Source organism: Dromaius novaehollandiae, chromosome 11 (assembly GCF_036370855.1).
Source record: "Dromaius novaehollandiae isolate bDroNov1 chromosome 11, bDroNov1.hap1, whole genome shotgun sequence".
NCBI classification, from domain to species: domain Eukaryota; kingdom Metazoa; phylum Chordata; class Aves; order Casuariiformes; family Dromaiidae; genus Dromaius; species Dromaius novaehollandiae.
This window is the reverse complement of record NC_088108.1, coordinates 2,954,081-3,023,365: the sequence shown is the minus strand read 5'-3', so window position 1 is coordinate 3,023,365 and position 69,285 is coordinate 2,954,081. Positions and strand designations below refer to the sequence as shown.

Genomic DNA, 69,285 nt, shown 5'->3' with positions numbered 1-69,285 from the left:
AGCACTGGGACACAGCCAGTCCAGCAGGATGGGGGAGAAGTGAATGACCGGAGCCGTCCATGGGCAGAAATGCATGGAAGAGCCGGCGGCAAGCGTAGGTAAGGGCCCAGTGAGCAGGAGCCAGGGGCTGCGGCCAGGACTGGGCTGGCTCTGCCAACGCTCATCGCTGCACCCGTGCCTTCCCCCGGCTCCCTGCCCCCCCAGCACGAGCGAGCCCGGCCCCGGGGCTGCCGCCGGTCCCTTCCCCGGCCGCCCTCCAGCGGTCCATCCATCCGTCCATCCATCCTCAAGACGCGGGTGGCTGCGCCGCCCACGCCGCCCGGCTGCTCCCTCCCCGCCTACCTGGCCGAGACACCGCTGGGACCCTTCCGGGGGGACCGGGCAGTGTGTCCCCAACCTCCTCCTCCTCCTCACACCCTCCCAGCAAGGCAGGCATGCTGGCCCCGGAAACTGGGTGAGCTTTATGGCCACCGGCAGCCTCAAACATATAAAGTTCGTGTGATAATGGGCCAGAGGAGGGATCGTAAAAGCAAATGATTTACAGGCGCGCTCAGTGCTGGAGGCGGCTGCGAGACGGGAGCAGTCTTCAGAGTGCCCAGGTGGGAGAAAAGGGCTTTTCCCATGCGATCCCTTCGGAGAGACCCCCCGCCCTGCCCCGCTCTCCCGGCCGCCGGTGGCCGGAGCAGTCCCAGCCCCTCGCCGGCTGCACCGCCGGTCGCGGAGGACGGGCGTCCCCGGGGTGCGGGCAGGAGGGCACTGCGGGATGGAGCCGCGGGGGGAGCCTGGTCCTCCAGCCTCGCTGTGCATGCAGCCCACGCGCGGTCCTGATCTCCCAGCCATCCGTGCACGCAGCCCACCCATGTCCGGGTCCGGCCTCGGCAGCCCCCAACCCTGCAGTTCACACAACCCAGGATCCTCAGCCCCACTGCGCACACAGCCCTCATATGGCCAGGATTCGGCCCCAAGCCCTGCCGTGCACCCAGCCCGTTCGTGTCCGGGACCCTCCAGCGCCACTGCAAACAGCACACGCGTGTCTCGGATCCGGCCCACAGCCGTGCTGTGCACACAGCCCACGTGGAGCCTGGATCCGGCCCGCAGCCCCCAGCCCCTCCGAGCACACAGCCCACGCGTGTCCGGCACTTCCCAGCCCCTCCGCGTTCACAGTCCAGGCGTGTCCGCCATCCGCCGGTGCTGCAGCGCAGACGGCTCGCACACGTCCAAAAGCCGCCGCTCCGACCACGCACGCAGCCCACGCGTGTGCAGGACGCCCCAGTCCCGCCGCACGCGCAGCCCGGGCACGTCCAGGACCCCCGGCCCCGCGGCGCACACGTCCCACGCGCGTCCAGGTCCCCGGGCGCCGCCGCACGCGCGCGTCCAGCACCACCCGCCCCAGGCGGCCCCCTCCGGCCGCGGCGCCCCGCCGCCTCCCCGGGGTGCCCGCGCTCCCGCCCCGGCCCGCAGCCCCGCCGCGCCGGGCGGACTCACCGCGCCGCCGCCGCCGCCGGTCCATCCGCCCGCGGCCAGCAGGACGCGGCGGGCGCGGGGCGAGCGCCGGGCGCCGGCGCGGCCCCGGGCGGGGGCTGCCTAGGGGCCGGCGGCGGGCATGGGTGCGCGGCGCCGCCCGCCCGCCCTGCCCCTCGGCCGGGCCCGGGGCCCGGGGGCCGCGGCCGCGGCGCGCCGCCCGCGGGGGCAGCGAGCGGGAGCCCGGGAGGGCTGCCCGGCTCCGGTTTGTGAATGCAGGCTCGTCCCCGGCGCTCCTTGTGAATGGGGGCAGCGTGGAGGATGGGAGGGAGGGAGGGATTTATTGCTGCCCGTTAGCATCTCTCTCTCCCTCTCTCTGCCGCTGCCTTCCCGGAGCTGTAGCTCTTAATGCTTACCTAAGTGGCGTCATCCAGCTGAAATTGAATCGGCCCATTAGCAGTCCCCATAGAGCCTGTGCATCCGCTCCCCAGATAATGACTGCAACAGAGCCGAGAGCAGCGCCGAGGCTGCGGGATGCGGGAGGCACTATTTAAACATTTCCGTCTGCCTCGGGCTCTGCTCCCCCCGCACCCACCGTGACAGCCCGCCCTGGGACCCCACCGCCCGCCGTCCCTGGCCCTCGCCCCTGGGGGACATCCGTCGTGCCTGGTCACGCTGCCTGCTGCCAGCCCCAGGTGCGGGGCCTGCGCTGCTTCCACACCGCTGGCCCCACAGGTATAATCTGATCCCATCGGTGCAGATGGGTTCGGTTCAGTCTGTCACCATGTGCAAGCTGTGTCAGAAGAGCATCGGATTTGGCTGCAAAGTCTGGGTCTGGTATCGACTATCAACCTGCTCTGTCACCTTGGGCTAATCAATCTCCCTGCTGTAAAATGGGCATAGTCACCTCCTGCCATCTCACACCTCTGTCCAGCTTGGCTCTTCCTGGGGGATATTAGGAAGTGTTTATGGGAGCCTGGATGTCATCTGCTTTTTATAATACCAAAAAGTCCAAACTAATATCTGAAACGCTGGGGCTCCTATGGCAGATGCTTGGAGCAGAGATGCTGGAAAGGGGCTTGGTTCTTTTCTGTATCGAGGTCGCCAGACCGGCAATACACACACAGAACTAATCCACACACTCCGCATTTCCCCAGAAAACAAGAACTCAGGCTCAAGGCTGGAACAGGACCTAGACCATCCATCCGTAAAACTTCCCATGTCCCGTGCAATGCTGGAACTGCTGTGCGCTCCCTCCTTGTGCTGCTTTCCCTAGGCAGCAACGGATCTGCTTCGGAGCGCTGAGGACCCTTGTGATACCCCCTCAGCTTCATTTTAAATAAAGCGGAACCTGGATTAATAACCCCAAAGACAAAAGACCTCTCTGTACTGACACGGGGTGTGTGCTGTGGACTCTGTGGGAGCTCCCACCCTCACCTCACTCCTCTCAATCCCTCCAGTTAGTCACCCGTTCTTTCCTGTAGCGTTTGCTGGATGAGCAAAGCAACATTCTCAGTTGGGAATGGCAGGGGGAGGTTGAGAACAAGTCTCTGATAAGTTCGACTGAAGCCATCAAGCCCTCAAACATCCCAGCCAAGCAGCTATCCACATGGGAGCAGCTTGCAGCCACTTTCTCCCCAGGCTGGATTTGAAACATGCTACAGAAAAGCTCCACGGAGCCTTGCCAATCTGCTGAGCCGCCCGTTCCCTCTTAAACAGACCCCATTCTGATTTCCCCTTTCTCCAGGCGCTCCCCCGGGGCAGGTTGCTGTCCGATGTCCAGGCTTCGCGTGGGCGTTCGCATTCCTGTCATTCGCTGCCGATGTCGTGAGGACATAACGCGCCAGGGCAGCGTGGAGCATGGGGGTCTGGGTGCGTGAGAGCAGGCGATGGCAGAAAAGAGAATAGAATGAGCCTGGATAAGGGCGATGAAACCAGCTCTCCTGCTTGCCATCCTTGCTGATAGGCATTAACCAGTATGATCCCACTGACCTCAGTGGCTCCCTTCCAGTTCACGCCATCAGCAGATCTGGAGTCCTCTCCAGCAGTGACCAGTGACCCTATTCCCTTCTGGCAGGGTACAGCCAGCTTTGCCCAGCTGAGCCTTTCTAAGCTCATTTTTAGGTATTTCAACATCTTCAAGGGAACCCTCCAGAGACACCCCTCTATGCCACCGCCCAAAAGGGTCTTCTTCCAGAGGAACTAGCTCCTGATAGCATCCCTCAGCTTGGGATACAGCTCAGAGCCATCCAGCCTTAACTCAGCACCTCTCTGTGCTCTGATCAGCCCCTCCTCTTCCCCACCAAAATGCACATCGCTTTGAGCTGGGTTTTTTAAAGGCACAGAAAGGAATTAGTTGCCCAGTTCCTAGCTACTGCCAGCTGGCTGTGAGCACCTGACTCCTGACAGCACATGTGAGTCTTCCCTTTCTCTCAGCCAAAATCTATCACTCCCACCTTGAGGTACCAGTGATTCAGACTTCCCTCCGCTGGTTCACAGCATCCCTGTTGCAGCCTGCTTTGTGCTCAGCTAATGCTGCTTTATTCCTCACGCTCTGATGAGGGAGGGCCAAAAGGCATGAATGCAGAGGTACTGAGACGAGTGGGAGGGTGGGAAGGGAAGGGAGAATAGCAACCTCCTGGTGAGTTATTGACCGCAGCATCTCTGAAGAGGAAGGCTGGGAACCTGAATGAATTTGCAAAGCAGAGAAGTTTAAAGACACTGTCAAAGGAAGGGTCTGGGACAGAGCCTCCAGCAGTTTTTATGACCATTTTTTTGCTACAGGGACATGGATCTGGTCCCCTGACCCTGCACAGACATCAGTGTGAGCCATACCAGAGGATGGTGTGAGATTCCTTTGGATCTAAGATAATCCCTCCCTTCTCTCCCCATATGTGGCTTCTGGCAGAGAGCGGCTGCCCTGGAACATGGGGTTTGACATCCCTCCCGCAGTGCTGTCCTGACAGCTCACGCTGTCCCCACTGTTGCTGCCGTTTCTGTTAGTCCTCAGCTGCTACCTGTGACAACCAGCTCAAGTCTGATCACAGCTCCTGTTAATTGGCGTTTTGGATTGTTTTTACTCCTCCTCTCAGTTTGAATCTGCCACCTTTTAATCCCTGGAACATCCTTAGGGTCCTGTCCTAAGACACGGGAACGGAAGCAGCTCCCACGAGTCCCATTCTCCACTCTGATTTTAGAGGCTTTCAGCACGTCCCCTCCCATGACAGCTGATACCGCCAAGGATCTGGACAACCGGACACATTCCTGTGAGAAGCACTTTTCTGTGTCGCTAACACCAACTGAACATGCTCTGAGAGTCTTAGTCACCTGTTGCAGATATCCACCTTGGGGGAACCCTCATCCCTATTGGTCTCAGCAAATGACTTGTAATTTCTCATTTTTTTCCCTTTCTACTTCTTCTGCAGATCCCCAACATCACAAAAGGGTGGGGAGTTAATTGTCTTCCTTCCCCTCCTCAAAAAAGTGTTTTCATAGATGCATACAAACACACACACAAACGTTAACACAAACGAAATAGCTCTATCTGGAGCCTGAAGTACTTAGTTACAAATTTCCTTTTTAAAATAACAAGGCTAGCCTGGCGCTCTTTTCTAGACATGCTGTCCATCCACCTCCAGGTCTAACCATCTCCGATTCTGCCTTTGCAGACAGTCTAACAATTAACCACTGTGAATCAGTCCGGAAGCAGGCAGTGGAGAGGAGTATATCCCAGAGCAAGGCTGAAGATGTCTGATCTTTTCTGATGCTATTAGCCAAGCTTGAGCACAGGGGGAGGGAAAATTCGTCTTTAGTTAAAGATGATGCAGGAGAAAAAAGGGGGATAAAGAGAACATATGATTCTCCTGATTAAATCAGCCAGAATCAATGAGGTGCTGGTGCCTTCTAATTTTTAGATTCACAGATTTTAGGGCCAGAAGGGACCATGATGTTCATCTAGCCTGACAGTCTGTATTATGTAAAAGCCACTTGAAGCCAGACAGTGCCACTAGCTTTTTAGAAGCAACAGCAAGCGCTGGGGAAGTTATTAAAAGACTGTGATTCTCCTAGGGTGGAAGGGAAGTGTGGCCAGCTCCCACACACACACGCTTTGGTAAAGAGCAGGCCAGGTACATCTACCCCATTGGGCACAAGCTGAACAGACAGCAGCTCTGGGGGAAAAAAAAGACATAATTTCCCATTTATATCATGCAGTTCCTTTGCCTTGCAAACGGGGACAAGCAATCAGAAAAAAAGAAGCCCTTTTTTGTGTGTTTTCCTTTTGAATCTTCCCTAGCATCCCTGGAAAGAGAGCACTGTGCAAGCATTCTGGCCCAAAGACGTCTCTTGGCTGCTTTACTGTAAAACCCCACTCTGCTAACATCGTTTGCATTGATGCAGTTTCATGGCAGTTGGAGCTGAACCTGACTGGCCGTGAGAGCCAGATCCTGAGCTCCTTATTCAGCCTGCAACATGAAGGTGTAGTCATTGACTGCAATGTGAGTTTTTCTCTGAAGATGGAGCCAGGCAGCATAAAACATCAATAAGGAGCTCAGGATGTGTCCCTTTAATGAGCTGAGATTGTAACACACTGATGGAGTTTGCCAGAAGCTGCCCATTCTGTTAGGAGGAGTAGATCCTGCTGGAAAAGTGTTAAGTGGGTCCTGCTGACTCACTGATGCAGATGGCTCCATCCCCACGCGGATGGCGGCGAGGCAGGAGGTGCTGTCTCAGGGGAGAGCAGCTAGCGCAGGGGCTGAGCGAAGCAGACGGAGGAGCCCTGGCAGCACCCGCGCGGGGCTCAGCTGGGTCCCTCTTGCATGTAAACACAGACAGGGGCTGAAGGCAAAAGCAGCTATATTTACCCTGTGCCCAGTTGGGTATATTGAGCACCTGGCCCAAAGCTTTGCCCGAAGCTCAAGGGTGTCCTGGTGCTCTCTTGGTGCTCTCCAGAGTGCAAACATCGACAGGCTCCACATGGTTCTGGGGGGGCTGCTCTTCTACAGAAAATGTGGTTGGTGCTCCAGGGTCCCCTACCTAAATTCACATTGCCCTCCCAGAAGAGAAATCAAGGTGCAGAGCAAAGGCATGACTTGAACAGCAAATGCCGAGCCAAATGTGCAATGCAGAGACCCTCATCCCAGGCACCTCAAACACCTAATCGGCCAGGACTCCAGCTTGCAGGCAAGTACCGTGGGGTTGGGTAAAGCCAGAAGGTGAGATGTTTATATGGCTAGAGATATTGAGAGACCTGTATATACAAGTGTTTCCTGCTCAGAAATTAATTCCATCTTCCAGTTCCCTGGCACCGCAGCCAGGACTGGCATACGCCTGGGCATGCATTCTGCCCAAAGTGCGGCAGCCAGCTCGGGAGCTGAAGTCATCGCACCGTATCAGCTTGCCGGCTATGTGGGGCCCTCCTTTCAGCAGACGAAGAATGCAGAATTGAAGTTAGCCAGCAGCAGGCAGACTCCTCCACCCCGCCATGCCGAGAGGCCTCACGCCTGCTGCAGGGACTCAACTGCTGGCAGTGAGCGAAGAGATTTGCTCATTCCTCCCCAGAGCTTCTGGGCCACCAATCCAGAAGCCTCGTGGACATTAGTCTGCTAGGAAAGATGAGCAGCCACAGCTGTCCTGGATGAGAAAAGCAGGACAGCCAGGATGAGGGACCCAGGACTGTTTCCTACTCTAGAAAGAGGCTCTCCTTGGTGAGCCACGCTCCTCGCATCAAGCTGGCTTGAGGTCTATGTAGAATGCCATAGGTGGGCACCCCTCATGCTGACACCCACCACCCAGCCACTTTACACCACTGTAGCTCGCCAGGACACCCAGTTCCCCAGCGAGGTGACTCCTCTGTGCCAGCCCTGCTGGGCACTCTGCTCCCTGCTAACACCCAACACATCAGCGATGTGTACTTACCCACCCAACACCCATTACCAGACCCACTGCGGAATGAAGTACACAAGGACTTCCCCTCTGATCCATCTCCTCACAGCCTCCACTGATTCCCAGGTCCCTCATGTGTTCTCCTGTCCCTAAACACCTCCTGCAAGCCCAGGCAACTCTGATTCCTCTTGCCAGGCCTGACCTAGCATCCTTAGGACATTTAACCTGTCTCTGTGGGGCATGTTCAAACCCCAGCTCCCTGGGACATGATGCTCCCATGACAGTCTCCTTCCTGTGCCTGCGTGTCTGTGCCCATACTGATAGCTCTTTTCCTGGCTCCTAAGCCCCACACTCCCTGTGATGCCTCTCCACCATCCTGACCTTTTCCAGGAGCAGTCAACACCTGCCATTTGAGGAGTTTTCAGAGAGCCACTGCATGTATCAGGCAACCCTCTTGCAGATGCACAGGCACAGCCAGATGTGCTTGGCTCTCTGCACACATGACATGGAGCTGGTCCATACGCCCATCAGCAGATCTTCCACTTCTTGCTCCTCACCAAGCCCAGAGCAGCACCGAGCTTCCCAGGTACCTGATTGAGCCTCTGCTCCTTGCCTGGTTACTAGGCTTCCCACTCCAAATCAAGCCTTCTCTTGCCCAGTTGAGCAAGATTCATTCCCCAGTTGCAGTGGGGGGGAGGCAGTTTTCCCCAATTTCTTTGCTTTCAGCACTTTGAGTTCCAGTTTCAATGTCACTTTAACTTGAGTGCGTGTGTGTGCAGGGGAGAAAGGCTTGGTATTAAATTGCCAATCTGGTCACATGTTGCCTGAGATTTGGCCGTAGCTAAGCAGCACCGCCCCCGCATTCACTTTTTTGGCTGGTGACTCCTCTGCTCGGCGTAAAGCAGAGCCGGTGAAGAATAGGAGAAACCGGAGGGGAAAAAAAAAAAAAAGGCGAGTCATTGTGAATGTCAGGAGCTCCTCAGCTGCGGGTGTGACAACGATCCTCCCCCTCCAAACTCGCTCCGGGTGAGAGCCAAAGAGAGGATTTCATGAGGATCTGGTAGCAAGCTATTTTCAGAGCTGACATCCTACCCACTGCTAAAAATAGCTGGTCCCCTCCATACAAACCAGGGTTTCTTTTCTGTTAAACTTTAATAAACCTCAGCAATGCTCAGACCTTGCTTTCTCCCCACACTTTGCTCCCTTGCTCACTTCGCTCTTCTTTCATCCATTTCTTTCCCCCTTTGCCATACCTCATTTCCCTCTGCCCAGGTTTTCTCTCCATTTTCCTCCCATCCCTCAGCCCTCTCTCCTGGTCACCTCTGCCAGCTCCCAGGGAACAGAGGGGAGATACCGTGCTGCAGGTCTGGGAGGAGAAGAGGGCTCTGGCAGGGCTGGCAGCAGGGGGACGCCCAGGCTGCGTGCCCTGCACCGCGCTCCTGACAACTGCTCCAAGTGGTGTTGGCCAACAACCTGCCAAGTCCGGGAGAGGGTCCCTGGCCCTCCTGGCCCTGGGACTCAGCACCTTCCAGGGCTGGCAGCCAAGCGAAGCAGCAAAGGCAGCTGCTAGTCTCACATCCTGCTCAAAAGTAATGTCTTATGAGCAGAGAGGGAGAGATGAGGACTTCGGGAGGCACGGTGGACAGCGAGGACTTCAGACCTGGTTTGCGCTGCCTGTGTTATCCCCAGTACAACCTGGGACTACTGTCCCCAACTGATCTGCTCTCAGGCAAAAGCAAGGAGCCTCGAGCCTCCTTCCAGGAACCGGGCAGCCTGGCACTGCTCCCAGAAGTTTGCCCAAGCACCCCGAAAGGAGGCACCAGCTGCAGCTCCACAGGAGGATGCAAGAGCATGGTTGGAGCCCAGGGCAGAGCCAGCCTGGCCCGCTTCCCCACCACGCAGTCCTGCCATGCTGCACCCCGCAGAGCAAGTCTTTGCCACCACATGAGGACAGAAGCTGCAGGCAGGGCCTTTGCTTTGGTCTACGGCGTTTCCAGCTCCAAGTTGGGTGTCCTGATCCGAGATGCAAAGCTGGCTGCACCAAGTGGGATGCACGTGTGTGCCGGGGGCATTGGCAGGGTGCGGGAGGCAGGGGCCCAGGCCCTGCAGCAGGCGTTTGGTGTTGAGAGAACCTGGCCATAGACACTGGGGAGTTGGCGAACGATAGCAAACAGCCCACTGATCCGACCGCAGCCTTATCGGTGCTCAGGGAGCCAAGGGCACCCGGCTGGGCCTGTCTCTGAAGGTTAACAGCAGGAAGTTTGCCCACTCATAGAGACTGGAGGCAGCATTTAGCCGGTCACCTCTAAGAGGACTCCTAAAAACAACACCTAGCCTAAAAAACTCGTCCCTCCCCAAGGCCCTTGAAGTCACTGCTGCTGGCCCTTATCTCTCTGGGAACTGTTCATAATTCCCTACCTTCATTAGTACTGCTACCTTGGAGGTATTTATAGCAAGCAAGCCTATAGCTACCTCCAGTCTTTTTTAAAGACAATACAAATTTAACTCCTTCCAATGTTCTTCCTCATAACTCCAGTCCAGCCCAGCAGTTCAGATCCTTACTGCTGAAGTCCAAGCTGGGGATAACCAAACTGCAGAGCCTTCCCCCATTTGGTGCATATGCCTTCCCTGGCTCGTTCTCAAATCTTCTGCCTCTCTCTGGCCCTCAGCAGAGGATACAGCCAGTCTGGGCTCCATCACTCCTGTGATGCAGCAGCGGGTTAGTTAACAGCTGCCTGTCCCAGCTGAGGAGGACTGGAAGGGCTGGACACTATCACTGCCATGCCGCGGGCATGCTTTGGGCTGCACATGGAACTTGTCAGCAAACACACCAGCAGCAGAAAACCTGGACATGGAAGTACTCAAGGGGGCGGGGGGTGAGATGTTCGTTGGATTTGGATCCCTTTAAAATTGCTGTCATCTGGCATGCAAGTACTGAAATCCCTGTGTGACTGTACTGGAGGACTTCACTGATTTAGTGGGGATTACTGGGTAAACCCATAACCAGCTGAACATAACCAGAGAGCCTGCTGGGCTCTCCCCAACCGCACAGAAGAGCCACCCACCGTGCAAGGAATGGATCCATCCCTGCCAGCCCTGAACATCCCTTGCATTTGGGCACCACATCCCAAGGCAGCCTTGTACCAGTGAAGGCAGGGCTGAGCACTGAGCAGGTCTGGACTGGAGAAGCACTGGCAGAGCCAAGTCAGGGCCTCGCTGGCATGCTGAAGGGAATGACAGGCAGCAGGGCAGGCACATGGGGCTGGCGCTCCTGGTGAGCCCCATGGTGAGTGGGGCAGGCTCTGAGCAGGTGCAAGGCTGAGGGCAGAGGAAGTTCGCAGGCTGCCTCCCCACTTAGGCAGCCCTCAGATCCAGCCGCGGTCATAAATATCAGCTGAATCCCCAAATCTGTTAATGGAGCAACCCAAAGCATCTTCCTCCTACTGCTCAGGGCCTGGCTCTGCCTCGCCTCCCCATGCAGGGCTGCACGGGGCTGCCCTTTGCCCGCACCTCCCGGCTGCTCAGCTCCCCTCCTGGCGCAGGGGCTTTACGGTGGCTCAGCACTGCGCCCATTAGAGGGAACAGCTCGCTGCGCTCACCTTCTCCCTCTGCCTTGTGCTGGGTGTGTGCTGGCCTTTAAGAGGCCCTGGCCGCCTGCCAGACAGCCATTTCCTGGTAATCTAATAGCTGCAGCAGATGAACTGAAAATGCATTTCCTGCCACCGTGCTGTAAAATTTTTATTAATGTAAGGAGAGAATGCATCGCTGGCTTGCGTTGCACGGGGCTGTGCGGGGCTGCCAGGGCGGAGGGGAGGGTGAGTGATGGGGGGGACACAGGGAGCACGGAGCAGCAGCGATGCCCTGGCGGCACAGGAAGGGCTGGCGCAGGTGGAGGTCAGGGCTTCTGCTGGCAGAGCCGCTTTGGCGGAGGCGACAGGGCTGCGTCTCCATCCTGCAGCATCAGGGCCTGTGTGCTAGCAGGAGGCAGAGGGGATGTGTGTGCCTCATGCTAGCAGAGGGGAGCAGGGGGTCCTAGAAGCAGGGTAAGGAAGACCCATAAGAAACCCCAGCCCACTTTTTTCCATGTGTAGCAGCACCTTTAGTGCCAGCAGCGAGGCGAAGCAGTGCACCTCAGGTCTGGATGCTAGGCCCACATCTCTCAGGCCAGAGACCCTCTGGGGGCACGTGCCAGAGGGAAACAGAGGCTGGGCTGGGATTACTCTGAAATTCAGCCTTTGGTCCAGCTCTGGCTTCACAACCTTGCAGGAACATCAGGCCCAGCCTGTCTCAGCAATGCCTTTTTCTGCCACCCACAGCCTCAAGGCAGAGGGAAGCACAGGCAGGGCGCACCAACTGTTGGACCCATGGGTCTCGGGACAGAGATGGCTCTGGGCTGCCCCCTCCCAGCCTCTCCCAGGCAGCTCATCACGCTCCCTCACCGGGCTGCAGGATGTGTCCTGGCTGCTCACCCTTGGGACCCCAGGGATGCTTCCCCAGCAGTGTTTCACTGCTGTCCACAGTCACCTGCCAACTCCCTGCCCATCTCGGCAGCTGGACAGCTGGGTGTCCCCTCTGGCAAGCATGGGATCAAGGGCACTTGTTTTTATACTTTCTCCCCATGGCTTTTGTCCAGTTTTGCTAATCGTGCGCCATCCTATGTGGGGAAGGTGGATAGGGCTTTCAGCATCAATAATTTCTCCCTTGCCTTGCTGCTCAAGCCTGGCTGTGCTTGCCAGGCTGCAGCACACAGGATTCCCCAGCTCCTGTTCAAGTGAAGAAAGAAAATCTTGCAGTTAGAGCTTTGCAGCTACAGGATTTGCAAAGCCAGGCATCACTCATAAGGAAACTGAGGCACAATCAATGGAAGTACCTCCTCTGGAGGTAAAAGTGGGATGTAGTCCCCCGGTGGTCCCCCAAGGCAAAGGACAGCCACAGGTGGATTTTGCTCAGCAGTCCTGACCCCACCTTGATGGCCCTCTCCAGCTGCCAGAGAACTGTGTCCTTGAAAGCCACCTGAGACAAACCCATGTACAGTCACTGCTTGACAGATCGGTCAAGACCGACTCACCAAGCAGGAGACTCTTTTTTGGGGCATCCTCCCTCTCCTGCCCTGCTCTCAGCCCCAGCATCACACTCACATAGCGTGCTCAAAGCAGTGCTCTGCCATGGTTTTCCTCGTGCCTGGCCTCCCCGCACAGTCAGCCCTGGGATCTGCCGTCCACAGCTGTACCTAGCACAGGCCAAGGGCACCCTGAATCTCTGCGAGGGACAGCCGGTGGTGGTGGTCTGACTCCAGCGTGCCCCTTCCCCCAGTGTAGCAGCAAGTTTCATGGTGCGATGAGCTACGTGCCTGGAACGTAGCTCCCCAAGGCATCCGCAGCCACAAGGATCTCAGCCAGCAAACGCAGTGTGCAGGGGACTGAGGCAAGGTGAGACGAGCTGGCGTGCCCTAGCAGATGGACAGATCAGTGGGAGACCTGCCACAGATTCCCTGCTTGCCCTCAATACGGCATTTAATCTACCTCATGCCTCCACTTATGGTCTGGAGTGACTCCTGCCCAGTTGGGGAAGGGTCATCCCAGTAAAAACCCCCATTAACTTTAAGGTGCAATGCTCCCAGGTAAGGAACAGCCTGCACCGAGCACTAAATCCTTTGACATTGCCTAGAGAGCATCCCTAGCATGAGGTTTCCAAGTCGGCCCAGCACCATGTGAGATGGGCCAATAGGTGTTAAACACCAGGATGGACAACCACAGCCCTCCTCTATGATAACAGGAGATACCACAGCACAAGTTCCCTGCTCTAGGGCAGGTTCAGAGTGCAGCTGCTCCACACCTTTGCTGAGACTGCCCAGTGCCATGGAGGATTTTGGACGTCCAGTTCCCTCTGCCATCGACAGATGAAGGTGTGCTGGGAAAGGGCAGAGAGGGCCATGCTGCCATAGGGATGGGAGGCCATGGTCTCTCCGTCCCCGGAAGAGACAGGCGATGAAACCAGCTGGTGAGAAGAGGGCTGTTAAATAGACTCCTAGTTATGGGCATCATTTTATCACTGGAGAAGCTTCTTGATGCCTCTCCTCCTTCTCTCCATTCATGGCCACACAAATGCAGAGTTTGCCAGTCAGCACAGCTGAGGAAGCAGAAATCTGCTAGGGAGGAGGGCAGGAGGAAGGCACAAGAGCTGGGATGTGCATGTCCTCAAGTCTGTATTTTGGCAGCAGTTGGTTTGTTCAAGAACCCAGATGCTCTTTGCTGCCTCCCATAGCAGAGGTCTGTGTCCCAGCTGTGCCAAATGCCCAGGCATGGGTACATGACCACTTGACAAGGGCAGATGGCATCCTCTGGCAGCAGAGGATGGGGGCAATGTCTATCTTCATGACTTTTTATAGATTTTCCCAAATCAATTGAGAGTTGTGCCAACAAGCAGAATCCATAGCCTTCATGGGGCAGGGTTTGGAAAGGATCCACAGGGGCCAGCAGCAGGCTCAGCATCCCTTTCAAGATCCCTCCCGACATTGTCCCCATTCACCTAGGCCCAAACAGATCCAGCCCACCAAAACTTCTGGACCAGCCGTGCATGCTGTCGCCTACCCAGGGCATCCACCTTGCAGCTGGGCTGAGGGCATCTGAGCAGCTTTGCTGCTGGGAAGCATCTGTCCCAGGCAGCCGTGTCCTGCCTCCTCATCCCCAGCCCACGAGCAGCCCCTGTGCCGGAGGGGAGCCTGGAGCCCTGGGGCCAGGGAGCTGAAGACATATGCGCAGCCCTTTTACCACTCGGAGCCTTCTCCCTGCGCAAAGACAGAGCTAAATTGGAAAAACACACACAATGACCTCTTGTGGAATGTAGTATGAATATTTGATAGGTCTAATGTAATCATATCCAATCGATAAAGGCAGGAATATCTCTCCCCCCTCCTGTGCTCTCACTCTGCCCTGTCCCTTCCTCTCTTTTCCTCTCTCTCCCTCACTCTCTCTTTCATTAATGCATTCTCCATTTTACATTATTTATTAACTTCCTTCCTTTTTTTTATTTAGAAAAAATAAATTAAATAACAGTGGTTATCTGGAGGCTTGGACTCTCCTGCCTAAGCGCTTCCGGGCCAGGCAAAAACTTTGCTGACCTTCCCTCACTTTCTTTCCATTCTCTGTTGAAACAGAGAGGCTCTACCCCACGGCCATGCCCCCCTGACACCCCTGTCCTCTGCCTGCTCCCCAACACATTCTGCTTCTTGGTTGTGCCAGGACCTGGACTGTGGGTGACAGGGCTGGAGAGCGCTGGTGACTGTCTGCAGTCCCAGGACAACGCTGGCAGGACTCACCACGACTGGCTCACCCAGTCCATCACTCTGTACCAAAGCGTCTGCATGAGCTCCTCCGGGCAGATGTTTGTTCAATGTGTTCTTAAAACCCTCCAGGTGAGCAGGGCAACTGCGGCACCCCACAGCCTTTGGCATCTGGACGATGCTGGGGGGAGAGGGCACAGACCCTACCCAGAGACATGCCCCAGTTGCCCAGAGCCATTTCACAAGCCAGGCTCCCGGGGCCAAGCGCAGCTCTGCTTGCAGGTGAAAACAGGTTTCTCCCTCCAGCAGGAGGGAAATTCACCCAGTATTGGGCAGGTGGATGCAGCCCATGGAGATGGCCCTTGTCATGCCCTGAGGATGCGAGGTGCTGCCCTGCATGTGGCCATGCACAAAGCAGGAACAAGTCCTTCTCCTGGCCTGGATGAATTTGAAGCTTTTCTTGGGGCAGGGTCTGGTGCCAGGAGGTGGCATTAACTTCTCTCATGCTAGCAAGCAGCAACCCCAGAGCCAAGGGCATCTCTGGACAGTGGAGGATGAGGCAGAGGAGTGAACCCAGGGGCACCCAGAGGGGGACTGAGCAAGGGGGCTAGCAGGCAAACTTTTTGGACTCATATTCCTTTCAGCACAGGCTGAGAAACCCCTGCCTTGGAATAGCACAACCAAGTGCAAGGGAAGATCGGGCTGGGCAGCCTCCCCAGCCTGCCAACACACCGCCCCATTCATCCCTTGCCAGTCCCTGGTGTCAGAGGTGGAGGGCATCAGGATGTCCCACGCTTGGGACAGCAGCAGGAGCTTTTTGCCCTGCAGGGGCAGCCTTCAGCCAGCCCCACTGGGTTGCCCAGAGCAGATCTCCCCAATACCATCTTCTCCTCCACCAGTACCAGACCATCGCAGGACCCAGTGTAGGGACACATCTGGCAGAGCTGGCCACCTTGCAAGGGGAGACCATACCGTTCAGTTGGGTGGTTTTGAGCAGAGGAGCCCCACTACTTGAGTGTGTCCTCTCCCAATGGCTGTGCTGCTCTGGGGTCCCAGTTGAGCTGGAGAGCCCCCAGCACAAGGGACCTGGGCCTGGCTGTTGGTAGTGGGGTGCCGCTGCATCCCGTGCAGGAGCCCTGGGTCATCTACTTTCCACAAGGACATAAGGTACAGGTCCTAAAGGGGATCTGAGCCTCAGCTTGGCCAGCCAGGCGGGAGCAAAGAGCCCAGGACAGATAGAGTCCCTGAGATGCTGGCTATGTGTTCAGCCTCTGCACAGATTCTGCCTGACTCACCCCACCTTCCCTCAGTCGCCCCTGCAGGAGGCTGAGCTGCTAATCTCCCCTTCCCTTGCCCTTCTCCAAATACCTGCTCTGAAAGGGCAGGAGGAGCATCTACCCACAGCACGTGGAGCAGCCAGCTGGGGCTATTTTTGCTTTATAAATGCTCACCTTTTCCCCTATCCTTTCCATGGGGAGAAACAAGAAGCCTCAGATGCTGTCCCATCCCTGCAGCATTGGTATTCCCTCTTGAGAAAGACAGCACCTTTCCCCAGAGGTCCCATGTGAGGCTCAGAGTTTTATTTCAGGGTCTTTACAATCTCCTTCCTATCCATCTTTCCTTAGCAGTCCCAGCTGCTGTGTCTGGCTTAAAACCTTCGGTTTAGGTGGGTCATCAGAGGTAGGTCAGGATGGATTCTCTCCTCTGCACTGATCAGGTTAGTAGGAACTGGTAGAGTATTTCACTGGGCCTCTTCAAATTAAACATCTATTCCATGCTTTGTGATCAAAGCCCTCGGCTCTGCCTGGCCATCTTCATCCCCAGGCCTGGATAGCCTTGCAGCCTTTTCCATGAGAAGAGGCTGTGACAGCAGCCTGGAAAACGATCTGCTGCTTCACAGTTCGGGGTGCTCACATGCCCTGTTGCTGTGCTGGCATCCCATTGCAGCTCAGCTCTCTGTTGCCCAGGCTTCTGGGGACCCCCAAGTACCTTCAAACACAGTGTGCAGCCACACTGCCAGGCTCTGTGGGATCAGGGAGTCCCCAGGCTAGCTGAAATCTGGGGAGATAACAGGAAGTTTCTGCCTTAAATAGTGCACTGTCAGATACACAAGTGATACCGGAACCCATTCTTGCAAGCAGGTGTAAGTTTTACATTCAAGGAAATGATTTGTCTTTGCCTGTGCTAGTCAGGGCCAGCCATTCCTTCCTTTCTGGTGCACAGCACCATGCACATGTTCACAGCACTCAGGAAATTAAGTAGGGTCATGGAAGTCCCAAACAAATTCCCAGCTAGACTGTGTGACCCTGTTTACACCTTCCCATAAGTATGTTGGCTTGCTCTTGGTCTGCAGCAGTTAGGGAAGGATCCTTCCTTCTCTCATGCTGATCAATTTGCTGTGAGATGTGGGAGAACCCCAGGGCATGGGTGCAGGAGGAGACTGGCTGCAGCTCTCTCCTTGTTGGGGATCTCATGTCGGATGTAGCTTCTCCCCCACCCCAAGTCTCCCTGGGCAACTCAGAGAGACATGTGGGATTTCAGCTGGGAAAGGGCTTGAGGAATTTATGGGCTCCCTGGAGAAAGCATTTCTGGATCAATTTGGGTCCATCTGAAGACAGCACAGGACTAGTTTGCCCCTACGCCAGGGAGGGATGCAGGTTTCCTCCTTCTCCTCTGAAGGGTTCCAGAAGTGCCCCATGGAGAGGGTGCATCCACCTGCACTTCCCCTCCACTGTCGCTCATTAACCAGGGGCACTCGGGGCATGGGGAAGGGAGGATTTTCCCAGAACTGCTCAGGTGTCCTGGCAGGCTCAGGAAGCTGGATGCAGCACTGATGGAGACCTCAGGGGCCCCAACAGCTCTCCGCTGCGCAGCTCCCGCATCACCCTCATGCCCAGCTTGTAGCCTGGTAGTACTGCCATTGCATGTGTCCCACTGCCTGGCCCTGTCTCTCACTCTCCTCACAGCCTCACCGCGTGCCTGGGTTTTGCTGAACCAGGAAAATCAATAGTGGCTGTCTGCTGATGGACAGAACATGGGGGATGAGATGGAGGAGGAGCAGGGGCTGAGGCACGGGTGGAAACAGAGGAGCATAGCAGCCCAGGGCAGGGGGACTCACTGGGCTCAGGGAGAGATACAGCAGCAGCCACGTGCCAGGAGAAGACTCGGACAGGGGAGACCTATCGAGATTTTTCTCCCATTCCCAGAGGGTCTGGAGGATTCACCCTCTTGATGCTGCCCCCTCCTCCTCACACTCCCTGGCAGAGATGAGGCTGCCTTAGACACATGGGAACCGACAGACTCTGCTTTAATGCGAATCACTTATTGACCCTGCAGAGCCAAGGGCAGAGGAAGATTGAAAGGAGGAAGTGTAGGGAAAGAGCTCCAATTAGCAGCATCAAAGCTATATATTATCCTCTGGAACGAGTGCCTGGGCCAGCAGGCAGCAAGCCAGCATGGTAGCTGCTGCTCCTCAACCTACCAGGGGTGACCTGGCCTTGCACAGAGCCCAGGGACCCTCAGAGCATCCCCACTCAGTCCCCAGGAAAGACACCCATGCCCACCACCCTTCTGCCTCCTCCTTCACAGCAAGAGGCTGCTGTGGCTCAGGTAGGCCACCTTGCCAAACACACAGGGTCTTGAGGAGGGAGCCAGAGTCGAGGAAACTCCTGCCTCGTGGCTACTGGGATCATGGAAAAGGCAAGTGACTTCATGCTGAAGGACAAGCAGACTGTTCCTGCCTTTTCAGCCCCTCATATTCTCCTTGCTGGACCCAGGTTCTTATGGTGGTGTTCCTGTTTGGGCGATGCCCTCCTGGTTTCCTGGGCACTGAGAGCTCCTATGGTAGAGATAAGGAAAATGAGTGAAATTTGCTGGGAGCCCAGGGAAAATCTCAGTGGCAGAAGAGTAAAAGCCCCAAGAGCGGCCAGGATGTGGGGCCCAGGGGAGTTTTGGGAACTACTTGCTTTGCCTTTGCTGGGAGGGAGAAGTGCAGGCCCCCCTCTCTTCCACAAAGACATCAGCAGGATTGGGGGACAGGGGACACCCACATTTCCTACCACCCTCCCCCAAGGACAGGACACTACAGCACCTGGGAGTCTTCAGGGCCCCTCTACTGCTGCAAAGAAAAGATTCTTGGGAGCAAATTTTGTGTCCCAACTAAAGAAACCTCCAGGTTGCATTCTTGCCCCAGCATTTTCCACCTTGCCTGTCACTCCAGTGACAGGCAGTACCTCCAGTGTTTTCCCTCCAAGGGTCCCAAAGCAGCTTCACAGAGAATTATCTTCCCAGCTCTACCAAATGTGCCTCCCATGCCAGAGAGACTGGGACGAGAGGCAGGGACTCGCCTCCCCCAGAGCCAGCCCAACGTGCCTGGCCAGATGCTTTTCCTAAGGGAGCTTCGGGGCAGGCACTTCATGAGCTGAACGTGCCCGTGTTGCACTTTTCCCTTTTCTTGGAACCAAGTCTCTGCCCTTGACGGGGTGCAGGGAGTGAGGGGAACACAAAGCCAGGCCTTCCAGCTCTGCCAGGCGGGCTATCCCCCTCCCCCCCCCCCCAATCACTCAGCTGTGGCACATATTCAATAGCACATAAATACTGCCTATTATAGGCTGTGTCAAATGGATATTCCAGCTCAGAGGAAAGTGAGACTTCATAACCTAATGGCTTGTATTGAGAGCTGTGGGATGAGTTCCTGACGGATTGCTCAGACCCGTGAACACCCTCTCCTCCTCTGTCTGGGGTTTGTAATGATCCTGGCACGTTTGAATCCAGGACATCACCTGGACACCCGGCTGAGCAACCCCAGCGGGACCTGCTGGCCACGCAGCCTGGACGGAGGCTGAGTCAGACAAAGCGCACCTCCATCCGCTGAGCCGGCACCGCGGGGCCTGCGAGAGCGGCCGGCTGCCAGCGCACACCACGGGCTGCGCTGCTCCGCACTCCCGCTGCCCTCGCTCAGCAGGGCTGAGGAGGAAGAGGAAGAGGAGGAAGGTCTGTTAGAAGGGCACACCTCAAACCCTGTCCACCTCAAAACTTGCATTAATTTGCATCTCTGCTAGGGATTTTCCCCAGAGGGAAATTCTTGCTAGAAAGGGAGTTACAGTCACAGCTGGCTCCTCTACTCCCTTCCAGATAAGATGGGTTCACCAGAAAAATAGATCCCATCTTGCCACATCAGCACTGAGCTGGAAAAGGGTCTCCTTGCCACCACACTGCCGGTGCACAGGGCTCCTGCATACCCCCAGCCGGGATCCTCCATGGGCCCTCCTCCTCCTTGGTCCCACAAGCCAGAGGCAACTTGGCCAGCCTGACCTATGGGTCAGGGACTCTGGCAAAATGGGTCCTGGAAGGGAATACACTGGGAAAGCCTTGTGAGAGAGCCCCACCTTCTCGCTCACCAACTGCTCACAAGGCCAGGTGTGTCCCTGTGCCACGCAGCCAGACACACCAGATACATCCCTGCATGACAGAGCCTGCCACGCCAGATGTGTCCCCGTGTCGCCCAGCCTGCCTCATCAACACATCCTCAGGTCACATGCCCTGACATTGCAAAGCTTCACAGCTTCAAGAAGACACCAGTGAAGGATGGGGGAACTGGGGCTGGGGGGTCTCCCAGATTGCGGGGATATGCTCTCCTTGCAGACATCAGCTCATTTTCCTCTGGGAAAGGCCCACTGACCAGACATAGCTTATAGCTTGGGGGATCCCTGCGCTTTCTGCCTAGTCACCAACCCAGCTCAGGCCCTGGTGACTCCTGCAAGCCAAGAAGAGTCCTGCCGGTGAAGCCCCGCACTAACCGCTGGGCTCCCTAGCCACTGAGAGACGCCTGAGGGCCTCTGCTATAATACCCCTTCTGCCAGAACGACATTTCCACCTCCTTCCTATGCTTCCCATTCACTTCCCAGGAATGGGGGAGGCGCTGGCGACAAACACCCCGGCAGTCAGGTGCTGACTGTCCGAGGGGGGAGCAGAAGAGTGAAGGCAGCTGGCAGCATGCAGCCCCCAGGCCAAGCCTATCACAGAGAAATGGTGACGTAAGGCCAGAGGAAGCAGGGTCCTGGCCTTTCCCAGGCTCTGCCGTGCTCCACGCTCCAGTTCCCTGCCAGTTTATCAGCCACTGGAGTGAGACCAAGGGAACATCAGCCAGGACAGAACAAATAAACATCCGAGTTTGGGCTTCCTTCCTTCCTTCGAATAACCCAAAAAAGGGGGGAGGGGAATTAAATTAAATTTTTTTAAAAAAAGAAACATGAAAAATAAATAAGCATTTGTGTTTCCATGGGGATGCAATGCATTCTTGGGAGTGGGAGTTTGGCCTCGGGGAGAAGTAACTCCAGAGTAGCAAAGCCCCATTCTGGGAGAGAAGCCCTGAGAGCCTGCAGTCAGCGCTGCAGACAGACCACCTCTGAGCCTGGTCCGCAACCCCCCAGAGGGACTGGGTGTCTTTCCCTTGACTTCGATAGCTCTTGGATCAAGTGCTGTGCAAGCAGCTGCACATTGCTTGCAGTCAGGAACACTGCTACATCAGGAATTTTGCTTTGGTTTTTAGGCTGCTTTCTTAACAAGGCTGTGTGCTCTGTGTTTGCTGGTGGGCTCTGCTCCCCCAATCACTTTGAAATCCACTGAATAATATCACTTGCACGAGACAGACATTTAAAGGTGAGTTTAATCCTAATAAGTAGCATGAAAAGAGAGAGTTAGGAAGAGCAAGGGTGGCTCTACACCTTATTAGATACCAGGAAATCCATCTGGTCTCAACTTCCAAACACATAGCCACATTTCACTGGTTCTACTGTTCATAGCCTATTTAGAGGGGAAATCGAAGTGGGTAGAGGTTGTTTTGCTTTTTCAGCTACTTTGTTACAACAGCCTTGCAGCGGGGGTAGGTTAGGGCCAGCCAACAAGATGAGCTCCAGTCCATGGACCCTTCTCTCCTTGACCTTTCTAAAGGGTTTTCTTGATATTCCTCCACTCTTGCTGTGCTGTGTTGTGCCATTCATGATGGGTTGTGTTGAGTCGTGCTAGGTTGCATCATTCAGGTTGGGTTGTGTCATTCATTTTGTGTTGTGTTGGCTTGGGCTGGGTTCCATCGCTCATTCAGGCTGAGTTGTGTCAGGTTGTGTCATTCACATCATGTTGGGTTGAATTGGGCTGGGGTGCAGCAGGCTGAGTTGAGTTGGGCTGGATTGTGACGTTCAGGTTGGCTGGTTGTACACCAAAATAGTTCCTATACCCACGCTGAACTTTTTCAGAATTTTTGTTCTGCAAAACACTTCCAGGAATACTTCCTGTCTGCTTTGCCATGCTTTGTTCTTGCTGCTCTTGTGGAAACTGCGGCATTTCCTGTATACAACAAATTCCCTGTTCCAACCTGCGGAAACATCCCCAAATTTTGCTAGCGCAGAAGCCACATGCCGAGAGAAACCTACTGTTTCCCCAACATCCTTCAGGAAATCTGGGATTCCAGGAATGCCTCAGGCCCCACTGTACCCACTGTACAGCACTTCCAGCCTGCTAGTAGTGTCAGGCTCGGGTGAAGAGCTCCATCACTGCCAAGAAAGCCAGTGCTAAGGATGGAGCAAGGATGCCCCATGCGCTGCACATCACAGTAAGTGCCATGCCATTTGCCATCAGGACTGGCAATGCAACCTCCAAGAAATCCAGTGACCAGAGAAGAAATACTGATTTCTTGCATGCCAAGTTATCAGAATGGGGTTGAGCCAAAATGAGGATACATCTGTAGGATGTGGAGTCATGACGATGTGCTGCTGACCTCAGAAATCAGTTGTGCTGGAGCTGCAGGCAGGGACTGCCGGAGCCTTTCCCAGGCAGAGGGCTAATTCTGTATCCTCGAGGCCGGATGTGGTATCTCCTCACCAGCACCCGGCAGAGAAGGAAAGGGTATTGTGTGGGCTGTTGCTTTTTTTAAAACTGTTTGTGACCCAAGGACCAGAATGTGAATGAAAGCCATTGCTGGAGGAAGGAGGGGAGGAGAGACAGAAAATTCCCAGGTCCCAACTCTCACTGGGAAATCCCCAGAAAGCTCCCAGGCATTTGCTTTCCCAGAACACAAGATCCTACACCCCAGGCCACACAGCAGGTGCATGTCCAGAGCACCAGGCACCCACGGGAGACAGCAGCCAGCCAACATACCTCTGATGGTGGCCAGGACCCCCTTGCAGCTGCAGCACAGCCTGTCCCTGCCCTGCAAGTCTGCACAGTGGACACAAGTGCGGGAGGGGCTGCAGCAGACACATACCAGCTGCCTCCAGTGCACAGACGCACAGCAGGGAAAAGACCACGCACCACGCTGTGGACATGCAACACAGGCTTAGCTCTGCTGGGCACGGCGATACAAGGGGGACAACAACCCCAGAGACCATGCTCCACTCCCTGAGAGGTGGCTGGCCTGAAAAATAATCCTACAAGCCACGTACCGTGAGACATCCTGATGCTGCTGCACTGCCCATCCCAAACGTAGCCAACAAAGACACCGTAAGAGAGGTACCTTCCCTCCCTAGAGCCCCCAGTCTCTCTGAGATACCTGGATGATAACTCTACAGCTCATTTATTATTTACTTGTATTTCCTTGCATCCATCGTTCATGTCGGGAACATGCCTGGATGCTGCAGACTCCTGGGCAAGTCCCTGTTCAGCTCAGCGGCTGCCTCAGAGCTGCCAAGCGCCAAGGCAGGGTGGGAGAGAGGCCGGGGCTTCCTGCCAGGACCATGGTGCGTAGAAGGAGCAGGTGTTTGGGACAGATGACGGGCAGTGCCCAGGCGCGAGGAACACAGAGCTGGTCATCGTCCGCAGACAGTGCAGTCACTGCCTCCTCCAGGGAATCAGCATCCGAACACACACGTGCTCCGGCATCCCAGGAAAGGCCTGCAACAAATTCTCATGAAGGATGAGATGCCTCTGCCATGAGCTCACTGAGTGACTAACTTGTTTATCTCCTCTGGGAGCTGCACCAAGTTTTTGGGAAGCAACAGATCTCTGTCAGCTCCTCTGCTGGTTCCAGGCACCTCCCCCCACCCCCTTCCTGAAAAACACTCTTGAAAAACAGAAAGCTAAAATGACACACCACTGTATCCCCTCTGCAAAGCCAATCATGGCAAACTGCTGCCTCTCTTTCCTGCATCCTGTCAGATTAGCATTCCAGATAGTTCGACTGCTCCGTAATGGCAGGAAAGCAGGAAGGACTCAAAGGCCTGAATTTTGGAAAATCATGCATGGGAATTACAGCACATACATGCACAATGCACGTACTGTGCTGGGAAAACGGGGCAAGTGTAAACAAGTGTTTACACATGGCTGGGAAAACTAGCAAACACCTGGTTTGTCTACACAGGCAATACAGGCAGGTAGGAGAGAGGCACAGCTGAGATGTCATCACATTTCATCTCCAGCATGAGACAGGGCTGCTGTTTTCCGCTGTCCAGGAATATGGCTAACATCCTAGAATGACCCTGTGAGCAGACATGGAGCACTTCCGAGGTCACGGTGCTCAGCACTGCCGTGGACATGGCACATTTCTGCTTCTGAGCAATCCGATGTCAGAGACGGCCAGGTGATTGCAGGGCCATCAATCAGTCCGCTTTGGGGAGGTTCTGCTGTCCCCACTGGATGTTAGTGTTAGTCCCAAGCTGACGGAGTGACTGTTCCTCACGTGTTTGGGAAGAACCTGAGACCACCAGCAGAGCAGAAAGGGTGGGTTTCTGCTCAGCGCCACTCACCCACTACCGGACCACGCCGGAGACATGCACAGCTCCTGACTGGAAGGCGGTGGGGAGGTACAGGGGGAGGGCTACCGGCCACCTTACAGCATCCCGCTACAGCACGTCACTGATGGGTTACAGCCGTTCCGATGGGAAACGACACCTCCTAGAGCCCCCGTGCCACCATCCAGCCTTCACCTGCCGCAGGGGGAGACGCGCAGGGCCCCACCTCCCGCACCCCTGAGCCATCAGCGCTGCCACGCGCTCCAGCTGCCAGGTCCTGCGCACCAGAGCCACCGACAGACCCAAAGGCAAGCGGGTGCCACCATGCTGCCCTCCGCTGCAGATGCTTCGGGCCGGAAAAACACGAAGCACCGGGGACCGGAGCTGCGGCCCGCCGGGAGCCCCCAGCGCCCCACGGCAGCCGCCACCGCTCGTCACGACAAGCCCTAACAGACGGTGCGCGGGGCCGCCCCCGCCGCAGGGACCGGCGGCACCCGCAGGCCAGGCCCGGCCGCCGGCCCCGCTCAGGGCGCAGCCCGGCCCGGCCCGGCCCGGCCCCGCTCGGCTCGGCTCTGCCCTGCCGGGGCCGCGCGAGTCACGGCGCCCCCCGCCGCTGTGACACAGGGCCGCAGTGCGCAGCCGTCACCCCCCGAGACCCTCTGTGCTACAGCGCTGCTCTCTATGGTTAGGAGGCCGGCCTTTCCCCCCACGAGCCCGCTCCGTGCGGCCTCTCTATGGTAAAAACGAAAGAGCCTCCTTCCGCTCCCACCCGCGGCACTCTTTGCAAGTTCCGTCTACTCTATGGTAGGAGCCGCTCTCTATAGAGCGTTTCCTCCTCTCTATGGACTTTTCTTTTGGCCGCTCTATGCTTTCAGGCGCCCTGCCTGGCTAAGCCCCAGCTCTATGGTGTGCGGCGCTCTGCCCGCCGCCATCATCCCTCTATGATGCGCGGCGCTCTGTACGACAGCCTCCCAGTTCTTTATGGCGGCCTGGGTTGGGCAGCGCACTCTTCAGCCGCCTACGGTGGGGAGCGCGCTGCCCCTCCGCACGCTCCCGCTGCGCGGCGCCCCGCCCACGGCCCCGGCACAATAGACGAGAGCCTCACGCAGGGAGCGCTCTATGGCGGCGGGCAGAGTGCCGCCCTCTCTCTATGGTCCGGCCCCGCCTCGGGGCGGGCCGCCGCGCCGTCGGGGCGCGGAGCCGCTCGCCGCGGTGTCCCGGCGCCGGCGGCTGCCAGGTGGGTCCCTCCCTCCCCTCCCTCGGTGCCGGCCCGCCGCAGCGCCCCGCGGAGCCCTCTCTCGGCGCGGCATGAGGGCCCGGGCCCGCGGCGGGAGCCCGCCTCGGCCCTGGGCCCGGCCGGGCCTTCGGGGCGGTGGCGGGGCCGCGGCGGGAGCCGGCCCGCAGCGGCTGCCGGGGACCCCGGGGCCGCGCTGGAGCCGCTCCGGGGCTGGGGCCCGGCCGGGCGGGTGCAGGAGGGGCCCGGGGAGCCCCTGGAGCGCCCGGGAGGCGGCCCGGCCCCGGGACGGGCGCGACGCGGCTCTTCGCGTTTGGCGTTTGCTGCTCTGTCCCGCACGGCTGCTGCAGCCACTTGCCCGGCGCTCTGCTCCGCTCCGCTGTCGGTGCGGGCCTGCACGCAGCGTGCAGCCTTCCCCTAGCCCCAAAACGATGGTCCCTAAAGCCCCTTGCAAAGCCTCTTCCGAGAAAATGGCAGCCCCGGTCTCCTGGGTTTGGAGCACGGAAAAGCTGCTCGTGCAGAAGCTGTGAGTGTGGGTGGTGTCTCGGCTGCTCTGCTGGTCTCCTGGAGTTGGAGCTGGAGGAGCGCTGCTTGGTGGGGAGACGCGCGGGAGCTGCTGGAGTTCTTGTCCGGGTTGTTCTGCATGTTAGCAGAAGGACTGGAGGAACGGGAGAGGTCGCTCCTTATCTCCCTCAGCTCTGTGGGGTGGTTTTAACACAGTATTGCCGTCAAACTAGGTATGGCCATGCTTGCCTGTTGCTCTGGACCTTATTTGCCAGCCTGGGTTTTGGGGGTGAGCTTTGGACTTGGAGCTTTCCGAAGAGTTGGGTGAATGCAGGCAAGGCCACTTTCTGAGCTAATAGATAACAGCTGGTATGTAAAATGGCTTGGCTGGACAAGCAGTTGTTGCTGCGTATCTGCCTTATATGGCTTTTAATTAACTGGGCAGTTTTCTCCGGATAATTCCAGCCAAGCGATTGCTGTGGAGATGTAGTGAAGATCTAACACAGCTTCTCTAGTCTGATCCCACACTGGTTAAATCAGAAATAAAGTTATTTTTCAAACGTGGAGAACACCATTCCTGCAGATGTGATCAGGACTTGTGGACAGTTCTCTGTGTAGGACAAGTGTGGTGGAGAGAGACATGGGAAGTGGACAACTTAACTGTTTCCTCCTCCCCTCTCTGGAGCAAGTTGTACCATTGCCAAGGAGGGATGCTGGGGTGGGTGCGCAGTGACTGCTGTGGGTGAAGGTGAAGAGCTGGGAGCTGCCAGCACCTCAGGGGACTGAGCTGGTGAGAGACAAATGCTCTCTTATGGTGTCCTTCTCGGTGTGACTGACTCCAGTGGCTGCACTTCTTGTTACAAAGCTGCAGTGGAAGTAGTCTCTGTTGGCACAGTGGGAAAAGAGCTGTTCCTCCCTGCTTGTGCCGTCTTTCACCTGTGCAGGGCAGCGTTAAGTAATGCTGAGCACACCCTGAGATTGAACGTGGCAGCATCTGAGAAGAGCAACCTTGTCTAGGAAAAGGGAGCTTGTAATCCTGAACAAGCCATGTTTCAGCATGCATGCCCTTCCTGGAGCCAGCCAGGGCTGCTGGCATGCGGTACCTCGATTGAACATCTCTTGGGTCCTTTCTGATAAGGGAACTGTACCAGAAACTAAGAACAGAGTATGAGATAAAAAATGTTTCTTTGTATTTAAAAGATGCGCAAGACCCTTAATAAAAGCCTTCAATTCCTTAGGTAGCATCAACTTCCTGAAGTATGTGCAGCAGTTTCAAGCAGTGTTTTTGGTCTTGTAGATGCAGGTGATAGGAAGATGAACCAGGCAAGAACTATGAACTCATGAAGCCACGATGGTTTGTAATTTTGGAGTGCCCTGGAACTGTTTGAAGTTTAGCTCTGTCTTTCCCTCACCTTAGACCTACGCTAGCACATTCTCGGGCAATGTTAGTTGACCCAGAGTTCAGAGAGGGATGAAGATGTCAGATGCCTTTAACCTGTGGATCAAGGTTTGCAGCAATTTGTGTCTCAAGGGTAGTTCATGGGCAGAGTTGTTCTCTCTCCCTCCCTGGTAGACAGCCATCCCTCCCTTCCCTGGAGAGCCAGCTGGCCCCGCTCAGCCTGGGCAGGACTGAGAGCAAGGCGAATGAAGTGAAAGGAGGCTGATATAGTAAGAGGAGCTTACCGCAGTGAGTATCCATGCAGCGGTCATACCAAGGGGGTTGGCTTTTTTGCTGGAACAAGGAATTAGAAGATGGACTGTGCCTAATTCTAAACAGCTGTGCAGCCTGTAAAGAGGAGGCTGGAGGAAAATGAGGAAGATGTGAGTAAGGTTATGGGAAGGGGGGTCTGGAGTCAGGTGGTTCATGTTAAACATTGGGTGAGCAGATAATTACCTTCACTTCTAGGAAAATGGAATAGCTGTGAAGCTGGCAGTGTCTGCAATGTCTTTATTAGCTACTTAATTTAACTGAAACCTCTGTTGCTGGGAAGGGCTGGAAGGGATATCTGATGGGTGAGATCTAACATAATTGTCTGCTGTAGCAGTGCAGTCTGGTGGAGGCTGGAACCTCTCAGCAGGGGACAGCCAATCTGCCACTCGTTTCTTTTGCAATTAATAGGTAAGTCATGTGAACTTGGGCCTTTAAACCCTAAGCTCCACTGAAAAACAAGCATTCATGTATTTGAGATGCCTGTCATCCCAGAGGACTGAGGGGCTCTTGGCCTGCCACTGGGGTTTTGTCATCTGGGTTACTTTAGTTCTCTCATCTAATACCGGTGCAGCCCTCTCAAGGCAGCAGCTCCTTCTCAGCCTTTGCAGCAATCCTCTTTTTATCAGTGTTCCCTTCATAAAGGTTATCTTCCCTCAAACAGTGGCACTGCTTGATATTCAGGTATGTTTTCTAAAGCTGATACCAGTGTCAGATTAACAATAAGCTGTAGTCAGAAGACAGCATGAAGTGTGTCCCTATCTGAGATATGCAGACAGGGTACTTCTGAAGCTGCCTTGAAGAACAGTTTCTCTTTTTCTCTCTCTCCCTCTCCCTTTCATTCTTTTTTTTCCCTTTTTTTTTTTTTTTGGGTGGAGGAGTAGCTCATGTTTAAGGCTTGCTGCGCTACTGAAATCTTTGTTTCTTATCTTTGTAGGTCATGGATTGGAAACTTTTGTTTTAGCTGGATGCTTATAGCAAAGAAAAAGGATGAATGAGCGTAAGCCAGCTGATGCTTTGAAATGCTTAATGAAAAATACTTGTATTTTTCAATGGGCAAATAATAAAAAAGCCTGAAAAACAGGCTGGATGTGCTCTCTGAGTGGCGAGACATGTCCACAGCATTAACAGTTACAGCCTCAGAGCAGCTTTCCTAATACTGGCAGACCAGTATTTGCATGTTCTTGGAAGGTCTTGCTTGGAGATGGATTAAAGACCACAGATTTTTGTAGTTTTTCTTTCTGTATATACTTTTACTGATTAAAATGTGTGGATACTAGTTTTTTCAGCTCAGGGTTTTTTTGGCTCAAAGTGGGAATTGTGGCTATTTATCATAAAGAGCTTAAATAGTGTTGTTTACTGCAAATGCATCTTGTATCATCAGTGAGACAAGCTGCTGAAGGGTGAGGGGGAAGTCCTCTGGACAGACAAGCCCTTCATGAGGCCCACTCTTCCTTCCTCTTCCTTTCACAGCACATTGCTTTTCTTTATTCTCTCTTATGGTATTCTTAAAATCACAGTATATTTGAATTTTCTCCATTTCCCACCTGCTGCTGTGTTTCTCCTGTTCACCCTGTCACCTCTGTCATGGGTTCTGTAGGTGCTCCTGTTTTTCACTCGCCATATTGTGGACGACTGGGTGAGATGAGCCACGTGTAAGATATGTTCTTGTATTATATCTGCATGAGATTTAGTCTTGCCTCAACAGAGGGGCAAGATTGATGATTGAAGCTCTCTCCTATGCAAGTCCACTTGAGTTTACCTGAAGGGTGGTTTAGTGTCATCATCTTCTCGCCTTCTCCTCTTCAATTTCAAGGGAGATTTTTGTCTTGGAACCTCGCAGCTGCTGCATTTCATTGCCACCTAGGTAAGCTGTGTCAGAGTGTAAAGTTGAGGTAGATATGAGGAGTGGGAGGAAGAGGTAACTTCAAATAACTAATTCTAGCCAGGAGAGAGCAGTTAGCCTAGGTTATTCAAGAACAAGGGCGAAGTGTAAATCCGCCCTAAGTATATAGATTTTTGTTTTCAGCTCCTTTTAGTTTTAGTATCTCTTGGAAAGATGTAGTTTAAGGGTTCACTGTGAACTGTTTATTGTGATGCCTGTCTCCAGGAAGAACAGCAGAAAAGCAAGAGTTCTCCCTGATTAGATTAAATGTCCAGGTCACTTACATTACCTGCGTTTATTCTCTGGCAAATTTTGACATTGGAAGAGGAGAGAGATAAAAGGAACATGTGCAGAAAGAGATAACTACTGCTAGAGCTGCCCAAGGCAGTGGCCACTCTCTAAATGGGTTTGTAGATGAGCTTTTCCTATCAGTTTTGTGTCATGTACGGTCGTGTGTGTGTAGATATCAGACATGTACGCAAACAAGCTTGCTTCACACTCTCTCTCTCTTTCCCCCGCGCCCCAATCTCTTTCTGATGAGTTTATGGTATCCTTAAGAGATCCAAAAGCCAAAATGGACTGATTCTTCATTCATCTCTATTTTGCAAATCAAGTGTTTTTATGAACAAAGGGGTTAGCATGAATATGCAAAAGGCCTAGTGATAGACCAGAACCCATATGTGGGCTTTTCTGACCATCTGTGGCTTGACTTCAGGAAAGACGTTAACCAGAGCCCAGCTTTTTGTCAGGCCACATGTATTTAACAGCAAAATAAAATGAAGCTATGTTTCTTCTCTAAAAAAGCATGTCAAGCAGAGCAGGGATATGCATATATATGTGTGTATATATGTAGACATACATATCTATATATTTACTTAGCAAATCTGTAGGTGTTTTAGCTCTCTTAGAGTGATGGTTTTACTCTTGTGTAACACATAAGAACTGATATTTATTATGGAAGTACATCTTGTTGACAGAATCATCTTATCCAAAACGAGTGAATTCTGCATCTGTCTGGTAATCCAGTCTTGTATAAAAACAAGGCTAAGGAGCAGTATTTCTAAATGGTTCTAGATAGTCTTAAGCTTTGTGAGTGATAACACTCATTCAGTGACTTAAATCATTCATATATATCTGGTTGCTAAAAATGCTATATATGAATGATTTAACTATATTACTAATATAACTATATAACTAATAGTTACTAATATAACCATATTCCACAGGCTGGCTTTGTAAACCCGTAATAGTCAGCTCATGGTTTTCTGCAGGTGTTCTTGCAGACTTGCTTCACAGTTTTTATTCAGCTTCCATATCAAATTTGGCTAATTCTTTTTTCCTGTACTATACCTGTAAGTTTTCAGTGCTCTGGGAGTTTTGGAAGCATTCTCCCAGAGCTTAGCATTGGCACAACTAAATCCTAAATTATTTCTGCAAAAACTGATGTTCCTGCTGGCTGGAGACCACCAAAGAGAAAAGTGGATTTTTCTATCTGTCTTCAGATTCACTGTAATTTTGGCTAAGGCTACGTAAGTTCTTCAGTGACCCAGTTTCTCTGCCTGTAGTGAGAATGCTGTAGTCTTTCAGGATGTCAGCAGCTCAGTCAGCATCTATAAAGATTTTTACAGGCTTCATTGCAGTATTTGAAGTGTGAAGTCAGTCGTGTCAGTAGAGATCTCGGTTACTGCAGGTGCTAGGCAGTGAGCAAGGAGCTCCCAGTGCCCCCATTCCTGGTATGAGGAGTTAAACATCAGCTTCTGATCTGAACCAGCAGATTTGCAGAACAGCCTGATCCTCCAGCCTGCTGCGGAGAAATTACTGCGTTTTTAGCAACCACAGAAACTGGAGCCTTCTGACTTGAAATTCTTCTGTGGCCCTAAAACTATAAAGGACTCGTACATGGTGTGTGGCTTAGCACCTTGCAGAACTATACTGCTGATGTACCTGCATCTTAATCTAGAACCACATTCTCTTTATAAAAGTTTTTCCATTTTTTTTTTTTCTTAGGGCTAGCAGCTGTCAGTCTGTATTTTTCTTTCCACTTAGCAGACTGCCATCTCTGTGCTGACTTTATTATTCTTACCAGCATTTGGGATCTCTGCACTAAGTAGACTATGAAGTAGAGAGGCAGGTGGGACAGACAAGATGCTAGTGTCCATAACCTTCAGATAAAAAATGAAGTTCACAGAACTAGAATAAGAAATTCTTTGTTTGCCTGCATCTCATTCAGTGATACTGGTTTTCTGTGTATGTCGGAACAAAGTACGGTTAAAATCCTGCTGGGTTTAGACCTGACCTTCAGAACTTAATAAACATATGACAGGGCATTTAAAGTGTGGCTTCATATCTTAAAACTTGTAGGGGTTTTGCCCTTCCTCTTTGTACTGAGGAATCGTTACAAATCTCACTCTGAGAAATTGCCTTCTAATGTCTAATTAAAGATTAACCATGGCTAATTTCTCTTCCATGCCTTCATGCCCTTCATGCATAAGAAGAGATCTTCCTCCCTCTCACTGTTTTGCATCCTTTTCCTAGACTTGACCTAATTACTGGATTCCTCGAGTTTTTATTTCTCTAACCAAGGTCACTGTTCTCTACTTTCTCTGATCACTTTAGCACTGTCCAGGAATGGTGAATTCAGATTGGGATGGGCAGAGAGGGGACAAGACTTGCAGCCAGATAAGGTCTTGTCAGCATTTTGCACAATAACACTGAATACACAGTTGTCTGTTCTGGAAATGCTTTGCCTGATAAATCCTCGGATCTCATTTTTTTTCTACTCAGGACCATTTTCTGACTGTGGTTTGTCAGTCACAAATGAGCAACACACCCTTGTCTCTCTTCTCCTCCTTTTTCCAGCTAACATGCTTGGATTGGATTAGCTTATTTGTTTTAAAAAACTCTGATGGTTAATTCCCTGCCACTTCCATTACATGCAGTTCTTGAGGGCAGCCAATTTTCGCTTGCCACTTTGTGGTGGTCCTGGTTATTGATGTTGTTTGCAGAAGTGTCTACTGCAGCTGAGCTTAACGAGAGTAAAGCACCCAGTTTTGTGGCTATGGCTGCATAGTCAGCGTGGGTTCCAGGCACAGGAAAAATCTTGGCAACGTGTCTCATTGCATTCGTATTGGGAGGAGGTCAAAGTAGATCTGTTGCTCAGACGTGGCATTAAAGGTGTCTAATATGAGATTCTCCAAAGCTGCATTGCGTTTAATAATTTTCATGCCCAAATGGTGCTTGGGAGATAGGTGACTTGTTACTCTGGCCAGACTGCCTGTCGTCATGCTCATTTCTCTTTTCTCTTCAACGGACTTGTTCTCGCTTGCCTCTTTTGCCAGTAAATTACAAATTGTGCAGGACAATACCAGCTTTCCCATAGGTGTTTTCAGTGTCTCATGTAAGAGAGTGTTGGGATCGAGACCTGGATATGATGCGGTAATACAACTGAGTCACCTTGTTCTTATCCCTGTCTTGGACACCCAGGATGTGGTGCTGGAGGCTGACGAGTCTGTTCAACGTGCCGTGCCGGCTGAGTAGAAGCACTGGCCGTCGCTCAGCATGGCTGCCTGGTTACAGGAAGATCTTTGCTGCTGCTGCAGCTCGCTGGCATCACACAGCCCCAGAGTCTCTGAGTTGTGCCTGGCAGTTACATGGTGATCACTTAGGTAGGTGTGTATGTGTGTGTCTGCTCTAGTCTGGGGAGAGGAGAAAGGGGGGGGGGGGGGTTGTGCACACATACATGGTTTGGGATTTTTTAGGGTTTTTTTTCCTCCCAACCTTTTTTCCCAGTAGTGACTCTCTTGTGAAATGACCTGTGTTTGCCACCAGTGCAAAGGAGGAATGCATGTTAGAGTCTGTGTTTTACACTTGCTTTGTGAATTCCCATAGGCAGGACAGAACAGGTTTGTTCTCCAACAGTAAATGTTTCATGAAAAATGAGGCAATGCTAAACCAGAATCAAACCAAGGGATTCCTGAATTCTAATTGTGTCTGTACCTTGCCCTGTCAGTCAGCAGTTTTCTGTGCAGTGCCTAGGCCATGACTCGTAAGTGGGATGGCTAACCTGATATGTCCCCAGCTCTCTGCCCTGCTCTAGTTGTGAAGTGCCTTCAGAAATACTCAAGTGTCTCAAGCAAACCAAAGCCAGTGCAGGCTTTCCTTAAAACACTGATCTCTGAAATACAGAGCAGGTGTGCAAGCAGCCCACCTGGATGGCATAAGCAGTGGGAGGTAAGAGGGCATAGAAGCCTTTTCAGTGCACATCATACCCCTCTGTGAGATTGCTTAAGGAATAAGCAAGGAGGTTAAGTGTTTGTGTGAAGCAAACCAGCAAGTCAGCTGTAAATGTTGTCTAATGATAACTTCAGTCCTCTCTTTTTTGGAGGAAGGTTAACAACAGAGGCACATGTTTTACCATGGCCTGTTTGGTACCTGCACACATCCAGTATCTGCCTGGGTAATAGCTACTGAGAATACTTAGGAGATATTGGTAGCCTAAGGAAGTCCCTTATAAGCATATATCTGAAGGGAATTGCTCAGTGCTGTATCCAACACAAGGGCCCAACTCTGAGCAGAAGTAGAGCAGGAAGGGCTCTCCTATTGCCTGTGCTGGCTCTGACACACTTCTGAAGGGCTTGGGTTTTCCTGAGTTGTCCCAGGATGGAAGAAAGAGGAGAGACTTTGCTGTAGTAGAGGCCCGGCTAAATGGATATCAGAGCTTGGTGTCAAGGTCTAAATGATGCCTGTAATCATACCAACATCCAAACTATACAGACATTATGTGGTTGATTCTTCCTGTGCTGGGGTGTAAAACTACATGGAGGTGAGGACCTTGTTATGCAGAGCAGTTGCTAGACAGCTCTGAATTTACCACTTAGTGAAGAGAGAAGATAGACATGGGTATGTGACCAGCAGGTTTTTGGCTGCCCTCCTTCCTGTTGCGGGATGAGCTTGCCTGTAAACTTGGTAGCGGGGGAGACCATAGTGAGACCACTGACAGCCAAGCGTTCTACGAAATCCCTCGCACTTCTTCAGATACTTGGCCTGGTCTTCATAACAGGACGAACGAGCTTAATTTGTGCAGAGAGGGGTCTAACAAACTCTGCATCTCTTGTAAGTGGGATTGTAGCTTGTGGGCTCTCGGCTTCAGTTCTTTGCCTTGTTGTTTCTTACTGTTGAGACCAATGAGTCTTTTGAGTCTGTCATTCTTTGCCAGAGCTCAGGTATGCGAACACACTGATGCGCTTTGATTTTGTTTGGCTGCGGGACCACTGCCGTTCAGCTTCCTGCTACAACACCAAAACGAACCAGCGCAGCTTGGATACAGCTAGTGTGGATCTGGGCATCAAACCCAAGGCTGTCCGAGTGGATGAGACCACACTCTTTGTCACGTGTAAGTAGCAAAATGCCTGTGCTCTGGGAGTTTCGTGGAGCACCAGCCCTGGTTGGAGGGAGTCTCGTTAATGGATCCCACCCTTAGGTTTGCTGGGGAGAGCAGCCTTATCTCTAGATCAGTAGCTGTTTGGGGAAGAGACCTAGCTGTAAGCAGATCTTAAACAGCGCTGTTCTGAGCAGTGCTGTTACCGTAAACATGCCTGTCTTATATCTGTCTGTTTTCTTCCCCCTGTGCCCTGTTTTGGGTAGAGAGATGTGTATCTTCAATGTCTGGGTAGTTTATTGGTTTGTTTGAAAACAGCAGCAATGCAGATAGTGAACAGATCAGTCAAGAAATAGTTGGGTCTCTTTTAACCCTGTCCTTCTTGAACTGGTGTCCCTGATCAGAATTCACATCTGTCCTTTCTCCTTTGACAGCTGCTTTCTTCCCTCTGCTGTGAGGAATGAATGTATGCTTCCTCCTTTTGAAGTTCAGTAGTTTATTTATAATTTGCCTTTATTTATGGGCTTGTCTTTGAGTGCTTTACCTCTCCATGGAGTCTTGTCACTAGAAAACAAAACCACTACCACCGAAGCTGAAACACTTAGCTCTGGATTTGGACTTGTAACAATGACAGTATTTTTAGGGCTTGCAGCCTTAACCAGATAAAATCAATATGTTGTGTGGCAAGATGCAAAAAGGTTGTCAGACTTAAAAGGATGAGGATTTTCCTAGACTGATGGTTGCAATGGCCATGATCTCAAGCTGTTCAGTATGACACCAGTGACTGAAACTCTTCTCCCTTTGTCAAAGGGCCAGATGGGCATGTGACACGGTATGGGCTGGAGTGGCTGGTGAAGAACAGCTACGAGGGGCAGAAGCAGCAGGTCATGCACCCACGGATTCTCTGGAATGCAGAAATCTACCGGCAAGCCCAGATCCCATCCGTCGACTGTCGGAGTTTCCTGGAGACAGATGAGGGGCTGAAGGAGTTCCTGCGAAACTTTCTGTTATATGGGATTGCTTTTGTAGAAAACGTCACTCCTACCAAAGAGGACACACAAATCTTAGCAGAGAGGATCAGCTTGATCAGGTAAACAGGGGTGCCCCACAAAGGCCACTGGCAGCTCTCTAGGAGAGCCGTCAAGAGTGGACTTTCGCTCTTGTTTAGAAAGATGCTGTCCTCAGATCCTATACAATATGCAGTGTGGCTTGGTTTGCAGACAGAGGGTCTGGATCTTATACTGTCTCTGGCCAGTCCATTTGAACTGAGATGGAGTATTGCACTGTGGGATCTGACCTCTTAGGAGGAGGACCTCATGGGATGACATTTGTGGGTAAAATGGGACTATGCATAGAAAAGAGTGACTAAAGGAAGTGGCCTGTCTGGGAAGACTTGAGCTTTGCAAGGACAGACATTTCCTGTTATGATTTGAAAGGTTAGGAGGGCAGCCCTGGCCCTGGGAGCCAGGGAGATCAAAAACAATTTGTAGCTCGCACTAAAGAAAAATATTGGTTTCTTCTGTGATTGTTTAAAGCATACCAACAGTGTGGCAGGCCTGGTTTTGAGTTTCATGTTTCCTCCAAGCTACAGAAACAGCTTAACTTGCCTTGGGCCTTTAGAAGAGGAGTGATTTTTATTAATGAATCGCCCCTCCAAATAGAAATAAGAGGCTCCAGGGAGTGTCCAGCCAGCTGTTTTCTCCAGATACTGACCCTTATCCTATAGCCTCCAAGTGCTGCTTATTCCTCACAGTTTCTTGTCTTCCATCTGCTTCCTTTCCTGTACCTTGTAGGAAGACATGAGTGAAAGCTGAGGATCCTAAGAACAAGAATGGTGAATGTTAGGCATCTTAGAGGTGGGCACAAGGAAGGGGAACCTGTACTTGGTAACTCCTAATGTCACTCAGTGGTTTCCTTGATTTGACTGGGCTAATATTCAGTGTGGAAAGATGATCTGTGTCTTCTGAGGAGAATGGAGACTCATTACCGTCAGTCTTAACACGGAGGAAAGAGATGAATTGGATACTAGAGGAGGCATTAGAAGCACCATCTCTTGACATTACAATGTGAATTTTAAGTTGGCGTGCTGTGCTGTTTTAATTTACTCTGTATGTATCCTATATAGGATGGAAGGGAATAACCTCGGATGCAAGAGAGGATCTGTTTTACCACGACAATAATCCCTACAACAACTTGTGATAACTGCCCACCTCTTTTGTAGGGAGACCATTTACGGTAGAATGTGGTACTTTACCTCCGACTTCTCTCGGGGAGACACCGCCTACACCAAGTTGGCTCTGGATCGTCACACTGACACTACCTACTTCCAGGAGCCCTGTGGGTATGTGCTTTTGCTGGTTTGCAAGAGTGATTAACAGTGCTGCAGTTTCTAGCAGCAGTAGCTTAATTGTCTCCAGCATCGCTGATAAGACATACCAGTCACACAGTAATTCTGGATCCTGTTTGATTCCTGTAGAACAGTGTATTCTGTAGATCACTCTTTCCTGTGCTTTTAACTTCTAGTTCTTCCAGAATGCAGGCTAAAAAGGAGTTGGCTGTTAGATAGCTGGCTGCTGCTTTGTACTGCTGCAGTTTAAGTAGCCTTTATAGCCACAGAGAAGGCTCAGCTAGGTAGTCACTTTTATGCTATCCTTTTAAAGTTTATTTGACAGTCTCTTCTGAGATCACCTTCCTCAACCTCATAGGTGACGCACAGCATTGGTCTTCACAGAAATAAGCAGTTGATTTGTTTTTGGGTACAGATGGCAATCACAGCTCTAACACAGCTCTTCCTGCACCAAGTGCCCCTTGCTGGCATTTACGCAAAGTTGCTGCAGAAGTTTGCTTAAACTTAATCCTTCTGACTTGGGGGAAGCCCTCTTCATCTGCTTCAGCACCATCTGTTGAGCAGTTGCCTCCAGGAAAAGAGAGAGAATAGCTCATGTTGGCACAGCCCTGCAGTCACTGTCTTTCTGCCCTCCCAAACCTTATGAATGGTACTGACTTACATGTTATTATCACATATGCTCTGTGCAATCACTCCACTTCAGTCAAACTGATTGGGATTTGCTTTTTGGCAGTGGTGCAGCCCTGTAGCTAGTTAGAAACCAGGCTACTCCAGCCCTTTAAAAATACAGACAAGTGTGGACTTTGAAGGTTGTAGCTATGTCATTGTTTCCCAAATGCTAGTTTGCAAATTGCTTTTCCAGTGTAGTCTCTAGGCTGCAAGTTTTGTGTCTGGTTGGAGGAAGAAAGACAGCAGGCCTGATGGTAGTTCACACTGAAGTGCAGGAGACCCAGGCTTAATTTCTAGCTTAAATATTTTTTTGTCTGCTGTGATCCCAAGAGGAGAGACATCTGGAAATGGCACTGGGGAGGAAATAATGGAAGTACAGTGATTTTTGTATGGAATTAGGGCTGCAAAGGACCAGAGAAGTCATCTAGTTCATGCCTCCTGCCTTAGGGCAAGATAAGGTCTTTCCAAGTGAGGCTGTTAAATTGCTAAAAGCCTTAATGGGAAGGGTCTGTGGTCCAGAACTGTGAAAGCAGAGGAAGGATTAAGGGGGTGAGATCTGTTGGCTGCATGTGGATTTCAGAGCAGCCCTTAGGACCAGGAGAGGTAATGTTATCCAGGTGACACCCTGAACACTGTTGTCCATGCCCAACCTAGCTTGAGACTTTAGCATTTGTTCTGAAGCAGCTAGGTGTCGGGAGCAAGGTATTTTTTAGTGTGCTCTGTGAAGCTAGGAGTATAAGCAGAAAGCATAGATCCTGCCACACACTTCAGATCTAGTTGACTTCCCTGTTGTGAGTGAACTGCTCACTCTTTGTACATTCCATGTGCTTTCATGGCCTGTGCAGTGTTACCTGCTTGGCTGGCTGACTTTAGGAATCTTCTCACAAAATATTCCCCAAACCAAATAATAAAGTCATTGGCAATAAAAGCCCGTTTGAATGTTGAAGTTCTGATTAAACTGCTCAGTACAGGAACTATAGAGCTCATTAGCTATTTTCTAGCTTTGTTTTCCATGTGAAGTTTCCCCTTCTTTCAGATAGGTGTATTCTTGTCTGCAGCTGGCCCAAGTGTATCGAGCAAAGGCAATGCGGACTGAGCTAGCAGGGCTAATTGTTAGTGCTTGCAGTCCTGCAGAACTGTACTTGTGTGGGAAGAACATGAGTTTCTGGTTTTCCTGAGCCCCCATCTCTTCCAGAAAGCTCCTTTTCCCAGACAGCTTCAGAAAACTTGCTTCTGAAATACTTGAAACAGTATTTGACCTGCTTCTAAAGGAAATGAAGTGGCTTTCGAGCAAGATATGTTCATTTGAATGTCTTCTTTCCCCGTCACTTTGGCTGAAATCAGCCAAATCTTCCAAGTCTCAAAGAAACTAAATTACTGCAAAGGGTGGAGGAAAAAACTCCCCTAGAACTGCCCAAGGTATGGGAAAGACTGTAGTGTTACCTTACTTATCAAGCACCAAAGAATCCTCCTTCAGAAGATGCCTTTTCATGGCCCCAAACTGCAGGAAGAGGCTATTATCTTTGAGGCACAGAGCCACAAAGGCTTGGGCATCCTTTGCTCCGACGCTCATGGACTGGCTTGCTAAAGTTGTTCTGAACCTGCTGTGGGTATGAGGGATGGATAAAGCCCAGGTGAGAGTGCAGGCCCAAGCAAGACTGGAGCTGGGAGATCCTGCTGCATCATTTGCTGTGTGACTGGGTTATGAGGCCCTAAAGGAGGTCAGGAGATAAAGGCTGTCCCAGAGCGTAGCATTTGGTTATCTGACGAGTGAAATTGTTACGCTGTGAGAACTGGCAGTAGGTGGCTCAATGCAACTGCTGGGCATTTGTCTCTAATACTATAACATCTTACACACTCGGATGAAGGGAAAGGAGGAGGAGCTTCAGGAACATAACAGAAGGGCACAAGCTGTTTAGCTGTGCTGGACAGCTTCCCACTAAGTATCAAGGGGAGGGATGTCCTTGTATGCTTCTCACCCAGTACTCCTGTTCCAGGCTTGCCAAGGAGACTTTAACATGTACCTCTGAGGAATTCTTCTGACTTCCTGGAGGAGACCATTGTATAGGTGCTTCTACATGACAATTATCCTGGACTCTGCCTGTAGCTGCTGCAGATTTCATTAGTATCAGTATCGCCTGGCTCAAGGGAAGGGCTTTGTGCCTATAATTAGACTTTTAAAATGCAGTGGTGGGAGACTTCAGGGAAAATGCCCCTATTTCTCAAGTGAAACCATAGATTTGCATTCCCTATACTTCCAGAGTTCCTTTAATTGTCCTCTTGTTCTGAGATGTTCTAGGGAGGTTAGTTTTGTGCTTTTGAACCTCTGTGTCCTGCCTAGATGGACTTCTGTGACACAGGCCCAATCCTCCATTATTTGAAGTCTCCAAGACTCATGTCACTTGATTTGGGAGGCAGTAAAATTCAGCTTGCTCTTCTGAAGGCCCTTCTGGAAGACAGCTAGGCTTATCAGGACCTGGGAGAGTATGAACTAGTCCATTTCCAAAAAAAAAAAAAAAAAAGAAAAAGAAAAAAAAAAAAAAACCAACCAGCACAAATTTCTGCAGTAACTCAGTACTGTACCATCTTGATCCTGGTCATAACCCTGGCTGACTGCCCCTCGTTCCTCTTCAAGATTAATTTTACTTGCTCTTAGAGTTACGGAAAGCTATTGTTCTGAAGAAAATTGAGTAGTTTTTCTTGCACTAGGCATTAACTCTAACAGCCACTCGTTATGTAAGCATGTAAAGCAATTTAGCTTGTTCTGTGTCCAGGCCAGCTCTTGGTGAGAGAAGCTGCATACCCCCCAACCCATGAGTTAGCCAGCCCTGCCAAGGGGCAGCGTGTACTAATGCAGTGCTGTACCCAAGCTGATGGTGCTCTCTGGCTTCTAGACCAGCAGGTGGTTCAACTTTGGCCAGGTATTAGGATGTTCTGAGGATTTGGATCTGTATCTGTTTGTGTAGACCTGCCCTATGCAAAATGCCTGTAACTGGGCCTGAAGAAACAGCAGGTACAACCGTTTGCTGCTGGGCTGTCTCTGTTTCCTGGCAGGTCTTGGTGAAATGAAAGGTACTACAAAAGAGAGTCTGTCACCTCTGGCAGAGAGGAGTGAGCCATCCATCTACCTCTGTTATGGCCTGTGGGTACTGCATTCTCTCCATGGGACAGACAGCCAACAGGTTTTCTCTTGTGCTTTCACCCACGCAGCATCCAAGTGTTTCACTGCCTCAAGCATGAAGGGACAGGTGGGCGGACACTGCTGGTGGATGGTTTCTATGCAGCGGAGCAGGTTCTCCAGCAAGCCCCTGATCAATTTGAGCTGCTCAGCAAGGTGCCGTTGAAGCATGAGTACATTGAGAATGTGGGAGGCTGTCACAACCACATGATCGGAGTTGGGCCAGTCCTCAATGTCTATCCCTGGAACAACGAGCTTTATCTGATCAGGTAATGCTGATGTGAGGCCTTTTGCTTATGGGGAAGAGAGGCTTGTGACAGACAGTAGTGGTGTTCCAGAAGATATCTTAAACTAAAAAACAACATACTTCTGAGGGAGGGGGCAGAAACCCCAAAGCATCCTGCAGTTCCTCCTGGGCTGTATGTTACTGATCTTGAGGGAGAGACAGCCACCAACACAAACAGGTGTCACTGCTGAGCTTTGATTTTGCTCCTGTCACCCTCCCTTCTGCTTTCTGCCAAACAGAGGGGCTTAGACTTCTGCCATCTTGCCTCTACTGCAAGCTGTGGCCAAAGTTTCTATCCAAAAAAGTATAGCTGACTAGAAGAAGGTGTGCCGTGTCATGCTGCTGTCCTGTGTGATGGTTTCAGCCACTTCTGCTCCCTTCTGCTGCACACTGTATCTCAGACGCTCTTGTGCACGAGTCCTCTGTGCTGGCAGCTGGGAGGGTCTCCGCTTACGGAGGCAGCTCCAGAGACTCTTAGAGCCTCTCTCTGCTCAGTTGTTCAAAACAGCTTGAATCTGTCCAAGCTAAGAAATTAAAACACAGCATGCATTTCATGCAATAGTGATACCCTTAGATCTGGGTATGAGCAAATGCCTGTCTAGCTGCTGGCCATCTGGGCCTCTTTAGGCAAACACTGTGTGATGTAGGCCTGATCCTGCCCCCATTTGAAGTCTCCAAGGTTCACATCACTTTATTTGACAGGCAGTAGGATTCAGCTGTCTTCTCAAGAAGTCTCTCTGGAAACTAGCCTGGCATACGAGGAACTGGGAGAGTGCAAACTGGTCCCTCTCCAAAGGAAGCTTGGGCTGTTTTCTGAAACTCTGGCTTGGCTTAGAGCAGGAGGCTGTCCAGCACTCTGCTCTTATTCTGAACAGTGGTCAGTCATGTTCATTGCTGCATCTGTACTAATAGCTAGTGTAAGTTGCTGGCACCTTAATGGGTTACTGGTTAACCAGAGTGCAAGCTGCTGGGATTGTGTGGGCTCCATTTCTCTTGAGGGGAGAAGTTTTCAGTACAGCAAGGTAGTGAGGAGACTTAATGGCAGGGGTTTCCCAAACCAAGAATTTATACCTCTTGCCAGCCCACTGACAATACTATGTCCTATGTGTGTGTTTTGCTGCTTCTTTTTCCTCCACCACTGATAAAGACAATGCAAGGCATCCTTCCATAAAAAACAGAATTGTTTTATACTTGACAGTAAACTTCTCCTTGCTCAAACGCTGTGTAATCTCCTTCCAGTCTCGTACTCACAGCAGAACCTCCCTAGTTATCTCTGTAGCCTCCCTTAAATACTGGCTGATGCTACAGGCTCCCAAGGTCTGCTCTAGGAGTATTTGGCTGTGCTGTGCTCGTGGAGCCACGTGGGCAGTCTCTTTTCTCGCCTTTGCTTCTAGATACAATAACTACGACCGTGCAGTCATCAACACAGTGCCTTATGATGTTGTGCATCGCTGGTACACTGCTCATCGCACACTCACTGCCGAACTCAGAAGGCCGGAAAATGAGCTGTGGGTCAAGCTAAAGCCAGGCAAGGTAGGACTTGGGGTTGGGAGGCCTGTGTGTGTTTGGTACGGGGAGGGAGGCAGGGTGCTCCATTGGCTGTGCAGGGCTGTTGCTGCTGGACTGGGGTTGGGCTAAGGCTAATACTTCAGGCAAGTTGCCTGTGCTGTAGTACCCCTTTTTTACAGCTGTTTTAAGGTGCTTCATATTACAGTACTGGCATCTGTTGTGTGTATTCTCACTGCCATGAAAGGAAGTTAGCTTCCAGACAAGGTAGAAATAATTAATTCAAAATCAGTCTCAGAGGAAAGTTAGCCAAGACTGAGAGAGAGAAGGAAGATCTTTCCAGTCAGTGAAATGAAGGCCCTCAGAAGCCAAAAGGCTGGGAGAACTTAAGTTCAGCCTCTGACTTTTTTCAGAAGTAGAAAAGATGTCTTTTCTTTTTTTTGGTAACAGAAACATCTGTGATAAAAGGTGGATTTATTTCTGTTCTGAGGCTGTATTTGAACCCTTACATTGCCAATGAATCACAAGAGACCTAGACACCCTTCACTGTCCCAGAAACGTTACAGGTGCCTTAGCCACATCCTTGTGATTGAAAGGAAAAAAACTCTGCCCTGGATTTGAAAGGCTGGTGCTGGATGCAGGTTTGGAGGAGCTTGAAGAACTAGGGCTGCAGTCATGGCTTCTTCCTTCAGCTGTGCTTGCTTGAAAGGGGTTTTATTCCTATAGGGTCTTGGTTCAGTCTGAACCCAGAGCCCCAAAAATGAAAGCCCAGCAGGGAAGATGATCACATCAAAGAGCCCCTGCAGGCTCCTTGTTCTCAAGAATGCCTGGGGCAGAAACGATGGCACAACTCAAGAAAGGAAACAGTGGCATTTTAAGGCTGATGGTGGGCAGTTTCTGTTGCCGGTGAACTATCACTCAGCATCTCCAGGAGAAAAGCACAGTGCTCTCTGGAAGTGTTGAGGAAGGAGGGCCATGCCCGCAGTGGTGTATCCCCTGGTTGCTCTTTCAGTCTCGGGGGATCTCCAGCTGCAGGACCCGTCTTGTCAGAGGCGGGTATCAGAGTCTGTTTGCTTTCGCCCTCCCCCTCAAACTTGGCAAATCGTTCTGAGTGCAATGGTTGTCCCTGTTTTGACAGCCTTTTCTCTTCCCATGCAGGCTCTGTTCATAGATAACTGGCGCGTCCTGCATGGACGGGAAGCGTTCACAGGATATCGTCAGCTCTGTGGCTGCTACCTGACAAGAGATGATGTGCTGAACACCGCACGCTTACTGGGACTGCAAGCTTAGCCCAAACTACCTGCTGTGGAGAGGCAGTCAGACTTCCAGCACTGCTGTGCTGGTGCATTACCACAACAGAAACGTACATACCTCAAACACCTCCACCCTCTCCAAGCAGTTCTCTGTGCCTAGTCAGGAGAGGGAGCAGGTGGAAGCCAAAGGTTATGGAAAGTTTATGTGACTGTATTCTGCCTTTGACAGAGCATGGACTGCTTTTGTTGTCCATACACCATGCCTGGTCTTTCCACCTGGCCCAGTCTGACTCAGCTTTGCTAAGTCAGAGTTAATCACACTGTGGGGAAGTCTTCTCAGAACCTGCTGATGTGAAGTGCTCCTCTAATCAAGTGCCTTCAGGGTTTGAAATCTTTGGATTTTTTTCCCTGTTGTTCAGTCTTTTTGTCAGCTGGCATTTCCAGGTTGGGCATAGTAAAACAGAACAAATATTTTTGGAGTCTTGCCTTACCCTAGGTTGGACTTTATCCCTTCTAGACAAAATGAGAATCTATTATCCCTATTTGAAAAGATGAAAATGCTACTGTTCTGACTGAGTAGTATTGATGTATTTCAATGATTTCTTTCTTCTTAAACACACTGCATACCCCTGTGACAATCACTGATACAAGCCATGGTACTTGAGGGATGGCCTGGTTAAAGAAGCTGGTATGGTTGGGATGTCTCTGAAGAGGTTCAGACTGGAAGGAAAAGGGGAAGTGGTGAGATCTGAATGGCAGGAAGGAGAGATGGCTGTGTTAAATGAGGACTGTATTTCACAAGTTTTTCTTTGAGTAGTATCATGTTTGTGTCCAATATCCTTCTGCCTGTTGCACCATGCTCACATTAACAGTGAAGGCTCAACTGCTGCAGTGTTTGCTTACAGATTTCCCACCATGCCTCTTCTTTCACCTTTTCTGAAGAAAGATCTTGTTTTAAAGTATGTTTACACTGGCTGCTGGATGAGGTGGATTTTCACCAGATTTGGTTATGCATAGGTAGTGAACACACAGGTGTCTTAGCTCCAGGTAGCAGGAAGGAGGAATTGGAGTGTGTGTCACATCAAAGGGCCACAGCATAAGGAACAAAAGGAAATCCTTTATCCTTGCTAGAAACCTTTGAATTTTAGAACCAAGAGGGGATTTTAGGTCTTGTTTATTTTTTATTCTCCTTTATCTTTGGGGATGTTCACTCTGCTCTGACCGGACCATAAAACTGGGCTTGTCCCTGTCGCTCCTGGCATTTCTGTTCAAGCAAGATGCTGTTGTGTCTAAGGTGCAAGTGCAGTATGGATGCATATGTGCTAACCTTGCTACCTTCATTTAATCTAAATATTGAATGTATAGATCCCACTGGTAATAGACTCTTAAGCTTCTGTTCACGTGGACTAAGCTCCCTGACACTGTCTTCTGCAGCATACCCTGTCTGCAGTGAGACCGCAGCAATCATCTGGAGTTGCAAAGGGTTTCTGAGGCAAGGCTTGGTGTGAAGCTGTCAATCAGTGGCCACGTAAGGAAGTGATACAGTAGCAATGACAGCAGGTAATGCAAGCAGGACAGAGCTGGCTTCTCAGGTATGTTTCCCAAGGCCTGTGAACAAGGAGCAGCTGGAGTATTGGCAGCCTCAGACACAGCAGGAACTTGAGTTTTCCTCTAGGCTGAGCCAATGGATTCCTCAAGCAGTCTGCAGAATATAGTATTTCTGTTATTTTCTTGATCATCTCTTCATATGCCAGTTATGCCAACATAACATGCATGTGAAAAGTTTTATGGATCTTCCTTAATCATGTTAAAGCAGCAAAACTCTGCAGTTACAAATGCAGTTCCTCATGCAGCTCAGCTCAGACGCACTTGAGTTGTTTCACCTTGTGCTTTTTTGCCCCACCGTCCTGAGCTCACAAAATGGCCTCAAGAACAAGGGAGGGGACGGTGACAGAAACCAACTTCTGTGATAATTGACACAGAAGGGGGCAAAGGAGCTTGATCAGTCTCTTAAAAAGCTGGGGAGTAGAGCCCGGAAACTTTTTCCAAAGATTTGAGTGTGTCGAGGGTTCCTGTGTTGTTCTCACCTCCTCATGCCCCCAGGATACTAGGGAATGGGAGAAAGCACTTGATACCCTTAGTCACTGGTACCAGCTTTGCTGCCTTCTGCTCGGGGGATCTTCACTCCTATCAGCCACAAGCCAGAATTCTGCCACTGCTCGGAGATGGAGACTCTGGCTAGCGCAAGGGAGACCTAACCGAAGTGTATCAGCAAGAGATTGAAGTGACGTAGGTGCCTTTCTGACATGCAGCAGGGTTGGTCTAGCCCTATATACCACTGAGCAAAGTGGGCATGCAGCTGCCAAGGGCTGTAGTCTTCAGACCCCCAAATCCTATTCTGAGCCAACTCCAAGCCAATACACTCCTCAAGGTGATTGTGTAGTGTGTTTTGGGGAAGTTCTTCACCATGAATGTATAAGAAGCACATTTCTTCATAGGTGTTACTCAGTTTACTTTAACCACCCCAACAGTAACATGTGGAGTGGAGAAGGCTTTGTTTAAACTTGTGTTCCACCTTTCCCCACTTCTCAGGTGGACTGAATCCTAAGCAGCTTATGAGTGTCAAAAGCTTATTTATAGAAACAAGACTTGTTGGCAGTTACTGTCTGCCTGATATAGGGATCACTGTGCCATATTATGGAGCAGGTTGTTTGCTGCAATGATCTTGGATCCATTTTTGTAATCAAGCTTTGTCAGTTCTTTCAGCCAATAAATGAACTGGTTCCTTCTCCCTCTTTATAGTGTGGGGATCCAGTACATGTTTCCCCCCCGCCCCCCCCCCCCCCCCCGAGACCCTTATTTCCAAAAGTAGGGTAGGAAATCAAGTAGATGGTAATATCTTTCAATAAATAAGCTATAAATTAAAAAATCTAAATGGACAGATTAACAAGGTTTAAAGCCATTGTGAACTTTAAAATAAGTCTGTGTTAATTCATGTCTCCACTGACTTCCTATACCACTAGATTCTGGAAGATTTGTAAAATAGTGCCTTTACATGTTACAAGTCAATTGTTCTAAAGACAAGGTTCTCGTCGTTCATTCTTTCATTGGCCACACGGTGGCAGAAGACGCAAAGAACGACGCAAAGAAGAGGAAAAGGAGATCAGGGATTGCTGTTCAAAAGCACAGTACGTCACTATGAACATTTCTAAAGAGCCATAGGGCATGATATGAATCGTGGAAAAATAGGGAGTAGATATGGGATTGGGATCCTGTGAGGAAACAGAGGGGAGCTGAGGGCGCACAGAGCAGTTGGAGAGCATCTGATGGTGCATGGAGGGGAATGGAGCTGATCTGATGGCATAAGTAGGGCAATGAAGATGGTCTGAGGGTGCACAGAAGAGGATGGAGCTGACCTGAAGGCACATGAGGGGTAAGGAAGCTGATCCGAGTGCTCTTGTAGGGTAACTCGAACGTGTTGCCCTGGACAGCCAGGCCTGGCATGCTGTCACCTGAGGAGGGAGAGAAGCAGAGGGGACCCAGCCCCTGCTCTGTGAGATGCAGCGCAGCTGCTGCATGGGAACCTTCCCTGCCTGTCTGCGAGCGAGTTCACAACCCTGGAGCACTTGGGGCTTTCCCCCACCTCGCTGTGCTCCAGCATCACACCCCATCTGTTGGGCACCTGCTAACCCGGACAAGCAGGGGGGGCGGGGGGACTGTGTATCAGTTGCTCCTTTCATGGCCCTGACCTAGGGCTCTCTGTCCGTGGGAGCAGGCCTGTGGCTGGACAGAGGGCACAGCTCTCTTCAATCATCCCTGCCTCCTGCCAGCAGTCCTTGCTCTCCTTCTTTATCGGCTCAAGGCTCTTCTGCCTCCAGCTGCCTGGAGTTGTGGAGAGAGAGGGAGGAAATGCTGCAGTGCATCCAGACTTCTCCCACAAGCAGAGGAAGGGTAACCAGGGACGTTGCCACTCAGGCTGTGCCTGCGTTGCCTGGCCAGTGTCCTGGGGCCTGCAGCCGGGCTCCTGGAGGGCTGCTGACAGTGCAGAGCTGCTGCCCTCCAGCCATCCCGCACCTCACCGCCTCCCCTCAGTGGCCTGGTCCTGCTGGCCTGTCTCTCACGCTGTCTCTTGCTCTCACAAGTCAGGAAGAAGACCAGAAGCTCACGTTTCTGCACTCCACCTGTACCCTCTGCAGAGCCACCAGCAGCGAGGTTGTGGCACGGCGCCTGGGTGTTTTCCGCAGCAGAGGTGCGCTGGTGGGGAATAGCAAGGCGAGGGGACACCCGGCGGGTGTGACGAAGGTGGAGAGGCCAGCTGGGCACAGGCACGCCAGCCCCCGGCGGGTTGAGGGAGGTGACCCTGCCCCTGTACTCAGCACGGGTGAGACCACACCTGGAGTGCCGTGTCCACTGCAAGAGAGATGTGGACATACGGGAGCAAGTCCAGCGAAGGGCTAATAAGATATTAAAGGGTTGGAGCATCTGTGATACAAGCCGAGGCAAGGTGTTCTTCAGTCTGTGCATCAGTTCGGGGATACACATAGTGTTAAAATATTAATTGCATTCCTCACAAAACTTTCATAAAAAATAAGCTGCCTTCAACCTGTTCAATAATAATCTGGGGAAAAGAGAGGCTATGAAAAAGGGAAAAAAGATATATATAGTTCTCACAACCCTTCAAAAAAATCCTTCCCCTCCTTCCCCCAATTATAACCTAGATAAAGTGTCTAAAACCTTTTATATAAAAAATAAATCTGCATTTGCTATACTGGATTTTTTTTTTTAGCTAAGCTGAAAAACATTTACATTTTTAGCTTTACTCTTCATTTCTTTCATTGTTGGTTACAAGAAAATATAGGAGCCACTTTAATATGTTCCTTGTTTTTGCCTCTCAGGTAAGTAAATTGAAAATTTACTAACTCAAATTTAGTTAAACTAAAACAAAAACTGAAAGGATCAAAAACAGGAATAGAACTGCCAGGGACATGGAGCAATACAAATGTACAGATAAACAAGGCTGAAGCAAGTTAATATTTGGTAAGTGTCACATTTTTCTAAAAAAGAGGAAGCAAGAGAAATTCCTTACTATTGACCTTGGAGCGGAAGAGTGGACTGCTGTTTATAGAATGTGAAATATTAAAACTAACTTGCAGACCACACAGTAAATCTTAGAGTAGCAGCCCGTCTTGGGAAGGAGAAGTCTGGCAAGACGCTATTGATGAAATCAGGAGTTAAAAAAGGAGACCGTTTTGTTAAGAAGGGTATAGAATCCATGCCAAGGGGAATGACTAATTTTGCTACAAAATATTGATTCAGGGTCTTGCCAGTGCAGAAAGCTGCTCAGCTAGCTGTTCTGATGCTTTCTGTCCTTTATTTCTTCTATAAAGTGTTAACTTGATAAAACAAAAGATGCAGATTTAAAGTTACGTTTGGCAACTTACAGAAATGAGAAATCCAAAGACTAAGGTTTTCTTTGGGAAGCAGTTGTCCAGCGTGCTTTAAAAACTTAGAGCTATTTTCATAGTTATTTGCAAAAATATTTGGAAGTGAGAATGCTTCTTTGTGCACTTGAAAAAATATCCTTTATATTTAAAGCTATCCTTTATATATAAAGCATTATATATTGTACCAATTTATCTCAGTTAAACGTTAACTTCACAGCTTTACTGATACTATCGTAGCCAAGTTGACCCTTGTTGAAAGTACACGCAGAAAAAGGCGGTTATTTCAATTATTGCCTGTACGATTTAATAATGCTGTCTTTTCCCAGTGCAACTCGCAATGAGAAACATAATGGCCAAGTCAAAAAAAAAAAAAACTGTTTTTCCCACTACAAAGCAAAAGATAGGCTATAGCAATAGCCTGCCAATACAGATTGGCGGGCAAGAGGAAATGACCTTGAACGCGACTAGTTCCTACCATTAAATTTACTGCTTATTGTTCAGAGCTGCTGCTCTGCAACGTTTCTGGTGACCGTCTAGTCTAGTATTTTGTCTGTGACTGTGCCCAGCACAAACATTTCAGAGAAAGATCCCAATTTACTACTATAGGCAAATTAAGAAAAAGTCAATTAAAACAGGTCTTATTCTGATCTCTAATAGTAATAAACCTTAATCCCCAAACTCTGGTATTCATATAAAGAGTCTGCTCCATTTCTTAGAATTTTCCAAAGCTTTTAACATTGACATCCTGCATCCGAAATGATGGAATATTTTTTTGATATGTTTTATTCCAGGTGAGATCATTTGGACTGATTCATTCATAGTGCTTCCTAAGAGCACTATATTTTCTGGTTTTTACCAATTATGCTACTCACACATCCTTATACCTTCAGATCTACAGAGGCACTGTGAGCAAATTTTTCTTTAATAACCCACAGCAACACAAATATTTGTCTTGTGAGCCAACGGTTAATTTAGATGAGGAACATGCGAGTAATCTCTCTCCCATGGCCCTTTGTATCTGCCAAGTTTTATCAGGCATCTACTTTCTGTTCACCTGGTTCTTTTAGAACTTCAAAGACTTCATTAGTCATTAACCATAAAAATTCCCTGTCACTTAGAAATATTGCTACACTGCTAGTGGAAAATACCCATTTCCAGTTCGTTGTTGTTCATTAACTGTTTTGTAATACTTAGAGCCTCAGGTGTGATACGGGATAAATATATTAGATAAGGGACCCAAGCAAATTATCAGCTTGTTCCCCTCCAACAATTTTAATAGATTTAATAAAAAATGAAAACTTTAATGAACTCACCAGGGTCTTATCCTTGCGGAAGACACCCTGATTATAGAATTCTATCAGAATCTTACAGTTTATTTTTCTGCTGTTATTTCATGCCAACCCATCTACCAGATACATACAGTTGGACTCGCTGGTAATTAATCCCTTGCAGCATCTCTAAAACCTTTGGAAATACACCCTGGCCCTGGGGAGACTGGCCCAGCAAAGCGTTCTCCCCTCTGCACAGCACTTGTAGCCAGCTCCTCCGTGGTCCAGCCCAAGGAGACAAAGGGGTTCTATGTAAAAATAGCCACCAGGATTCACCCTAAAAATGGTTGCCCCCCAATCAGTTTTTGTTCACACAACAGTGAAACCTTAATCCGTCTTGCAGGCATGTAATTCTATCAGTGTACAGAAAATGCTGAAGGCAAAAATAGTTTTGTGGCCAGTGTTTTCGGAGACTCCTGTCTGGAATCCTGCTTTTGTCTCTGCAGTGCTGGGTTATGCAAAGCCTGATATAATTTTGGTTTCGCTGTTTATATTTACCTCCTACAGGATTGATCCCCAGACAAATAGGGGCAGAGAATTCTGATTAAGAAGATTTAGATGAAGAATTTGCAGTTGAAAACACTGGAAAAGAAGAAAGCACAAGCTTTAAGAGGCAGCAAGAAGTGAAAAGCTGCTACTAAGTAGAAGATAAGATATGAAATAAAGAGAAAACTTCCAAAAAATTCAAAGGTACATTGTACCAAAACATTTGCTTTTTCAAGCCCCAATTCAGGACACAATCCCCATCCAGAGTTGGCTAAGGACACGTTCAAATGTGTACACATAAATCACAGTGAAATGTAAGCAAAGCATGTTCAATGTTGACACATCAGTATAAAAAGGGCACAACTGTGAAAGAAACCAAGGGCAAGTAATTAGAACACAGAAGAAGAGAACTAACCCTTTATTCTGCGCCATTCTTTTTTATAAAGAAGTCTAATTCTAAAACTAATGAAAGCCTAGATGTAATAATGCATTTGTAAACATATGGTAGATTCACATGGCACAGCAAGCAGACACATGAGCAAGTTCAGCTTCTTAAGAGCAAAGAAAGACGTGGCTGTGAGACAACCTGATGGAAGCAAAACTGGGTTTTATTTCTGCCATTCTGGCCATCTCAGTTGCTGCTTGTTTACCCAAAGAAGACAGGAAAGAAAGTCCTTTGGATTGCTGAGTTTTTCTCTGGTCTTAATCCCAGCTCAGATCATGAAACGTCACCATACTTCAGCAGACCCAGCAGAACTTGGAAAAATGAGGCTCAGGGACTAGTGATTATTGTAATAATACACCTGCTCAGCAAATTTGCTCTGAAGAGATGAAAATTTATGGGTTCTTTGTTCACAGTGGTTTAATTTCTGTGAAATTCCTCTTTGGAAGAGACCTGCTGCAGCTTTTTTGCCACTTAAGGTCAATCTGATGAGCTGCGTGGTTGTTTCTAGCCATGAACCACATGCAAAAAAGCTGTTTCTCTTTTTTTTTTCTCCTTTTTTACTACACTCTTAAAAAAAGAAAAAAAGAATCCATATCCCCAGACTTGAAAAAAAGAAACCAATAATGTGTCATGATCATTAATTGCTCTTCCTCATCCACAGCAGGTTCATCTGTTGTTTGGACAGCAATGAAATGCAGACATGCCCCAGGTAGCAAGGTTAAAGTGGCATGGCCACAGCAACGCAGGACCCACTGTGTAGCTGCCTGAACAATTTCATTCTGCAATCCATGCTGCTGCACTTACAATTTAATCCTTGAAATCAGCTCAGTTTAGGTGTGCCCAGACAAGCTACAGCCAGACCACTGCGCTGCAGTGTAGACAAGTGAAATTTCTGCTAGAGTTCAGGTTTTATAGTGCTGGAGGAGCTACTCTGTTTCCTTTGCTCTGGCAAAGTGAAGTATTCATAGTGGTTTGGTTGTGCCTAATCCACATCAGTGAAACCAGCGTATTCTGCCCTCCTGGCAACATCTGCTTCGTTACTTTGACTGTAAATACACCCTATGTGCACATGAACTGTGAGCTTCCTCCAACTTTTTAACTTCCGGCAACTTCATCTTCTGTTGTTCTGAAAGGCTTTCACGTCACCTGTGCCCCGGTCAGGTTGCATCCACGGGGCGCTGCAAAAGGATGTGGTTAAAACGCAACAGGATTTTCCACATGAGATTTTCTGTTCAACGCTGCCAGAGTCGATCCTCCCCAAAGAGCCACCGCACCAATGTTAACCTGTAAAACCCCCAGGCCCTTTACAGAGGCCCTGGTAAACTGAGCTGCAGGTCGGCTGTTTCTTTTACTACATGGCAGATGTGTGAGGGGTGGGGAAAGCACCCAGAAATGGCCCCGAGGGGGAAATTGGGATCTTGCCTAACAAACCGAATTTGTCGTGACATGAACGTGGAATTCACCTCCATCAGAAGACATGGAAGGACAGGACATTACTAAACATGCTGAGTCTGGGCACTGCAGAGCAGGAAATTGTGACTTGAAGAAAAGGGGTTTAACCTTTTTTTGAGTATACCTGGAGAAACCGCACCAGATCTAGCTTGTGGCCAGAACTAGCTTTTCTTCCTCGTTTTGAGGTTGCATCATCGAATCTGCTACTTGAAAACAGCTATAATCTGGGAAGAAAGTTGCTTATACAAATGAAAGAAAAGGAACAAAAGGAGAATTTAGTATTTAAAAAAACTGAAAATGACAAGTCTTTATTAATTAGTAATTAAATTACCTGGACTAGTTACAGAAGCTCAAAGGTCCTTGACTTCGCATCTTCTGAGAAAAGTAAGAGCCCAGGAAAAAAATATCTTTCCTTTAAGGAAAACAGCTTAGTATGAGAGTGAGTCTATTGGGGGGGGGGGGGGGGGGGGGCTCTTTCCTTAGCTTGGGAGTTGCATTTAAGCTCAAGCACGTGGGAGCTATGTTGAATGTACGCCTGTATCTGGCCTTGCTGGTCCTGACCTGCCTTGTAACTATGGTCTTGCCTGGCAAACTGGAATTTCAGCAAACCCTGGTGGTTGTCACACCACCTGCTCTGCTTGCCTTGCTTGGGTACTGTGGGCCAGGGTCCTTGGTGGTGAGGGCTGTCCCCTGCCTGCTTTGCTGTCACCCTCAGCTTGCCTTTCTGTATGGAGCAGCCTGCCCTTACACTGGGCAAGGACCTCTTGGAGCAGCACTGGTTTCCATTGCTTGTTGCACTGCAGCAAGAGCTTTGCTAGTTTAACTCAGCTGAAGTCCCCCTTGGCTGCTGAAATGGGAGATCCTATCCTTTCAGCAGCGGATCCCAGACCAAGGAACTAGCATCTGGGTGGCTGAGCAACAAATCAGACTGAAAAACTGATATACCTAAAATATACCCCAGACAAAGGCGTAAGGATGTTTTCATCCAAAGCAGTTCTTTGATGTTCGGGAAAGGTAGCTCACTCTGTCTGCTGTCAGTCTGCCATCAGTAAGGTTCCTTGAAGGAGAAGGGAGGATGGAGGCTGCTTCCCTATCCTAATCACTGCACTTTTAGGCAAACAGACCCCTCAGGATGGGCAGATTGTGACTAACTTGAGAACAATTCAGCAAACTCAGCTGGCAGAGCCTCTTGCAGAGAGAAAGTAGGAGCTTCAAGCAGAGAGCCTGAAGCATGAGCAGCAGAATCAAGGGTCTCAGAAATGGTGGAAAGAGCTGGACTTCACCTAGGATCTCAAGGAGCTCTGTGGAGTTTGCTGAAACCCAGACAGTTAAAGCTGCTAGAGAAAGAGCAGGGCTGGAGGAATGGGCCTGCCATTGCAAGGATGGAGCAGGAAGCAGGGATAATTAACTTTTATGCTGCTTTGCCCAATACATCAGGCTTCAATACCTTCCTTATTCTTGTTTACAGTCAAAAAGACCCTCAGCTGTAAACAGGCTTTGAGCCCTTCCTGAAATGCTTGCTTAAGAACAAGGTACAGACAACAAAGGCTAACCCAAAGTCCTATCAAAACAAACAAAACCAGTTGTACTAAAAAAGCAGCTACGTAAGAAAGACGGAAGGTATACCACTTAAAAAAAACCAAGATGAAATATAGAAAAAAAAAGTATTACTAAAAATCAGTAGGATGCAAGTTATCAAAGTACTTTTGTGATTATATACATATAAATTGGTCCCTTCAAGCCAGAGGACAAAGTGACAGTGGGCAGGCTGGGTGGAGCAGGAGACGTGTGTTCCTGTACCATATCTTGCTCTGGATCTGTCTGGACTCCTCCTTGAGCAGAGCAGATTCGTCTCACTAAACTAACAGAAAACTGAGCCAGCAAAAAAAGAAGCAGCAGTTTTCTCCCGGATTAATGAACTGAGTAAGCTGAGCCTAGAGTGTCGTGAATACCAGAGTCAGTGTGATGGAAGGGGCAGAAGGATGTTACAGGTCAACATTTCTCGCTTCCTCTTAGTGTCTTCATTGCTTCAGTTCAGCATAAGCTGTGCTGAGGAGCTCCTTCTTTCCCACATCGTTCATTCCTGCCTCTTCTTTTGTGTGGGTTGCAGAATTTATACTGATGGCTGATGAACACAAGCATGGAAAGGCTCTACTGTAAGTCACTGATTCTTGGTTGTATTTTTTTTTGGCCAGGATGAGTCTCAGTTGGATCTATTCAGGTCGCTGGTGCATGAATTCTGGTGTTGGTGGCTGCGAGGGGGCAGGAGCCAGTGGCCGCAAGGAGGAATTACCTCTCCTGGAGCTGAGCCAACAGTGGTGAGTGCTAATGATTGCCAACAGCAGGGAGTTAAAAGAGAGAAGGGAGGACCTTAGCTGCAGGCAGCAAAGTGGACAGATGGGAGAGAGTATGACAACTTACGATATTTCTCGTGCAAGCAGGGGCTGTGCGGGCCACGTCTATCAAAACTGTACCTCATGTTCTTCATCTTTGAAATTCTGAATTCAAAAAGGAGAAAACCAGTGAGAGAATGTTTGAAATGTGCCTTGTGAATGAACTGCTACTGCACATCTTTCTGCTCTAAATAACATGCAGGCATTGCAATCATACTGTGGCTTTCCCATAAACATGCAAGTGTGTTAATAAACATATCAGACTCCTACCCCATTCAACTCCTTTCTGCTGCTTGGGGATCACAGCCTAAGGATCTTCCCCATGCAGTGATGGGAGATGGCTCTGAGGTGGGAAGGCTTTTTCTTGTCCTATTTTAATAGCCCAATGTTATACATTTCTTAAAACCAGATACTAGTATACTGTGCTTTCAGAAAACCTCTCTCATACTACTTCAGAGTAACAGAGATAGTTGAATATTCAATATCCTTGTGTTTCTAAAGGAGTTTAGTAAGAGAAGAGACCCTTGTTTGTCCCATTTCTATATAACTCTAAAAAGCCATGCTCCAGAGCTTCAGCTAGTTGTGTTTGGGAACTGGGAAGAGATTCTCGAGTTGGAACCTATTGGTCTGACTCACTGGGCATTTTACTTGTTAGCATTGCCTAGAGCAATTCAGTGAAGGCAGAACATCTGATGGGGTGGCCAGAGATTTGGGGGGCAGAGGGGAGCTTTTCTGAGAAATACAGTTTAAATGCTTGTTTTCCAGTATGTAGAAATACTCTTAAAAATCTCCCAGGTCTTGACCACGTACAGGTTGGGATCAGACTCCTGCTATATTGCACCAATGGTAGTCTTGATAGTATGGCAGCGTCTGTGTGTATGCGTGCATGGATGTTCTTCACATCCTTCTAGACCAGATGTCCACCATATGGACATGCTGATGTCTTCACAGCTTATTACAATTGCTCACACCAGGAGCTGAATCATTCAATTTGATAATTTTCTCCTTTACGGTTTTTAGTTTGTGTAGTGTTTTAGAAGTGGATGTATCTTTCATTTTAATTAAGATTACCTGTTTCTAAAAGAACAATGCTTATCCCTGCAGCCATGCCTTTGAACTCGTTATGGCATGAATTTTTTGTGACTGTCAGAACCAGTGTAGTTGCAAGGTAAAACAAGTCAGTCTTTTTTCAATTATGCAGTTTGATTTTACCTGCTAAATTGTCTGCTGTTGGACTGTGGACTGTTAAGATATCCCCTTCCCAGATCTTACCTATAAATCTGGAAAGCAAAGAGAGACTTTCTGGATGTTTTCAGATTGAAGTTAGCTGAAGATGTATAGTTGTCTTCATGAATGGTGTTCCCAAGTAAACGACTTGGCAGAACCAGACAAAAATCTTGGGCGATAGCCTAGTATGTAGCTTCATAGATAAAATGAGTTTATAAAAGAAATATTTTGCATTCTTTATAATGTGTTTTGAAGTGCTGAAAGCTGAAACAAGTTCTGACTGACTGCTGGGATCACAGAATATCAGTGAGGACACTTTCAAATTCTGGTAAAAACTCTGGGGAAACTGTACCGTTAATTTCTGATGCCCTTCAACTTGCAGCTTTTTTTCTGGTGCTTCTTGGTATTTTATTTCCTGGTGATCTGAAAAAACACAGATACATTGTGGCCTATGATTGATTTGTCTTAGCATGGGGTCTATTGGGTGGAAAATATCTATTACAGAGAGTGAACAGCAAGGTGTTTCTGGAGTGAGGGGGATACAAGAGCTACAAAGCATTCTGCTGTGATGCTAGAGAGAAGACTACTTTTTAAAATAAATAAAAGTTAAACGTAGTTGTTTTATTTGCAACATTAAAATTGCCTCATTGTTCTATGAGAAGGTATTTCATTTTGTTAGAAAAGTGAATGTATTCCATTTTGCTAGAATGTAGAGAACTTATTTTGCTGAACACAGACATCTCCATACTTGGTTATAAAGTCACTTCAAACTGAACAGGACTGCATGGACAAGGAGTCCTTAATATAAGAAGGTCACCCACATTCTTCACCTATAGCGACACAAAAATGATCCTGCCTTCACATGTAAGGTGATGGGCTCTGAGCTGACTGTTGCCACTCATGAAAAAGATCCTGGGGTTATGAGAGATTGTTACACTGAGCAGCTCAGTGCTCAACAGCAGTCAGAAAAAAAGCCAATCAGTCATTACAAATTATGAAGAAAGAAGCAAGCAACAGAGCAAGGAACATCATTCCCTACCATATAAACCCATTGCTCTCCTGCATCTTAAATACCCATCTCAAAAAGGTGATAGTAAATATGGAAAAAATTCTAAGAATGAACAAAGCTGCTCAAAAGTATGAAATGGCTCCTATATGAGGAAAAACTAAAAATAGCCCTCTTCAGTCCAGAAAAGATCAGCTGAGGCAGAGATAAGAAAGAGGTTTATAAAATCCTGAAGAGTCTGGAGAGACTGGCTATCAACTGGTTGTTCAATCTTCCAGTACAAACTTAAAAGAAGCTAGTAGGAGCAGATATAGAAGAAGCCAAAGAATTGGGTATTTGTGCAATTCCTTGCTACAGGACATGGAGGATGCTAAATGTTTACATGGATTCAAGGTGAAATGGAACTATTTCATGGTAAAGTAATCCACTGAGGGTAAACAAATACGTAAAAACATGTCATTCTTGGAGTGGGTGGAAATACCACTTATGCTTGTCCCATTCTAATAGTCTTCCTTAGGCAGCTGCTTTAAGTCCCAGAGACAGAGTATTGGGATTGACAGACCCTTAGTCTCATCCACTGTGGCTGCTGCTATGTTTGCTGATGTCTCCTTGCATCTCTCACACATCCCTTTTCCCCCCACACTGGAATCAGGGAGAGGGCGGGCAGGCAGGACACAGCAGAGATGGGCTTGGGAAGGAGGAGCCTTTCTGGACTACATAGAAAGTCTGAGAACAGGTTCTAATTCTGGGAGGACCTGGAGTTTTCAGAGCTCAGGGGAATCTGTGGTGGGGCTCCCTGCAGAGGGGGGAATTTCCTGATCAGTGAAGAGGATATATATTTCACAATTAAACCAAAAGAGAGTTTCCAGGATAGTGGAAGGATGTGGTAAACTCAGCATGCAGTAAAGTGAGCGAGAGCCTGCTTGGTATCCTATGCTAACTCTCCTCCACTCTACCTCTCCTAGTCCTCACAGCCTTCCCCTTACATACCTGCCCCACTCCCTGTACTGTCTGATTGCTGCTGACTGCTCTGTACATTTAATCCAGATGATGCCCACGTGTTTTGTCCATTTATCCTTTTCCCATGTGCTGTCTGTGAGGCCAGGCAAGTTTCGCACTCAGAGGTACGATTTGGGAAAGCAGTTATCTTTTTAGTCTGTCCCAGTGGTAACAAGAGAATCACGGCTGTCAGTTCATACTTACACCACACAAAGATGACTAGAAACACAAAGAGAGAAACAACAGATACGATAACTGTTGCTGCTGTCCAGTCAAAATCAGGCGAGCATCCTTTTCCTGGAGTCAAGAAGAAAGCAGGAATTAATTCCACCCTGGCCAACTGCAAGGGTCTGCAGGGTTTTTCTGCAGCAAATAGGAGTCTAGGGTCCCACTTTGATAGTTACATGGGGCTGTTAAAACCCTGCAGCTGACAGCTACAAAGTCTGAATTCTCTGCTGCAAAGCCTAAGCATGGTGGTTCCAGAACAACCCACAGCAGCACCATGTAAGCCCTGCAGGAAAGGGTGAGTTGGGGCCAGGTCTGGTGTTAGAAGAGGAGGTGACCTGGGCTCCCTGTGACTGGAGCCCCAAGTTTCAGCTTTGCAGGAAATGGGCAATCCCTGTTTTCTACTGGGTAGAAACTGCAACTGCCTGTAAGGTACCACTATCCTTATATAATTCAGGGAGTTTATGATGGAGCTTTCTGTTTAGGAAGCCAGGCAGCATAAGTTTGGACATGGGAAAGAGGCAGCCTGACTTTGCTGATGCTGAATGTCCTCCAGCAGCAGGCTGGTGAAGAGCACGTTTAGCACCATTCCTCCCAGAACAGCGGCATCCAAGACAATATGGGTCCCTAGAAACAAGAAAAGAAGCATGGCAGGTCCTATGATATTTCATTAGTGCCATTAAATGCTGATAAGAGGTAATTCTTCACATGAGAGGGAAGACACCTTTATACATTTTATTCCCTCTAAAATTTTTGGCTCCTTGGAATATTACCCGCAAACCAGAGGTGTGGTGTTGAGTTTGTACAAAAACTGTTCAAACAGCAAAAGCTGAGCAATCCCCTGCTTACTAGAGAAGCGTGATTGCCCTCCAGCATGGGTGATACATGGGTGATGGCTGAAAGCAATCCACGGGGCAGGAAGAGTCATCTTGTTACGAAGTTTGCTACCCTCTGTGTTCTTGCTATGAGATCACAGATAAACAGGTGTGCAACATTCACACATACTTACATGGTTTTGCTTTAAATCCCTGTACCATGACTGGGGAAAGTGCTAAGATCACAGCTGCTAATAACATTATGATGATTCCCACCGCAAGGAAAAACATTAGAAGAAAGACTGGAGAGATGCCTGCAAGAAACAAGAAAAAACAGGAATTGCCAACCAGAGACTTTGGGCTCTGTTCTGCAGAGATCCCCATGTACCCGAGTAGCTGCTGACCGATCAGAAAACCTCATGGAGGGAAGCGAAATGGGCACTGCAGCAAGGGTACCAGCAACATCTTGTTTCATGCTTTCATGTCTCTTTTAATGACCACATTTGAACATTGGTGTCACAGATGAACAAAGTTGAAAACCCTCATCTGTCTAACTGTGAGCAGAAATGCCTCACATTAGCATGCCTGGCTGTCACGTAGAGGAGAGATGCTGTGGGGTTAGCATGATGTGAAAACTAACACTTCAGAAAAGGACCCAGGTGTGTGCCCATGCATAAACCTATACCTAGCTTCTGTATACCTTTCCTTTGGTGACCCTTATCGTGGATGTTTGTAATGCCATCTTTCTAACCTTGTGTCTTTGGTAACTCTCCATATCCACATTCCAACACGATGTTGGCAACAGCCAGGAAAAGCAAGGGTAAGTATGTGCTCTTCCTCCCTCTGCCAAAGGTGCTCCCTTGGAGCTGATACGTATCACTTTCCTGAGATGAAATAATCACTTTATTTCATTTGCTACCTTGTAGTTGGATACTGGTACCTTTCCAAATCAGCCTGATGGTGATTTTTACCTTCCTCTTGTATCCAGAGACCACTGGCAATGGCCAGAAGAAGACAGGAGCCAAACAGCAGCACAAGAAAGCCTACACAAGGCCATCTCCGGGACATTATGCCTAGGGAAGCAACACACATTAGACTGGTATTACCTATCCAGTAAAGCAAACTGTTTGGCATGAGACGAGACCATTGCATTTATCAAAGGGCTGAATGCAGCCTCTTTCTCTGTGGTCAGTTTAATATACTCTTGAACTGAAAGCAGGGAATTTAAATAACTTTTATACATCCATAAAGGTCTGTAGCTTTTTCACACCTTGACTTCTGTGGGAGTACTGGGCCCACACTCCAGTTCCAGCGCTCCACACAGCACTGCATGCCTGGCAAAAGTAACAGAGACTTATGTTTTGACCCAGTGTTGTTTTACATGTCTTAGAGAAATGTAATAATATGAAAATGAGCATGCAGAGCTGTTGGCAGAAGATGAGTAATGTACCTTATTGACTTCATCTGTTCTTACTTGCAAATTTGTCTACCTCCATTTTTTAACAGCAGCAACTAGACAAATTATGAAATCGTTGCTAAAAACTTGTTTTCCAAGACTGGAGGGAAAGGAATGAGAGAACATACCAACTCTTTTTTTTCCTGATAGATAGTACAGAAGAAGGAGGCCCAGTGTGGCAGCCCATGCCAAGAAGCTAGCAGCAGTAGAGATTTTCTGTGCTTGCTTCAGAAAAGGTTTCAAACCTACAACAAAGACAGAATTCAAGCTCTCACTAGCAAACTCATAAATGGGTAATTGAAATGGCAGCCAGAAGCTAAAAGAAGATGGTGAGAGGAGGAAAATGGTGTTCAGTGAAAGAGAAAAACTGAAATCCCACATTACATGTTGCTGTAAATTAACTTCTGTGAGAAAAAAAAGAAAAAAGAAAATAGGAAAGGAAATCAGCAGGAATTAACTCAATCTGCCAGGAAAATGGGGAGAAGAAGCAGTTTTCTCACCTGTCTGAAGACTCCACTCTAATAAACCTAAGGAAAAGGCTGTTGATGTTCTGTGGTTCAAGCTTCTGCTATATCCCTTACCGTCAATGATCAAGTCCAGGGAGGCTTCATCCCAGCTTACTTCATTGCTGACATTGCAGGAGTAGGAGCCACAGTCTGATTTCTGCCCATTCTGTATTTGCAAAACTCTGAAGTCTTCAGAAAACATATAATGACCATTTGGGCGAAGCAGCTGCCCATTTTTCTTCCAGACAACATCTTTTACTGTGGCAAGATGCTCCACTGCACAAGATAATTGGATGGGTGTATCAGCCAGTTTTGAATCTGTCTGTAAGCCAGGTTTGGACACGGGGTCTAGGAGAAACAAGACAGTTGGATACATTTACCTTTTTTCATAATATTTCAAAAGACCAGGTTCCAAGACTAGGCACTTGACACCAACCTCTGTCACCTAAACTGAACCAGATCTGCTGATGTATATTGGCAGAAATACATATTGGCTAAAGACATCTTCTTGTATTGTAGTCTGCTATACATATTTATAGTCTATATTTATGCATTGAAATACGTTATAAATAATATACTAATATATATTTTGTTAGCTATATGCTCAGTGCTTTATTTATTAGAATCATTAGAATCAGTCTTCATTTCTACTTAGGTCTGTATAAAGTAAATCAATATAAATATTTCTGGAGCAGAGTTTTAGCTGCTCTTCTAGTATACAAAGTCACTAAAAAAGGCCAGCTTGTAATAAGCCCAGCTGCTTCTCCAGAGCAGGAATGAGATCTGTTTTATGTTTCTTTTACTTTTAACAGCTATTTGAAGTGTCTGCTTTAATAAAATCTCTGCTTTCTCACTTACCTATAACTAGGAGTAATATTTCTCTTACTAAATTTTTCTTTAAGTTGACCGTGACCATGTAAGTACCGCTGTCATTCACTTGTGCGTTTCTCAGCTCGAGGGAGCCATTGGATGTATGGAATTGTACTCTGCCTTCATAGTGATCATAGATCACTATTTTTGAATCTGACTTGAAGTAATCCACAATTCCTTCCTGTTTCGGGCCTTTTTTGTACTCCCACTGCATGAACCATATGATCTCTGTGACATTGTTGAAGGGGAGCAGCACTGAAGATCCCGTAGCTGCAAAGAGCTGTTTTGAGGATCCTGTGACTTTTGGAGCCTGGTGTAAAATCAGTAACAGCACTGAAAAGAGCAAAGAGGTAGATATTTAGTCTTACACAGCACTTCATTTGGGCACCTGGGCTCAGGGAGTGAGAGCTTGCTGTGCTGGGATATGGGTGTCAGTCTAGCATGGATAAGAGTCCCTTAGCTGAGCAACCAGCTCTTGCCATCCGTGCGGAAAGCAGTGCTAGGCTGGGACTGGCGCAAGCACCGCAGAGCCAAGCATCTCAGTACTACAAGGCTGAGTTTGGGGAGGGATCTTTGGGCTTCAGATCGCATCCTGGCTCCGGATTTCTGAAATTTGGCACCATCTCTAGCTCCTCCAACCCCCCAGTTTGGCCAGTGATGATGCTCCACAACACATATATTGATGAGCATGAGTGTGAGAGACTTCCACTGCTCCTGTTGCCCAGGCCTGGCTTAATCTTTGAAAGTGGATCATTTGCTCGTGCAGTCCGGGGTTGAGCTCATCTTCAGATGAGATTATTTGCATGCCTACATCAATGCTTATCCAGGAAAAGTCTGAAATACACTTTGTGGGGGGACAGACGAGTTCTACATACGCAAGCACAGATGCTGCATTCTGTAAAGCTGTCTCTCACTGTAACATCAGGATCATCCAGAAGCATGTAAAACTGCAAAGAAGCAAACAAGTACAGACACTTGGTATGATCTGTTCAAATCCATATACACCTCTTTCCTCCAGTTAAGTGCCTGTCCCACTCACTGGTCCTTCCCAGACTGTGCTCCCACCATTTCTGTGCAATAAGCTGGTAGGTGTGCCAGGAGGATTATGTTTTCCCCTTTAAGTGGATGGGTATGCCTTTTCTCTGTGCATTACACTATTTCTGGCTTCGCACAGGGTTGGTTTACAGGTACCTCCAGTATAACATTTGTATCTACACTTAACCTTTTAAATTCCCAAGCAGGCTGGCCAGGCCCTTTCTTTTCAGCTGATAATACAAGGTTTTCAGAACAGCCTAAGGGACAGAAGAACTGAAGCTCCAGCCTCACTGAGACTGCTCTTAGCACACCAACAGCAGTCCCATGTGTGTTTATTTAATTCTTACGGCAGGACTTGAATGGCAACAGCAAGAGCAGATCTAAGGGGATTGTGACCGAAGCATCATCTGATATCCCCACCAGAAAAATGGGAAAAGATCCCTTTTCCTCAACTGCAGACTTGAAACAAAAGGTTGAGCAAACAACATTGAGAAAGGAAACTAAAGAGCGAAATAAAACAACCAGGAGAGCAATCACTAGTTCCTAAAGAGAATCCCCCCCCCGGCCCAAGGTGTGCTCTTCCCCTCCAGGAGGGCAGGTGCCTGCTGCTTGAGCTACCTGGGCTAGCTGCATGCCGTGCTGCTCCTCTCGCACAACGCGTGCCGTGCCTAGTGCTAGTGTGCCCTGCGCCACTCTGCCCTTGCAGTGAGTCCACCAGCTCCAGCTGCTTTGCTAACAGCTTTTTTTGTTGTTTCAGATCTTCGAACAGGCAGTTTCTCTGCTCTCGGGAGACTGGAGCAGCTTCTCCCTTCTCACCTGCTTTCCAAGAGACTCTGCATAGCTCTGAGCTGTTGTGTTCAGCGAGGACAAGCAGTCCCACAGACACGTTTAAACAGTGCAGGATGGTCCTGCTGTACACTGTAACAATTAAAACCTCATGGCATGATTCCCCTTCCTAACAGAAATGCCTCACAGCTATAGCACAACAGGCAAACCAGCTATGTCCCAGGCCTGCCCATGAGCCCTTTCTGTTCATGCTCTCATGCCTCCACACTAACAGACCCTCATTCCTTCTGGAATCCCTCTCCTCACTCCAGGTATTCTCTGGGAAAGGGTTTCTTTTCAGTTGAGGCTTCAGCCTTCAGGCTAACCTGAATATGTATCAGCCAAAATTGCTCAAAATCCTTTCTCTACATCCCCTTAGCACCTCGCCTCTAAAACTCCATCCTGCAAACCTGAATTCAAGTACCTAATACAGTGATCAGCAAAAGCAACACCCAACCACCCTTTCTGCCACCACAGGGCTTCTGCAGGCAGAATAAGGGGTTCCTCATTGCCAAAGGAGAACTTCAGCTGAGCTGCAGATGTGCCCATCCTACCATACCCAGATACAGGACCTGAAATGTTTACCAAAGCCGTTTATTTTGCTCTTGTATTTCACTATATTTGCAAAGAGAATTAGGTGTCTAGTCAGTCATTTGCCAATAACTGAGTAGGTTTTTATTTCCCTCTAGTTTTTTGAGCCCCCTTTGCCTCTCAATTGTTTGGTAAGTTGGCCCTTTTCTGAGTTTTTGTTGTTGTTTTCTTTTTCTTTTTTTTAAGAAACATAGATTTGCAATTTGCAATGCTGTTTTACCATGTATCTGCTGCCTGTCTTACCTGAGGAAGTCCTGGCCAGCTTGGTGCTCCTGCAAAGAAACAGAAGAAGGAATGGGAGTTTCCAGAGGTTCATACTGCCCAAGGTCCAGGGAAACACAAAGATCATTCTGTGGAGAACAAGGCTTTGGCATGAAGGATAAAATCCTTGTTTGCTTTGAGAGCATTTGATGAAAATAACCACATTCTTCCCAGCAGCTCTGCTCCCCACTGAGTGTGGTTAAAGTCAAAATCCCTACCTAAACGCTGGGAAAAAATGCTTCCTACAGCAGGTCCTGCTCTAAATGCAGCAGAGAAACAGCAAAGTGGAGCCATAAGCAGCAGAGTGGCTGGTTCTGCTTTCCTGGGGCAAGCACAGCCCATGCTCTTGCATTGCTACAACAACTCAAAGACTCATTAACTCTTCAGGACTAATAAAATGTACCAGTTCAAAACAAGTGTGGCTATCTGCTGGCAGGAGAGTAGTTCAAGTCTCATAAAAAGGCCTTTATGATAGTATCAAGGCAGCTTTAAAACAGCTGAATTTCTCTAAAGTAAAAGAGATGAAAAAGAATGGCAAAAAACTTACATTTCTGCAGCACATCAATCACTGCTGGCTTGAAGAGTTCGTTCTTCTTTTACTATTATGAGTATGAACAGGCAGGTGTTTCTGCTCCTTTTTACACGCCCACATAGCTTTGTTTCAGGACTCATTAGGGCCCTCTATCAGCCCAATCCCAGCTCGTGCATCTGCCCTCCGCCTGCACAGGAGAGCTTTCAGAGAGCAGGTCACGTTCTGCTCTCGCAGAGTTCATCCTCCTGCCAGCAGCTCTGCACCCAGACCAGATATAGGGCTCCCGTTCCCTGCAGAAGCCTGACTGGCTTTTTGCGAGGATCTACAGTCACCCATGCTTGCAGGGAGGAAGGCACAGCATCCTGGGAGCACTGCAGGCTGAGCTCAAACCCTGCTGGAGCCAAGCGCAGCAAACACCCATGCACGCCAGCATGGCATGATTGAATAGTACTGTTAGCCTTCAGCAAGGAGAAATGTGTGTAAATAGGTTGGTAAATCAACAGCAGTTTAATTAGAGATATCCTAAGGCACAGGTAGATGAGGCAGCTGCTTTGCACCAACAGTTATGGGACTGTGACAGGAAGGCAGGGTGAAGAATAAGAGAGGCAAGGGTAAATGGCAGAGCCTGTAGCCAGGGGTCTAAGGAAAACCCTTGACTGCCTTTAAAAGACTGTGCATTAACTTCCTTTAGAAGCTGAACACCCACATTGCATGTTCTGCATGGAAAAAGCCAGAATAAGTTTGTCTGGCTTTTAGCTTTTTCTGTGACTTGTTGCACTAAGAGAGCATGATGTAGGGAAGAGGCTCCATAAGGAGCTGCTGCTCTGCCTCGTTTTTCTGAGTAGCCAGCAGAGGTGCAGCAGTGGGAGACTCAAGCAGCTCTGCTACTGACAGGGAAACCCTAAAAACATGCTGACATGGAAAATACACCACGTGAAGGAGCAGATTAGACAGTGCCAACAGGCCACAGCTCGGTCATGCCCAAGGAGACAGGGAGCGCTTCTCCAGCTCTGCCTGTATCTCTGTTCAGGGAGGATGCCAAGGAAGGGGACCAATTTCAGAGGGAGGATCCATCCCTATCCCCCAACTGCCAACAGAGAAGGTTCCTCTTTATAGCTCTCTCCTCCCTCAGCCCCCTACAGCTTCCTTCCCCGCCCCCCCCCCCTCCCCGCCCTGTGCCCATGTGATGGGGCATGACACATAAAGGCAGCAGGACCGAAAAGGAGAACAGTAATACATCACTTCAGATGATTCACTCACATTCTGCCATAACTTAGTCTTGGCCTTGGCTCAGTTCTAAAACCGAGTGGTGACTGCAGGTAACATGTAACATTTGGAGCCAATTTGGCTCCAGCTACACTGTGCCTTGGTACTAAGTGTTACAAACTGAGATAACCTCTTGGGAAGACACAGTTCTGGGGTTAGCAATGAGAACACATATGTGACATCTGACTATCTCTAAAGCAGTTAGCGTTTGTAAATCAGCGCACAAGGAATCCATAAACTTATCTTAAAAGAATGTATTTGCTTTTTTATCTCTAAAACAAAACTTGCCGGAAAGACCGAAAAGGAAGGTCCTGAGGTAGCAGAGTGGAGGAGCAGAGGTGATGCAGATCTGCTTGGAGCTCCGTCTGCTCTGATGCCCGTTTCACTGCGGGGCAGCTTTGGTGAGTGAGAGCTTTTTATTCTGATCCTTTTCTTGCACTATAAATAGGCTTATCTTCCTGTTCCAGTATGTAAATACCACTGCCTGGTCTTTTCCAAGTACCCAATCAATGTCAGGCCACCATAATGTGGCTTTATCTATTCCTGCACTTCAGCGTAACTTTGGCAGAGGCTAGGGAGGGAAAGGCTTTAAAGGGCCCAGCTCCTATTCCTGGATCTTTTTGATCCAAGGTGTGGGTTCAACCATGTCCTTTAAAAAGATAAAAACAATAAGAAAATTGCATTTCACTTTCATTTCAAATCATTTTAAGTTTTTTTTCCTCCTTACTCCCCTAGAAGAGGTGAAGTAGAGCTTTTCTCATGCTCGTTGTAGCAATGCTTCCCAAGAGAGGGCACCCTGGAGTTATTGTCATACTCTGTCCCCTTGGCGAGGGACATTTTCCCCTATAACTGCCAGGACAAGAGCTGAGGGAACGGCTTTCAGAAGATGTCCTGAATGTCCTGTTTATTTGGCAGGTGTTATTTTCTGGAAGCAAAAGTGCTTTATGGCGTGGTGGCTCTGTATTTACATACTCCTTCCAACACCTTCTTCCTTTTGTGTGTCTGCAATAGTGATGCTTTCTCTTACCAGCATTCAACATCTTTCCCTCTCTTTACAGGTACTTCAGAAGGGTGATACAGGTCACATTGCCCCTCACCTCCCTGTTGGCCAGGAGGAAGATACAAGAGTATCTGAAACTGAGCTTTGAAACCCAAATTATTATCTCCAGTGAGCCCTCGGCCAGGCATGCTCTGCTACCCATTTTGCAGCCTTGCACAGCCCGAGCTGCAGCTACAATAGACCAAAACAAACTTTTGGTCTTGCGAGAGAGGCAGGTGGAACCCCAGGACCCCTCTGGCCCTACACACCCCTGCACCACACACCCACATTTCAAGGTCTCTTTGAACATCATAAAGCACCAATGAGCAGTAAATTGCCCCACTGATATAGAACACCTGCTCTATAGAACAAGTTAATATTTCTTCCAAATGACTCTTGTGGCTCAGTGTTGTTGGATGCAATCTCTGCATCCCTGTTTCTCTGGTTTACCTGCTCTGACTTTGTTTCTTTAAAAGCAATGGCAGCCTGCAATTTAACCTCTCAGCATACTGCTGTTGCTTACAATGTGGCAGGGAGGCATCAGTAAAACTTGAGGTTAAAAGCAAATTGGTATGTCAGTGTCTATTCATTCTTTGTAACGTTTTTGTAATTTGTAATGGTTTTCTTGTATGCTTTTCTCACTTCTGCTCTTTCTTAGATGGCTGTATGTGTGAACTGAGGAACAAAGGCAATATTGTCAACTTCAAGCACTTGGGAGGTATTAGTTAAGCCTCCAAAACTGTGTGATTTCATTTTTTAATTGAGGTTTTCTTTCTCTTTGTTTTTTTT

At 49.2% G+C, this 69,285-nt stretch overlaps 3 protein-coding genes and 1 long non-coding RNA gene across 17 annotated transcripts in view; 2 read left to right on the top strand and 2 right to left on the bottom strand.

The window, feature by feature from the left end:
* Positions 1-2,009, bottom strand: part of SPRY3 (sprouty RTK signaling antagonist 3) — a 12,343-nt gene extending 10,334 nt beyond the window's left edge. The window contains exon 1 of the mRNA XM_026099237.2: positions 1,878-2,009. The gene's annotated coding sequence lies outside the window, so the exon portion shown is untranslated. The remainder of the gene's footprint in view (positions 1-1,877) is intronic.
* Positions 2,010-25,277: 23,268 nt separating this feature from the next.
* Positions 25,278-47,092, top strand: TMLHE (trimethyllysine hydroxylase, epsilon). 2 transcript variants are annotated; one of them, XM_064518047.1, is made up of 8 exons: positions 25,278-25,585; positions 33,163-33,344; positions 34,895-35,071; positions 35,867-36,146; positions 37,278-37,397; positions 41,283-41,519; positions 42,931-43,069; positions 44,201-47,092. In XM_064518047.1, exons 1-8 carry the CDS (start codon positions 25,290-25,292, stop codon positions 44,330-44,332), a joined length of 1,563 nt encoding a protein of 520 aa, XP_064374117.1. In that variant the 5' UTR covers positions 25,278-25,289; the 3' UTR covers positions 44,333-47,092. The 2 variants fall into 2 exon arrangements, with proteins under 2 accessions (XP_064374117.1, XP_064374118.1); XM_064518048.1 differs by lacking the exon at positions 41,283-41,519.
* A 1,696-nt stretch (positions 47,093-48,788) lies between these two features.
* LOC112982616 (uncharacterized) lies at positions 48,789-66,354 on the bottom strand. Of its 13 annotated transcripts, XR_010390973.1 has the most exons (15): positions 66,207-66,353; positions 65,642-65,670; positions 63,823-63,894; positions 62,936-63,280; positions 62,072-62,425; positions 61,700-61,816; positions 61,087-61,188; positions 60,310-60,429; positions 59,832-59,927; positions 59,280-59,372; positions 57,423-57,493; positions 55,872-55,948; positions 53,782-53,862; positions 53,575-53,689; positions 52,144-53,176 (listed from the first exon to the last, which is right to left on the bottom strand). XR_010390973.1 is itself a non-coding variant. In XM_064518046.1 (13 exons), the coding sequence occupies exons 3-12, from the start codon at positions 63,839-63,841 to the stop codon at positions 55,913-55,915; spliced, it is 1,353 nt and encodes a 450-aa protein (XP_064374116.1). In that variant the 5' UTR covers positions 63,842-63,894; positions 65,642-65,670; positions 66,207-66,353; the 3' UTR covers positions 48,789-48,811; positions 55,872-55,912. The 13 variants fall into 13 exon arrangements, 8 of the variants coding, with proteins under 8 accessions (XP_064374116.1, XP_064374114.1, XP_064374115.1 ...); XR_010390972.1 differs by having other exon boundaries at positions 53,575-53,862; XR_010390971.1 differs by having other exon boundaries at positions 52,144-53,689.
* LOC135329531 (uncharacterized) lies at positions 55,316-62,934 on the top strand. The gene is made up of 2 exons (XR_010390974.1): positions 55,316-55,373; positions 55,646-62,934. It is a non-coding gene; the product is annotated as an uncharacterized LOC135329531 (long non-coding RNA).
* Positions 66,355-69,285: the final 2,931 nt, after the last annotated feature.

Bases quoted from the DNA above. Each gene is read 5' to 3' on its own strand.
- TMLHE (XM_064518047.1), top strand. From the start codon at position 25,290: ATGATGCGCGGCGCTCTGTACGACAGCCTCCCAGTTCTTTATGGCGGC. The intron at 35,072-35,866 runs GTAAGTAGCAAA...CCTTTGTCAAAG, and splicing joins GACCACACTCTTTGTCACGT to GGCCAGATGGGCATGTGACA. The intron at 43,070-44,200 runs GTAGGACTTGGG...CTTCCCATGCAG, and splicing joins TCAAGCTAAAGCCAGGCAAG to GCTCTGTTCATAGATAACTG.
- LOC112982616 (XM_064518043.1), bottom strand. The intron at 60,430-61,086 runs GTAAAAATCACC...TGTTTCTTGCAG, and splicing joins TCTCTGGATACAAGAGGAAG to GCATCTCTCCAGTCTTTCTT. The intron at 59,928-60,309 runs GTAAGTATGTGT...TCTTGTTTCTAG, and splicing joins GGGATTTAAAGCAAAACCAT to GGACCCATATTGTCTTGGAT.